This window comes from Capra hircus, chromosome 6 (genome assembly GCF_001704415.2).
Source record: "Capra hircus breed San Clemente chromosome 6, ASM170441v1, whole genome shotgun sequence".
Classification (NCBI taxonomy): domain Eukaryota; kingdom Metazoa; phylum Chordata; class Mammalia; order Artiodactyla; family Bovidae; genus Capra; species Capra hircus.
The window spans coordinates 81,274,628-81,346,716 of record NC_030813.1 but is presented as its reverse complement, the minus strand read 5'-3'; the positions used below and the strand labels follow the sequence as shown (position 1 = coordinate 81,346,716).

Here is a 72,089-nt window from a genome sequence, read left to right as displayed (position 1 = left end):
AGCCAGGCTTCAGCAGTATGTGAACTGTGAACTTAGATGTTCAAGTTGGTTTTAGAAAGGCAGAGGAACCAGAGATCAAATTGCCAACATCTGCTGGATCATGGAAAAAGCAAGAGATTTGAAGAAAAACATCTATTTCTGCTTTATTAGTTATGGCAAAGCTTTTGACTGTGTGGATCACAATAAACTGTGGAAAATTCTGAGAGAGATGGGCAAACCAGACCACCTGACCTGCCTCTTGAAAAACCTATATGCAGGTCAGGAAGCAACAGTTAGAACTGAACATGGAACAACAGATTGGTTCCAAATTGAAAAAAGAGTAAATCAAGACTGTATATTGTCAAGCTGCTTATTTAACTTCTATGCAGAGTACATCATGAGAAACACTGGCCTGGAAGAAGTACAAGCTGGAATCAAGATTGCCAGGAGAAATATCAATAACCTCAGATATGCAGATGACACCACCCTTATGGCAGAAAGTGAAGAGGAACTAAAAAGCCTCTTGATAAAAGTAAAAGAAGAGAGTGAACAAGTTGGCTTAAAGCTCAACATTCAGAAAACGAAGATCATGGCATCTGGTCCCATCACTTCATGGCAAATAGATGGGGAAACAGTGGAAACAGTGTCAGACTTTATTTTTTGAGCTCCAAAATCACTGCAGATTTTGAATGCAGCCATGAAATTAAAAGACACTTACTCCTTGGAAGGAAAGTTATGATCAACTTAGATAGCATATTAAAGGGCAGAAACAATACTTTGCCACCAAAGTCTGTCTAGTCAAGGCTATGGTTTCTCTAGTAGTCACTTATGGATGTGAGAGTTGGACTGTGAAGAAAGCTCAGCTCTGAAGAATTGATGCTTTTGAACTGTGGTGTTGGAGAAGACTTTTGAGAATCCCTTGGACAGCAAGGAAGTCCAACCAGTCCATTCTAATGGAGATCAGTCTTAGGTGTTTATTGAAAGGACTGATACTAAAGCTGAAACTCCAATTCTTTGGCCACTTCATGCGAAGAGTTGACTCATTGGAAAAGACCTGATACTGGGAGGGATTAGGGGCAGGAGGAGAAGGGGATGACAGAGGATGAGATGGCTGGATGGCATCACTGACTCGATGCACATGAGTTTGAGTAAACTCTGGGAGTTGGTGATGGACAGGGAGTCCTGGCAGGCTGTGATTCATGGGATCGCAGAATCAGACACGACTGAGCAACCGAACTGAACTTAACTGAACTGAACTGAAGGTCCACTTGACATCACATTCCAGGATGTCTGGCTCTAGGTGAGTGATACACCATCGTGGTTATCTAGATCATGAAGATCTTTTTTGTATAGTTCTTCTGTGTATTCTTGCCATCTGTTTCTACTATCTTCTGCTTTGTTAGGTCCATACTATTACCATTTCTGTCCTTTATTATGCCCATCTTTGTATGAAATGTTCCCCTGGTATCTCTGATTTTCTTGAAGAGATCTCTAGTCTTTTCTATTGTATTGTTTTTCTCTACTTCCTTGCTTTGATCACTGAGGAAGGCTTTCTTATCTCTCCTTGCTATTCTTTGGAACTCTGCATTCAAATGGGTATATCTTTCCTTTTCTCCCTTGCTTTTTGCTTCTCTTCTTTTCACAGCTATTTGTTAGGCCTCTTCAGACAACCATTTTTGCCTTTTTGTAACTTTTTCTTGGAGATGGTCTTGACGTTCCTGTACAATTTCATGAACCTCCATCCATAATTCTTCAGGCACCCTGTCTATCAGATCTAATCCCTTGAATCTATTTCTCACCTCCTCTGTATAATTGTAAAGGATTTGATTTAGGTCATACCTGAATGATGTAGTGGTTTTCCCTACTTTCTTCAATTTAAGTCTGAATTTGGCAATAAGAATTTCATGATCTGAGCCACAGTCAGCTCCTTGTCTTGTTTTTGCTGACTATATAGAGCTTCTTCATTTTTGGCCGCAAAGAATATACTCATTCTGATATCAGTATTGACCATCTTGTGATGTCCATGTGTAGAGTCTTCTCTTTTGTTGTTAGAAGAGGGTGTTTGCTATAACCAGTGTGTTCTCTTGGCAAAACTCTATTAGCCTTTGCCCTGCTTCATTCTATACTCCAAGGCCAAATTTGCCTGTTACTCCAGGTATTTCTTGACTTCTTACTTTTGCATTCCAGTCCCTTATAATGCAAAGGACATCTTTTTGGGGTGTTAGTTCTAGAAAGCCTTGTAGCTTTCCATAGGATTCTGCAATTTCAACTTCTTCAGCGTTACTGGTAAGGACATAGACTTGGATTACCATGATATTGAATGGTTTGCCTCGGAAACCAACAGAGATCATTCTGTTACTCATGTGATTGCTTCCAAGTACTGCACTTCAGACTCTTTTGTTGACTATGATGTCTAATCCATTTCTTCTAAGGGATTCTTGCTCACAGTAGTAGGTATAATGGTCATCTGAGTTAAATTCACCCATTCCAATCCATTTTAGCTTGCTGATTCTTAAAATGTCAACATTCACTCTTGCCAGATCCTGTTTGACCACTTCCAATTTGCCTTGATTCATGGACTTAAAATTCCAGGTTCCTGTGCAATATTGCTCTTTATATCATCAGACTTTACTTCCATCACCAGTCACATCCACAACTGGGTGTTGTTTTTGCTTTGACTCCCTCTCTTCATTCTTTCTGGAGTTATTTCTTCACTCATCTCCAGTAGCAGCTTAGTAGGTCACTACCCTTCTATCCAGAGAATGTTCTCTATGGTTGGTTATGTCACTTTGATAAAGAATCATTCCCCAATCACTCTAGATAAAAAAAGCAGTAATCCTTTCTAGTCCTCTGATTTGGGTTTTGTATGTCCTTGTAATTATTTGACCTTTTTTGTATTTATTAATACTTATTTGTTCATTAGCCCTTTCTTTAGAATGAATGCCCTGTTTGGGTAAGGGGGTACTGTATGGTTAGGCCCCTCAAGATGTCTATGTTCTTGCTCTCTGTCCATACCCTGCTGACCAGTGCCTGCTTTACCTACACCCTACTCACATGACTGATCTTCCTACATATTTGCCCCAGGCCCCAGACAATGACTGTTATAACTTTAGATCAGAAACTCTCCACAGTGCTTATCAAAGGGATGGGTGTGGGGATGCCCCCCTGCTGGTTTCCCTGATAACTGATGAGCAAATCTAATGTCAATTCCCACTCTAATTGCCAAGCTCCCCCTTCTGTCACCTTGTCTTGCCCACTGTCTGCTGCAGATAGTGGGATGTCGCTGTAGGGTCTTGCTTCAGACATGTAAGATCTCCCCTTGTCATCCTTTAAACTGTTAACATTTATCTCTATTGCTGACTCCAGGCTTTTCTTTGAACACGAGGCTGTGCAAGTACAAGTCTTGCAGGCCTTCAAGGTGTAGCCCAACAGGGTACCTTAACATGATAGTTTCCACAAAGACTTATCAAATGAAAAGAATAATCTAAATTAATAATTTTTTAATCTTCTTGTGTTTAAAATTTATCTTTATTCATTTAAGCTTGTTAATTAACCAGCAAATCCTCTTTGCCTTCTAATTCTTAAACTGATAAGAAATGGATTTTTCTTATTTGATAAAGACCTGTGAAATCAAAGTCTGAATTAAGAACATTTTATAAAAAATTTTTAACATTTTCTCAGCCTTTAAATTTTTAGATATATGATAATTTCAGACTCACCTACAGAGAAAATAAAGACTCACCTAGATTCTGAAGCTCATTCCAAACAAACAGAATGAAAGAAATGCCAAGGGCTATTAGAAAAGATCCCCTAGCCACTAATGACCTCAGGCTATAAGATGAAGGGCATGGTGTTCAACATTAGAGTGTCCACTAAAATTGATTATTTTTTGACATTTTCCATGCTTACAGCAGTAACTGAAAGAACTCCATAAATGGCTAATAAGTGGATTCAAAGAGCTTGGAAATATAATGAACATGTGGAAGAATGATCATGATAATTATATACATTTATTGTATTAACTTGAGTATATTACCATAGAGGCATTTGAAAACTTGAAATGAACTTCTAACCCCTACTTACCTATGACTTTGGGCAAATTACTAAAAATTTCTGAGCTTATATTTCCTAATTTGCACAATGGTGATAGTAACAAGCCTACTTCACTTGGTTGTTGTGAGGAATAAATGACTTAATACATATAAAACACTTTGAATAGCATTTATGTAGGGGAAGAAAAAGTTTCTTTCAACCTTCTTAAGGGTTCCTGGCTGGGTCTGAAAATTAAATTGACAAAAGCATTAATATGAGAAAAGCAGACAAATTTCATTGAGTTTTTACATGTACATGGAGGCCTTCACAAGAGAATGAAAACCTTAAGCAGTGACTAGTTGCTCAGTCACTCAGTCCTGTCCAACACTTTGTGACCCCATGGACTGCAGCACACCAGGCTTCCCTGTCCTTCACCATCTCTCAGAGCTTGCTCAAACTAATGTCCATTGAGTCGGTGATGTCATCCAACCATCTCATCTTCTGTCATCCCCTTCTCCTCTTGCCTTAAATCTTTCCCAGGATCACGGTCTTTTCAAATGAGTCAGTTCTTCACATCAGGTGGCCAAAGTATTGGAGCTTCAGCTTTATCATCAGTCCTGCCAATGAATATTCAGGACTGATTTCCTTTAGGATTGACTGGATTGATCTTACAATCCAAGGGGCTCTCAAGACTCTTCTTCAATACCACAGTTCAAAAGCATCAGTTCTTCAGTGTTCACCTTTCTTTATGGTTCAAAAAGTGACTAGAGGAGACAATAAATAAATAAATTTGTGAATAATTAACAAGACAAAGGGATTTGGGCTAGGGATGGAGAAATTAGGGTTAGGTAGTCCTTATCTTCCTTAAGTAGGAAGAAATAGGCTAGTTTAAAAAATTTGCTTGAAGATTCCTCTGGAGCCATCTCTGGATAATAGGGGATATCTCCGGTAAAAGGAAAATTTATTTCTTACCTTTAGACAGAAAAGGGGGACTTTTTCTGTGTTTACTCCTTGCCCATTATGCTTAAAAGAATTTTTACAACAAAAAGGCATATTTGGGGGCAACATATTCTGGTTTCCTTCATCTAGTATATAATAGTTTAGCAACATGAATAATGAGGTTGGTGTAAACATACTTTGGTTTCAAACCATTATATTACATCATTATAACTAGGCTCAAGCACATCTTTATTAGTCAAAATAGGAACCATTACAATCAATACATTTTTGCTGGAAAATATGTTTATTCCTGTAGCATAAAAAAATCTATGCTTTGGGATTCAACAAACACTTGGAAAACACTTTCTTCCTCCTGCTGGTTGTAGAAGAATTTTCCTTGTAAAAAGTTGTTGAGATGCTTAAAAGTAGTGGTAGTCAGTTGGTGACAAGTCAGATGAATATGGTGAATGAGGCAAAACTTCGTAGCCCAATTCGTTCAATTGAAGTATTGGTTGTGTGATGTGCAGTTGGGTGTTGTCATGGAGAAGAATTGGGCCCATTCTGTTGACCAATGCCATCTGCAGGCATTGCAGTTTTCTGTGCATATCATTGATTTGTTGAGTATACTTCTTAGATATATTGGGTTCGTTGGGGTTCAGAAAGCTGTAGTGGATCAGCAGACCACCAGACAGTGACCATGACCTTTTTCGGGTGCAAGTTTGGCTTTGGGAAGTGCTTTGGAGCTTCTTCTCAATCCAACCAGCGAGTCGGTCATTGCCAGTTGTCATACCCACTTTTCACTGCACATCACAATCTGATCAAGAAATAGTTTATTGTTGTTGCATAGAATAAGAGAAGATGGCATTTCAAAAAGATGATTTTTTGATTTTAGGTCAGCTCATGAGGCACCCATTTATCAAACTTTTTCACCTTTCCAATTTGCTTCAAATGCCAAATGGGAAGCAAGCCCCATTTTCTTCAAATGGGATCTTAAGATCCCATCTCAAGAGACGGGTCTAACATTCACACTGTCTGATGAATGAAAGTTCTAAGATGTGAAAGGGCCAGGCTCAGATGGAATCTGACAGTAAATGCTGTTCCTGTCAGTCAGAATGATCAGTGTTGAGTTCTTCAGCAACTTCTTGCGTAATTTAAAAGCATCAGTTTCAATGATGACTCAATTGGTCGTTTTCAACTTCTGATGGCTGGCCACTATGCTCCTCATCTTCAAGGCTCTTGTCTCCTTTTCAAAACTTGACCCACCACTGCACTATACTTTCAATAGCAGTTCCTAGGCCAAATGCATTATTGATCTTGCAAGTTGTCTCTGATGTTCTATGGCCCATTTTGAACTGAAATAATAAAATTGCTCAAATTTGCTTTTGTCTAACATCATTTACATAGTTTAAAATTAAAAAAAAAACAAGTAATAAACCTTAGCAAAAAAAATAAGATGAGAAATGTACATTAAAATGAGGTATAACATAACCACATTTATTTAAGAATGTATTCCAATATCAAAGGCAAATTTCAACAATGTAAAAACCGCAATTATTTTTGCACCAACCTAATATCTTTGTTCTTTTTCTTCAATTTATCTTCATCTTTAGCAGCTTGAAAGATTAAAAATTAATTTTAAGATTTATTTGTCTAAAGATTTCCCTTTTAAGTTTAAGGGAAATAAAATCTGCAAGATTTAAGTATATTTGAATCTAGTATTTTATTTCTGAAACGAATACACTGGAGTTCTCTAAATGTTTAGATTTTGTGAAAATCCTTTTTCCCTCCTCAGAAATAAAATAAATAAATAAATAATGCATAATTCAGAGAAATAACACCACCTTAAAAAACTGTGATTCTCAATGAAATAAAGATCAAGCTTCTAGGCAGGCTATTGCTTTAATGCCTGTGCTGGTACCCATTGTAGTTCACTTGCAAAACACTTGCAAAAGCCTAAGTACATCACTAGACAGAATGCTTCACTATTATTATTTGAGAGATCCCATCTCAAGAGATGGGTCTAACATTCACAGTCGGATGAATGAAAGGTCTAAGACGTGAAAGGGCCAGGCTTAGATGGAATCTGACAGTAAATGCTGTTCCTGTCAGTCAGACCCAACCAGCCAGTGAGGCTTTGGCGATCTTGATATAATTAAGCTGCATGCTTAGCATAAGAGATGGATTTAATCAGCCATATGATTCACATTATATGTCAAGTGATCAAAAGTTGACACAGGGCACACAAATGCCTCTTCTCATTCTGAAGATCATCATTTAGATAGCATAAAATAGCAAAAAAAGATAATCTGTGAAAAATGGCCTCCCTTTATCTTTTTTAGATTCTCCTGTTTTCAAATGCAATATCTCTACATGTTCTCACACAAGTGACTTCTAGCTGTGAAAATTTCCCATGGGGGTTAAATAACAAATTGACACTAGTTTGGGTAAAGGTTTCCTAATTAGCTGATCAAGGCTGTCAGGCCATGAGAGGAAGCAAACCACCATGATATTCTTAACACTTAACACATTCCTCCCTAGTCATCTTCCACTCCTCCCTGCTAATTCTATCTGATTAGTTCAGAGGCCTTGAAATCAGTTTAGCTTTTGAAAGAAGGCTTTTGTAAGTTGCAGTCTTTCTTTCCTAAATATGTTTGTTGTCAGCAAGCCAAAAATACGTTTAGAATCTTCTCTAAGCTTCATCTGTGGAGGATCGAGGTTTATAATAAGGTTATTTGCATATAAATTATGCTTAGAATGTACAGAGAAGTGGAGTCTGAGAAATGCTATTATTTGGAAAGAAAATAGAGGGCAATCTCTGATATAAAACCATTTTTTAAAGTTCTGTGTAACTGGATGGTTTGTATATCTTGTGGTACAACCAGCTGCAAGTTCAGGGGGAAATTTTTGGCAAACTGCAATGCTCCCAGCCAAGAGCTTTTATGACATTTAATTGGAGATCAACATTCTGTGGGATTGTACACAAAGGAATCTGTGTGATATTAGAAAGGAAAGTTCTCTGCCTATTCCAACACTAGAAATATTTAAAACACTGTGGTGTCTGAAGCCTTACATGCAATTAAAAATATCAAAACTAGCCGAGCATTAACACAGCTAATATTCTATTCTTTTACAACAAATATTCCTTCACAAATATTCTAATCATTACTGTACCAGCACTGCAAAACAGTGACATTCACAGGGACAGAAGATTTCTGACTATATACTTGGCTTTAAATGATCAGCAGTAATTTACTTCCAAGATCATGCTTGAAATGAACTCTACATAAAATATTTTTAAGTTATTTTGATGAAAAAATTTAACTGAAATGAGAAAATTTTCCACCAGGCACTGAGAGAGCAACATTCCTAGACATGCAATGTCTAATCTGTTGTGGAATACTATCCATGATGAATTTGAGCTCATCCTTCTGCCCTCCTGTCCTCAGGCTACAAACCTCAAGAAATTTATGAATTGACTACTGCAAGATGCAGCTGTAAAACAAGAAGACTAGTTGAGTAATTTGTTTCTAAGGAAAAAAGAATAAAGACACCTTTAGGGCATAAAGACACTTTGCTAATGAGATAACACCCTGGCTAAATTAAAAACCTCACCTAGCCTGAAGTCATTTAGATTTGTTCTTTGTTCATTTCTCTCTGTTCCTTCTCCCGTCTTCTCTCCAATATGTCAGTGACATACCTGTATTTACTTTCTTTTCATATAACAGTGAGACTTCACATGAGATGCAAAGCACTGCCCGTTTTTAAGCTACAAAGATTTACATTTTGTCTTAATATAAAAGAAAACCTTTGCCAACAGATCTCTTCTTAGAAAGTATTTCCTGATGGACCAGTTCTTTTAGGGAATATCTTTCATTATACCCCTGCAGCCTCATTGACTCCAAAACAGACAACATGTGGCTTTCTCTTGCCTCACTTTTGTTCGTGAGAAGTGGATATGGTATTCTGCCAGTGTAAGCCAAAGACTGAGTGCAATTTCAGGGCTATGGATCTAATCAGGTTAGATCAACAGGAGAGAATATGATTTAGATAATTTTAGGATTCACTTCTAGAAAAGGATTTGTTCTTTTAATTGCATTAGAGGTTGTGGAATTTATGGATTTCACGCCATTTCTTCTTTCACTTGAGGAGTTATTATTTTAATAACATGAGAATCTGAGAGGATAAAAATAGTTCACAAATTAGTGAGTTATAACAAATAGCACCTGCTGTTTTTAACTTTACAAAGCACTCAAGGTTACGTAGTATAATTTAAGTCTCTTAAAGGCACTTGTCTTCTGTTCAAGTTCCCTTTTCTTGATGGTACCTTACTTAAATGCAGTGCAGCAACTGTACATATTGTGTACAAACCTCTGAGCTAGGTAATCAAGATGGTAAAAGCTAAGAAAAACATATAATGTTAAGAAATTTCCTGCATGCATATCTATTTATGATGGCATTTAAGGTCTTGATTCATTTTGGAGTTACTTTTTCCCTACTACACTCTATGCTGAATTTATTTATTTATTTTGAAAGTTAAGTTCTTTTAGATAACCTACCTCAACTTCACCTTGATTCTTGATTTAAAAAGGTTTGCTATTCACTCTATAAATCATACTGATAGATCTTCTTGGTTATTGCAGTTCTTCTTCATAAAAATCAACACTTCTTCTATCTAATGAGTTTGATCCTTCCCAGAAATATACTTGTTTCCAAATACTTTTATGCAGTTACGGATGTTATTGTTTTTATGGTTTGATTAACTATTGAGTAAACCAATGAATGACACCACCCTAATGGCAGAAAGTGAAGAACTAAAGAGCCTCTTGATGAAGGTGAAAGAGGAAAGTGAAAAAGTTGGCCTAAAGCTCAACATTCAGAAAACAAAGATCAGGGCGTTCAGTCCCGTCACTTCATGGCAAATAGATGGGGAAACACTGGAAACAGTGTCAGACTTTATTTTTTGGGCTCCAAAATCATTGCAGATGGCAATTGCAGCCATGAAATTAAAAGATGCTTACTCTTTGGAAGGAAAGTTATGACCAAACTAGACAGCATATTAACAAGCAGACATCACTTTGTCAACAAAGGTCTGTCTAGTCAAGGCTATGGATTTTCCAGTGGTCATGTATGGATGTGAGAGTAGGACTATAAAGAAAGCTGAGCACCAAAGAATTGATGCTTTTGAACTGTGGTGTTGGAGAAGACTCTTGAGAGTCCCTTGGACTGCAAGGAGATCCAACCAGTCCATCCTAAAGGAGATCAGTCCTGGGTGTTCATTGAAAGGACTGATGTTGAAGCTGAAACTCCAATACTTTGGCCACCTGATGCAAAGAGCTGACTCATTTGAAAAGACCCTGATGCTGGGAAGGATTGAGGGCAGGAGAAGAAGGGACGACAGAGGATGAGATGGTTGGATGGCATCACCAACTCAGCGGACATGGGTTTGGGTGAACTCCGGGAGTTGGTGATGGACAGGAGGCCTGGCGTGCTGCGGTTCATGGGGTCGCAAAGAGTCGGACATGACTGAGCGACTGAACTGAACTGAAACCAATGAAACATGTAAAGGAAAAACCCTTTATTTCCATGAAAACTAAATTTAGAAAAAAATATAATGAAACCGAGTAAGTAAATTAAGTGAAATGGATAATACACATGTAAATCAGAGCCTATATTGCTTTACAAATGTCTATATTGCTTCCCTGGTGGCTCATTCAGTAAAGAATCCACCTGCAATGCAGGAGATCCAGGTTTGATTCCTTGGTCAGGAAGATCCCATGGAGAAGGAAATGGCAACCCACTCCACTGTTCTTGCCTGGGAAATCTCATGGACAGAGGAGCCTGGCAGGCTGCAACTCATGGTGTTGCAAGAGTCAGACACAAGATAGCAACTAAATCATCACCAGCATATTGCTTTACAAATGCCTATATTGCTTTACAAATTCCAACTCTGTTCTAAAGAAAAAATTGGAGAGTGCAGATCATGAATTTGGGGTATGATTTTATTAAAAACAAACCAAAAATTTGTAGCTCAGCTGTTAAAGAATCTGCCTGCAGTGCAGGAAACCCCAGTTTGATTCCTGAGTCAGGAAGATCCCCTGGAGAAGCGATAGGCTACTCATTCCAGTATTCTTGGGCTTCCCAGGTGGCTCAGCCAGTAAAGAATCTGCCCGCAATGTGAGAGACCTAGGTTCGATCCCTAGGTTGGGAAGATCACCTGAAGGAAGGCATGGCAACCCAGTACAGAATTCTTGCCTGGAGAATCCCCATGGAAAGAGGAGCCTGGCGGGCTCCATGGGGTTACAAAGAGTCAGACACTACTGAGTGATTAAGCATAATTCATGGTCCCTATACTCTAAGAAAGTCTAGAATGAATGTATTTGTATACACTTGAAGTTCTATGTATGCTTAATGTAATATTAGTGTCCAATTAACTTTAATGTATGCATGTCTATGATTTCTCAGTATAATTAATGGTAACCAACAAGATCCCAATAATTTAGGGTAAAGAATACTCCATGCTCTCATATCTTGATGTCTTTATATGGAATACATCAAGACTGTTGTCTGTTCTTTTGGTTTGAAAGAATCAAACTTTCTTTTTGTCCTGTCAGTTAAATTACTACTTGCCCATTCTTCTCCTTCCTCTTTTTTGTCTATGCTTCACTAATTTATACATGTTTTTTGGTACCCACCTAAGACATATGATGTTTATGTTAACTTGTTAAGAGTAAATGTGTGTGTTTGTACATCCCATGCACAGAAGATACCACTCAGGCATTTTTCTTATTTAAAATTTTAATTTAAATTACTAAGCCCCAAACTGTATTTTTCTTAAATGTTTATTTACACCTTATAAATATTACTCTTCTATTTATAAAACTAGCACAAGTTAACTATTAGTTTAATTGGCCTTTTGATTAACATCCATTCTAATATATAAACTTAGATACATTTGCTAAAATTTTAAACTGCATTTACATATTTAATACATTTGATTTTCTTATTAAGTGCACCAATAGATCCTCTCAAGTACTTAAGTAATACTTGTGAATCTGATAAATTAAACTTATAAATATCTTTACTACCAAGTTCATTTAAGTATTCCAGTAAAGTTTATAACCTGGGTAAAATTTCAGCTTATAATAACAATTACACATATTGTAGTATCATAAAGTACTTTGGGAAGAACTGTTACTCAGTTAAACCAAGTTTTCTCAAGAACATGTGAATAATTCTAAATATGCACAGAATATTATTTTAACTACTTGAAAGTAGTTTTTATGTGTTGAATTTATTTTATTATTTCTATGTCAAACTCTAAATCTTCCTGTGAGTAAAATACACTGACTCATCAAGGAACAATTGTGTCACTCTGTATCAGGCAGCATAACACTCCTTCCCCAGATGTCCACACCACAATCTCTGGAAGCTGTACATGTTTATCTTATGTGCAAAAGTGATTTTTTCAGATTAATTAAGATATGGACCTGGAGATGGAGAAGACTTCTGGGATTTTCTGCTCTAGCCTAGACTAATCACACAAATCCTAAAAGAAAGAACTTTTCCTGTTCTTTTCAGAGAGAAATGCAGCAACTGAAGAAGGGCAGAGATGCAATATGAGAAGGATTCAATTCACTCCTGTGGACTCTGAGGAAAATGCAGGGGAGAAAGGAACCAAAGACTGTGGGTGGCCTCTAGGAGATGGGAATGTACCTCAGCTGACAACCAGTCAGAAAACACAATAAACAGAATTCTGTCAACAAGCAAAAAGACTAAGAAAATGGATTCACTTTGAAAGCCTCCAGAAAGAAATGAAGCCCTTTTAATACTTTGACTTGAGCCTGGTGACACATGTACAGGAGTTCTAACCCACAGAATTATAAGATAATAAATCTGTACTGGTTAAGCCAGTAAGTTTGTGATAAGCAACATAAAACTAAGACAAGTAGCAAGCAAATTCTGAAGATAGTATCTCAGAGTATTTACATTTTTTGCCAGAAATTTACACCAGGTTGTGAAAACTAAAATAACATTTTTTTTCAATTTCTCCCATCAGTATTTGGTTATGACTATTATCAGTAAGATTCCAAGCAGTGTGATGAAGCCACCTTACCACACTGACTGCCTTATAATCAAGAGTTCTGGCTCTAATCTCGAGAATGAATCCATAAGCCAAGCCATCGTTGTCTATCTTAGAAAGCCACATGGATTTCTCCTTAGATTTATGAACTGAAATTTCTTCTTGGCAGAAGTTATTGTTCTAAGTGCAGAAGGACATATTAGTAAGTGTACATATAACTGCCTTGGTTAATGGAGAGGAAGTTAGAGCAAGTTTTATCATTCTTAACAACACAGGTCAGTGACTTGAGGATGTCCTGACTGCCTCCAAAGGCCAGAATTATGTCATTGATTACACTGAGTAAAGTTAGGTACAGATTTAATATGATCTTTTCTAATTAATAGCTTCCCTGGTGGTTCAGGTGATAAAAGCGTCTGCTTGCAATGCAGGAGACATGGGTTCGATTCCTGGGTTGGGAAGTTCCCCTGAAGAAGGAAATGGCAACCCACTCCAGTTCTCTTGCTTGAAAAATTCCATGGATGGAAGAGTCTCATAGGCTACAGTCCATAGGGTGGCAAAGAGTCGGACACGACTGAGCAATTTCACTTTCACTTTCTAATTAAAGGATTCCTTTCCTTGGGATAACTGTCTCTTTTAAGAAACAGAAAATTAATGGACCATTTATCCCTCCAGGAAGCTTTTTTGAATGAATTAGTTTTCTGTGGCTCCTGTAATAAATTACCACAAATTTGGTCACTGGAAATACCAGAAATTTATTCTTTTAGAATTATGTAGGCCAAAAGTCCAAAATAGTTTAGCCACCAGAAGTGAAGAGCTGCCTCTTTGGAAAAGACCCTGATGCTAGGAAAGATTGAGGGCAGGAGGAAAAGGGGACAACAGAGAATGAGATGGTTGTATGGCATCACCGACTCAATGGACATGAGTTTGAGCAAACTCGAGGAGATAGTGAAGGACAGGGAAGCCTGGTGTTCTGGAGTCCACAGGGTGGCAAAGAGTAGGACACAACTTAGAAAATGAACAGAGCAACAACAAGCTAGCACTCCCTCTCAGGCTTTAGGCAAGACCTGGTCCTTGCTTCCTTCAATTTTGGTGGCTCCAGGCTTTACTTTGCTAGTGGCTAAATCACTCTAATCTCTGACCCTGTGGTCACATTGCCTTCAACTTTTCAGTTTGTCAATTCTCCGTCTTTCTCTTATAAGAATATTATTCATTAGATTTGTCTCACCTGATAATCCAGTATAAACACATCAGCTAAATATTAACTAGATTGCATCTACAACGACGCTTTTTCCAAATAAAGTTATATTCAAAGGTTCTAAGGATTAGTATGTACATTTTGGGGGCCACTATGCTGCTAATGCAACAAGTAACCAAGCATAGTTTCACTTTTGAGATTTATCTACAGCCATTTGAAAGCTACAGGATTGACTGTGGTATTGCCTTAAACCATTGAAAGACTTCCTTTACCACCACCAACATACAATCACCATGCTTCTCAGAAGCAAGTTAATTCTTGGCTTTCCACAGTAAGTACTCTTTAGGAGTGATACTCTGATGGGAAATTGTGGTACCGCTGTGGGGAACTGTTGACAATCATTCGTGATTTTCAGATTCGACTTACATCACTCAGGGAGTGCAAGTTCATGACAACTTCAACGTGGCCTCTGGCTGGCTGGTGAGCCTTGGAGTCCTAATTCAGTTAGAATAATTACATTTAGTTCATGCTTATGTCAAAACTGCTAAAAGGCAGTCAATACAACCTGTCTTATTTGTCCAGTCATGGACTGGATGACATTTGCTCATCCATGGGATGACTGAGTGACAGCTACAGGAATGGAAGTGAGGCAGACATCCAAGGGTTTTGGTAGATATTTGCATGGATGATACAGAAAGTGAGACCATCCTCTGTTGTGTCTACTAGATGTCCAAGCAAGATTAGGTGGACTATCTGTCTAAATACTCAGAATGGGTGCCTAAGAATTACATGGCTCAGTTTCTACCAGGGTTCAGTAGCAAAATAATAACTACTTTTCAAAGGAGAAATTTCTGGTAGCTGTATCAGGGAGGCAACTATTAATATTAATAGTCCAAAATTCTATGAAACACTCCAAGGTGGAGGATGACTCAGTTTCCTAGTTTAATTTAGTGTGGTAATCAACACTAACTCTTTTTTTAATCACAATTCTTCTGTCCCCAAATATATGAGATATTCACTAACAATCTATTCTCCAGATCTCTGGACACCAACTGAGTGTCCTCCAATTTCATTCATTTCTGACACTAACTTTCTGGAATTAGCTTGGTATGTGCGTACCTGCTCAATCATGTCTGGCTCTTTTGCAAATGCCAATCAGGTTCCAAACTTCTAGGACTTCTGACTGACCAGCTACAAATTTAGGCTATTTTCATATTCACCCCCCAGCCCCAGGTTTGATAATTTGTTAAAATGACTTACAGAATTTAGGGAAAGCACTTTACTTAAATCTACTGGTGAATTGTAAAGAATATTATAAAGTATAGATGAACAGCCAGATGAAGAGACTATATAGGGTGAAGTTCAGAAGGTTCCTGAGAGTGGGAGCTTCTGTCCCATGGAGTTAGTATATGCCATGTTAGCATATGACACATGGATGCTTTCAACAACTCCAAAGCTCTTCCAACCTTACCAATTAGTGCTTTAATGGATATTTCACCACATAGGCATGATTGCTTATTAACTTAATCTCCAGACCCTTTTTCCTCCTCAGAGGTTGGAGAGAATGGAGCTAAAATTTTGAGGTGTCTAATCAAAGCTTAGTCTTTCCAGCAACAACCCCTTTCCTGAATTTATCTAAGGCCTCACCAAGAGTCACATCATTAGAACAAAAGAGGCTCCTATCACCCTGAAAATTCCTTGGGATTTTTTGTGTCAGAAACAAAAGATGCTGCTGTCATCCTGTTACTCAGGAAATTACACAGGGTTAGGAGGAAATGGCAACCCACACCAGTATTCTTGCCTGGAGAATCCCATGGACATGGGAGCCTGGTGGGCTGCAGTCTATAGGGTCGTAAAGAGTTGGACATGAATGAAGCTACTTAGCACAGCACAGTAGAAGCTCTCAGGATCCTGAAACAAAGATCAAATATATATTTCATAATATGCCACTATCAGTCACAGGATTTGTAGTTCAGAATATTCTTTAGGGTTGTGAGACCACAAAGATAGTAGCACTTCTCTACATGAAGTGTTCCCCAGTTGGGATAACGTGCAAAATAGGGAAATCCATGCATTGTTGTTGTTGTTCAGTTGCTCAGTCATGTCCGACTCTTTGCAACCCCATGGACTGCAGCATGACAGGCTTCCCTGTCCATCACTGACTCCCAGAGTTTGCTCAAACTCATGTCCACTGAGCTGGTGATGTAATTCAACCATCTCATCCTCTGTCATCTTCTCCTCCTGCCTTCTACCTTTCCCATCATCAAGGCCTTTTCCAATGAGTCAGCTGTTTGCATCAGGTAGTCACAGTATTGGAGATTCAGCTTTCAGCATCAGTCCTTCCAGTGAATATTCAGGACCAATTTCCTTTAGGATTGACTGGTTTGATTTTCTTTCAGTCAAAGGGACTCTCAAGAGTCTTCTCCAACACCACAGTTTGAAAGCATCAATTTTTTGGCGTTCAGTGTTCTTTATAGTCCAACTCTCACATCCATACATGACTATTGGAAAAACCATAGCTTTAACTCTACTGACCTTTGTTGACAAAGTAATGTTTCTGCTTTTTAATACACTGTCTAGGTTTGTCATAACTTTTCTTACAAGGAGCAAGGGTCTTTTAATTTCATGGCCGCAGTCACAATCTGCCATGATTTTGGAGCCCAAGAAAATAAAGTCTGTCACTGTTTGCATTGTTTCCCCATCTATTTGCCATGAAGTGATGGGGCCAGATGCCAAGACCTTAGTTTTTTAAATGTTTATTTTTAAGCCAGTTTTTCCAATCTCTTCTTTCACCTTCATCAAGAGGCTCTTTTGTTCCTCTTTGCTTTCCAGCATGAGGATGGTGTCATCTGCGTATTTGAGACTGTTGATATTTCTCCTGGCAATCTTGATTCTAGCTTGCGCTGGATTTGAAATGCCAAATCCTGCCTGCCATTTACATGATGTATTCTGCATATAAGTTAAATAAGCCGGGTGACAATATACAGCTTTGATGTACTTTCTTTCCCAGTTTGGAACCAGTCCATTGTTTCATGTCTGGCTCTAACTTTTGCTTCTGGACCTGCATACAGGTTTCTCAGGAGGCAGGTAAGGTGGTCTAGAATATCCATGCATATAACTCAGCGATTTCTACTATACATTAAGAAAGTAATTATAATACATTAATTTGCTCCAAAGGGCTCTACTCACAAGGTTAATTATCTTGCCTTCCCTGTTAGGACTCCTTTCTGCGGAAGGTAGAATCATGGCTTTCCCTAAAAGGTCCACATCCTAAACCCCAAAATCTGTGACTGTGTTATGCTACATGGCAGAGGGAATAAAGGTAGCCAGTGGAATTAGAGTTGCTATTGAATCAGCTAACCGTTAGATAGAGAGAAAATCATGGAATATATGGATGGGCCCAGTGTAATTGAAAGGATTGATAAATGTGGAAGAAGGGGGTATAAGAATAGTGCCAAAGTGATGTGGTATGAGAAATACTCCACTAATGGTTGCTGACTTGGGGATGGAAGAGGGCTACAAGCCAAGGAATGCAGGCAACTTCTAAAATCTGGAAAAGGCAAGAAAGTAAATTCTTACCTAAAGCTTCCAGAAATGAATTTAGTCTTACCAACACCTTGCTATTTGCCCATTTGAAGCCTATTTCAGACTCCTGACTTTCAGAACTGTAAGAAAATAAATTTGCTTTTAAGGCACTAAACTTGTCATTTGTTTCAGCAGCAATTGGAAATTAATGCATTGCCTAAGTCCCATTGGTTTAAGTCAAAAGTCTTTTATCCCAAATGACAAGGTAGCGTGTTAACATGGAGATCTCTATTCAAAAAGCCATTAAACATGTGAGCCCCTGTCTTCAAGTTAGAAAGTTTTCTACCAAAAATGTATTAATTCTTTTGTCAAATGTTATTTTCACCATTTATGAGCCAGGAACTGTGGTAAACAATAGGAATTTTAAAAATTAAAATTTAAAAAAATTTCTGGAGAATTTACTACAATCTTCTTTTATATCAATTTTGATGAATGTTGCATTTTTATATCAATCTGCTCTTTCTGATTTCTACTCTAGCCCATTTTCATATATAAAATATTTCTATAATTATTAATTCATGGACTGACTAAAAGTCCTTTTCTGAAGATTATCTCATGAATTTGTCTCTGAATCAAAAGTGTTATTATGAATTAGTTGAAGCAAAATTCCAAATTTAAATGTGGTATAAAGCAATAAAGTCTGTATCTAAGCCATTTTCCTTATGATTTTGATCATCCTAATGGATAGAAAAGGCATTACATAATTCTTATATAATCTATAAAAACTAGATCACTGGACCCATGTACTATGGTAATTGAAAAGATCAGATAAAAATCCAAGAACTGTCCTCCCCAACAAATTTTTTCACCACCACATGAACACATTCCTTATACTAATGCATCTTATGCAATAATGTTCTTGAAGTTCACCAGAAAATCCTGAGAAAATGCAGATCCTGATTCAGTAGACCTGGAATGAGAATCTCCAACATCTTGGTGATGTTGGTGCTGCCCATCCCTGGACCACACCTTGAGAAACAAGGTTTCATATCAAATTCCACTTCCTAAAAAAAATAAAAAATAAAAAAAATAAAAAAAAATCCACTTCCTGTACATGGCTTTACAACTAAAGTCACATTTTGTTAATATTTTTCAACATTTTGGAGTTCTTAGAGGAAGCAATATTACAATTTGTTTCACTTGTTCTTCAGTTCAGTTCAGTTCAGTTCAGTCACTCAGTCGTGTCCGACTCTTTGCAACCCCATGAATTGCAGCACGCCAGGCCTCCCGGTCCATCACCATCTCCCGGAGTTCCCTCAGACTCACGTCCATCGAGTCCGTGATGCCATCTAGCCATCTCATCCTTGGTCGTCCCCTTCTCCTCCTGCCGCTAATCCCTCCTAGCATCAGAGTCTTTTCAGATGAGTTCACTCTTCGCATGAGGTGACCAAAGTACTGGAGTTTCAGCTTTAGCATCATTCCTTCCAAAGAAATCCCAGGGTTGATCTCCTTCAGAATGGACTGGTTGGATCTCCTTGCAGTCCAAGGGCTTTTCAAGAGTCTTCTCCAACACCACAGTTAAAAATCATCAATTCTTCAGCGCCCAGCCTTCTTCACAGTCCAATTCTTACATCCATACATGACTACTGGGAAAACCATAGCCTTGACTAGATGGACCTTAGTCGGCAAGGTAATGTCTCTGCTTTAGAATATACTATCTAGGTTCGTCATAACTTTTCTTCCAAGGAGTAAGCGTCTTTTAATCTCATGGCTGCAGTCACTATCTGCAGTGATTCTGGAGCCCCAAATAACAAAGTCTGACACTGTTTCTACTGTTTCCCCATCTATTTCCCATGAAGTGATGGGACCAGATGCCATGATCTTCGTTTTCTGAATGTTGAGCTTTAAGCCAACTTTTTCGCTCTCCTCTTTCACTTTCATCAAGAGGCTTTTTAGTTCTTCTTCACTTTCTGCCATAAGGGTGGTGTCATCTGCATATTTGAGGTTATTGATATTTCTCCCAGCAATCTTGATTCCAGCTTGTGTTTCTTCCAGTCCAGCGTTTCTCATGATGTACTCTGCATAGAAATTAAATAAGCAGGGTGACAATATACAGCCTTGACTTAACTCCTTTTCCTATTTGGAACCAGTCTGTTGTTTCATGTCTAGTTCTAACTGTTGCTTCCTGACCTGCATACAGATTTCTCAAGAGGCAGGTCAGGTGGTCTGGTATTCCCATCTCTTTCAGAATTTTCCACAGTTTATTGTGATTCACACAGTCAAAGGCTTTGGCATAGTCAATAAAGCAGAAATAGACGTTTTTCTAGAACTCTCTTGCTTTTTCCATGATCCAGTGGATGTTGGCAACTTGATCTCTGGTTCCTCTGCCTTTTCTAAAACCAGCTTGAACATCAGGGAGTTCACGGTTCATGTATTGCTGAAGCCTGGCCTGGAGAATTTTGAGCATTACTTTACTAGCGTGTGAGATGCGTGCAACTTGTTCTTCAGTCGTGCATATTTTCCCACACCCTACAATGTAAAAAATGAAGCAACAGTTTCTAATGCAGTTATTTTATATGAGAACCTATTCAGTTGGCAGTGAATCTTACCTCTAAAATTTTAATAGTAAGGTATAAATACTTATAAGTAAAGTGTGAGACTAGAAAATAGTCCATTTTATTAGTTCTTTAAATCTAGTTCTTGTATTATTTACATTTTATAACACAGTCTAGGCATCAACTGTTCAAAAGACCATAGACCTCTTTTCAGCTTAGGTCACCACAGGTAAGTGTTTTTAGATCCTGTATTAATGGGGTTATAAGATATTTTAAACCTGATTGAAAATAAAATCAGTATCAGTTCAGTTGCTCAGTCATGTTGGACTCTTTGTGACCCTAATGAATCGCAGCATGCCAGGCCTCCCTGTACATCATCAACTCCCGGAGTCCACCCAAACCCATGTCCATTGAGTCAGTGATGCCATCCAACCATTTCATCCTCTGTCATCCCCTTCTCCTCCTGTGTTTGATCTTTCCCAGCATCAGGGTCTTTTCAAATGAGTTAGCTGTTCATATCAGGTCGCCAAAGTATGGGGGTTTCAGCCTCAACATCAGTCCTTCCAATGAACACCCAGGACTGATTTCCTTTAGGATGGACGGGTTGGATATCCTTGCAGTCCAAGGGACTCTTAAAAGTCTTCTCCAACACCACAGTTCAAAAGCATCAATTCTTTGGTGCTCAGCTTTGTTTATAGTTCAATTCTCCCATCCATACATGACCACTGGAAAAACGATAGCCTTGACTAGATGCACCCTTGTTGACAAAGTGATGTCTCTCCTTTCTAATATGCTGTCTAGGCTTGTCTTAACTTTCCTTCCAAGGAGTAAACATCTTTTAATTTCATTGCTGCAGTCACCATCTGCAGTGATTTTGGAGCCCAGAAAAATAAAGTCTGACACTGTTTCCACTGTTTCCCCATCTATTTGCCATGAGGTGATGAAAATAAAATAGGTTGAACCAATATAAAGTTTAAATTTCTAGGAAAAAGAAAAACATTTTGGCCTAGTATTGAATATTATGCTTGTATACTTTTGTGTTGGGGACTAAACTATGTCCCTCCAAAATTTACATGTTGAATCTTAACCTCCAATGTGACAATAAATAAAGACTTTATAGAGGTAATTATGGTTAAGAAGATTATTTCAAGGGTGGGAGGTTACTCTGATAGAACTGTTGTCCTTACAATAAGAAGCAGAGACACGAGCAGCCTCTTTCTAGGTGCACACAGAGGAAAGGCAGGGTGAGGAAGCAGAGAGACAGTGCCTCCCTGCCAGCTGAGGAGAGAGGCTTACAGGAAGCCAACCAGATCATGCTGGCTCCCTGAGCTCAGATTTCCATCCTCCAGAACTGTGAAAAATATGTTTCTGTTGTTTAAATTCTATAGCTTGTGACATTTCATATAGGCAGCCTGAGAAGACTAATATATACTTATTTTCATACTAAGAAGCAGGTTCGTGACTGAAGCCAGAATTCATAAGATCAAGTTTTGCTCTTATACTTAGTTGTTGGATTGTGAACAAGTGACTTAACTCCTCTGTGCTTCCATGTCCTCATCCATAATAAGAGTAACTATAGCATCTACATCATAGGGTTATTGTAAGGATTAAATAATATACAATAACTAAAGACCTTGGAAAAGTCCTAGAAAATAGAATAATTAGTCCTGATGACAATGGTGGTGGTAGTTATACAGACCAGCTGGAGAATCACAAGCTCTAAAAAATTCATTTAAGGCAGTTTAATAATGCTCTTAATAAAATACTATGGCCGTATCTCAGAATATAAACTAGTTAAAACAATACGTGTTTGTGTTTGGGGCATCTACAAAATCCTTAGTAGCACTCAAGGATCTCCAGAAAGAAACAAGTGTTGACAATCTGTAATGTATAGTTAATAGGTAGCATACATCTGCTATTTAAGCAGCTGCTCTATATTTTGAGATCTCAGGAGCTATGGAAGTACAGCATCAAATGAACATGACTTAGGTTAGTAGAATAATTTTACTTAATTATTGCTATTAAAAACTTGGCACACAAATTTTCTGATATCTTTTTCTCTGAGCATAAGTGTTTTGAGACCCATCTTCCTGTTTCTGGCTTGTGTTAAGGTACAGCGACCTGATGATTATGCCAGCATTGCTGTTGGCTCTCCAACTTCTGTGGCATTCCAAGCTTACAAACTGAGAAAGACAAATAACAAAAATTACATTTCACCAATCTGACCCATTTCTTTGAAATAGACCATGAGGGTCAACTGCAGGTTTATCAGAAGAAACAATTCCCTTAACTGTGTCTCTCAAGAGCCACAGGCTGACATTTCTTTGCTTTTGGAAAAGACTGAAGTCATCCAACACTATTGTTTAACTGAAGAGAAAAAAGAATCTTCCTGGATGTCCCTCAACTTCCGAATATCAGAATTTGTGTGACCTAAGTTGAATAAATAAAACAAATTAATATGTAAACAATGGATGAATACTGTGACAATTAAGATAAAACATTGGAATTCCTTTATTTTAAGCAATTTGGAACTACACATACACAAATCCAAAACAATGACACTGAACAACTGAAAGTGCTCTTTTTGTAAGACTCTAGGTAAATTAGAAGAAATCCTATTAGTGACCAAAAGAGGTTAGATCCTCTGACACTTTCTTACTTTTCTTCTTATGAAAGATATATTTACCAAAAAGAAATTGAAATCTTATTGATTTTTTTGAAATGCAATACATTTCAAGGTTGACATTTAAACAAAGACTCAAGTTTTAATAATGTTCTTAAACAAAAATGTCGTTCTTTTGCAGACAAAATGCTTCAGAACTGGAATTTAAAAAAGCGTTCTATAACTGAACATACTGAAAAATATTTCTACTAGTGGATTAGAAAGAAAGATACTGTAGGATTTCAAATTATCATTATTTTAATTACTTTATTTTTTAAAAATCTTGCTAGCAGCATATATCATAGGTCTTTGATTTCATTTGGAACACCAAGAAGAAGTTATCTCAAATATTGTAACATCAAAAAAGTCTTGCATGAAATATTTACATACTGAAGTACTAAATGCTGACCAAAGTAAATGACATTGTTTTCAGGTTTTGCCTTCTCAGTGACTTGTGACCAAGACTGACATCAGAGAAGGAATTCAAGTCTTAAATCAACCATGAACTTTGCAAAATACATCATTTTGTTTTTAAAAAAGAATTATGTTAATTTGGTTGCTTAGTCAATTTACCAGTGAAAAATATGAATGAGATGTTTTAGAAAACAAAGATACAGAGAGAATATTCTAGCTTGAATAGTGTCCTCACATATGCTCATATATGTGTGTATATAGACACATGTACACACAAAGGAAGAATATTTGTGAGCCATTTCAAACTGTACTGGATATATATCCTGCTTGACAGATATTGAGTGCCTGCTATGTGTCTAGTACTATCCAAGGTGCTGGAAATATGGCAGTTAGCAAAATACAGGACACTCTCTGCCCCATGGCATTTACATTCCAAAAGGGAGAAGCAGAGAGTGGATGAGTGATGTGTCCTCCAGTCAAAGGGCTGGGATTTAGAATCAGACTTCTTCAAAATTAAATGTTCTTAGGATGTCCCTTGGGATGCTGGGTGACCTTGGACAAGTTATTTAATCCCTTAAAGTAACAAATTTTATCTTTAGAATTAGGATAAGCTGATTATTTAAGAGAATTTTAGCCAATATTAGGGAAGTTGCATTTTAACTTGTCAAGGTTTTTACTTAAAAAAAACTTTTTCTTTTTTGTCAGTTGTAACTTTGTGATATTGAAAAGTTAAGAGGCAGATCAGTCAGAGACAACAGTTTTTACCAAGGTGTTTTCTTTTTCCCCTACCAAAGCTAACATGGCCTAATAAATACAATAACTGACACTTGCTTCCTTGTCTTCTAATGATGAAGCATTTTTCCTTGACAGTTTTGGTTATTGACCTTAGATTCCAAACCCTATGTCTGAAGAAGGGTAGACAAAGAGGTTGTGTTTCCATGGACACAATCTGGACACATTGCTTCTCCCCCTTGAGATAACCTCCCTCCCTCCTTTATGTCTAAGATGATTGACTGTGATGACATCTAATTACAACTTTTCCATTCTCATTTGCATCACTAAGGGACTGGCTTCTCTATTCACCATCAGAGATATCACAACGTGGCAGGCATGAAAGAATTTCTCATGACATAATGTGGGAAACAAAGACAAAGGGACACTGTGTGCTTTCATTCTATTTCCTTGTTATAACTGACTTAAATTGCCTCTTGGGAGTGGAATGGCTTAAGCCTGGTTCTATCAGGTTTTCTTTGAGACAGTTTACCAATTCCAAGTATTTCTAGATAACAAAGAATTGTCGCATGAATAAGGCCTGAAATCCTCCAAACTACTAGAGACAGGGTTGTTCAAATAAACCTGGCTATCTTTATCTCTAATCATATGCACACACAAATAGTTGACAGATACATAAACCCCAGATTTGAAACATATATTAATGAGAAAGTAGGTGTATTAGGGTTGTTTGGTGAAGTGAAACTAATAGGACATGTGTATATATAGAAAAAATAAACTTGCCAATATCCACTGGATCATAGAAATAGCAAGAGAATTCCAGAAAAACATCTACTACTTCTGCTTCATTGACTATGCTAAGGCCTTTCACTGTGTGGATCACAACAAACTATGGAAAATTCTTAAACAGATGGGAATACTAGACTACTTTACCAATCTCCTGAGAAACCTCTATGGAGGTCAAGAAACAACAGTTAGAACCAGACATGGAACAATGGACTGGTTCACAACTAGAAAGGAGTATGTCAAAAAAAAAAAAAAAGACAAGAGTATGTCAATGCTGTGTATTGTCATCCTGCTGATTTAACTTACAAGCAGAACACATCATGTGAAATGCTGGGCTAGATGAAGCTTAAGCTGGAAACAAGATTGAAGGGAGAAATAACAATAACCTCAGATGTGCAGATAACACCACCATTATGGCAGAAAGGGAAGAGGAACTAAAAAACCTTTTGATGAAAGCGATAGAGGAGAGTGAAAAAGCTGTCTTAAAACTCAACATTCAAAAACTTAAGATCATGGCATCTGGTCCCATCATTTCATAGCAAATAGATGGGGACACAACAGAAACAGTGACAGACTTTATTTTCTTGGGCTCTAAATTCACTGTGGACGGTGACTGCACCCATGAAATTAAAAGATGCTTGCTCCTTATAACAAAAACTATGACAAATCTAGACAGTGTATCAAAAAGCAGAGTTATTACTTTTCAACAAGTGTCCATATAGTCAAAGCTATGATTTTTCCAGTAGTCATGTACAGATGTGAGAGTTGAACCATAAGAAGACTGATTACCAAAGTATTGATGCTTTCAAACTGTGGTGTTGGAGAAGACTCTTGAGCGTCCCTTGGATAGCAAGGAGATCAAACCAGTCAATCCTAAAGGAAATCAACACTGACTATTCATTGGAAGGACTGATTCTGAAGTTGAAACTCCAATACTTTGACCACCTGATGCAAAGAGCCAACTCATTGGAAAAGACCCTGGTTCTGGGAAAGACTGAAGGCCAGAGGAGGAGACAACAGAGAATGAGATACTTGAATGGCATCAATGGACTTGAGTTTGCACAAGCTCTAGGAGATGGTGAAGGACAAGGAAGCCTGTCATGCTGCAGTCCATGGGGTCACAAAGAGTGGGACACAACTGAGTGACCAAACAACAATATGTAGAAATATATTTATTATAAAGAACTGACTCATGAAACTATGGAAATTGTCTATCCCAAACTTTGGGCTCTGAAGACTCAAAGCTCTAAAGCCTGAAGAGCTGATGTCCTAGCCCCAAGGCAAAGGCCAGAAGCTTGGAGACCTAGAAGAGCTGATTGAGCACATGAAGGCTGAAGGCAATCTGCTGGAGGGTTCCCTCTTGCTCAGAGAGCATGCTTTTCATATTCCCAGAGCAAAGAAGAGCCTGTGACTTAAGGAGCAATATCAAGGTTAGTATAATTTTCCCATCACCATGATCACCTTTGCACCAACAGAATTTATGAATACATGTTTAGATTGTTCCACTGTATTCTTTTTAAATTTTCAGTGAAAAAATTGCCCTCCCTTGAATATTACATATGAAATAACAAATACAAAAAGATATGGAGGAAGTTTGAATGCATATTGCTAGTGAAAGAAATCAACATATAAAGGCTATATACTGTATTATTCCAACTATAGACCATTCCAGAAAAGGCAAAACTATGAAAACAGTAAAAACATCAGTTGTTGTCAGGGTTGGGGTGAGGAGCTGGGAGGGACAAATAGATGAAATACATAGGAGCTGAGAGTAGTAAAAATGCTCTGTATGATACTGTAATGATGAATGTATTTGTACAGATCCATAGACTGTGTGATGCCAGAGTGAGTCTAAACGTAAACTATGACTCTAAGTGATAATGATGTATCATTGTAAGTTCATAGATTTTAACACATATACCCCTTTGTTAAGATATATTTTTAATGGGGGAGGTTATGTATATGTAGGAGGATGGCAGTCTATAAAAAATCTCTGTACCTTCCTCTTAATTTTGCTGTGGAAATAAAATGGCTCCAAACAGTAAAAATGAAAAGATACTTCTTTTTAAAGCCACAATCATTCTTGTAATCTTTCAGAATAATGGATCCATTCCAGTTTTACTTGTTATATATCTGGTATTATTTCTGAGCACTTTCAGTGTTGTCCTTTCCAAAATTTTCAAGTCAGAGCAAAATTGACAAGATATCAAGGACAATAATGGCTGAAATATGTCCATTTAAATTAGCACCAAGTAAGTCACTGGTGAGGGCTTCCCTAGTGGCTCAGTGGTAAAGAATTCACCTGCCAATTGAGGAGAGGCTGATTAACTAACCAAGATGGTAATTATAGGTGAAACCAATGAAAACAGATGCTAACAGAAAAAAAAATTAATACATATTTAGTTTAAAACCTTCCTCATCTTACTTAATTACGCACATATTTCAACTCACTGAAAACTTTTCTTAATTTCAATATTACTTTCTAAAAGTCATGTAATGTAGACATTATACATATTCTACATGTAAAAACATAGATAAATCAAAAACTGTTTCAAAAGGCTTTTTCACAATTAGTGGAAATTATTAGTATAAAGAATTTTTGAGAAACCCTAATTCCTTCAATTTTATAATTTCAACTAACTACAAAGAAATCCAAAAAGATAATTTCATATCCCTTTGATTGCAGTCTATGGAGAAAATAAGGTTTAGGGCTTAAAACCTTCTTTTATGGGCTACAGAAAGCATTCCTCTGGGCATATGTGACAAAATAAGTTGTCAGCCAATTTGCAAAGTCACTGTAAATTCACACTATCCATTTCCTGTGAATTATACTCTTACAAGTGGCATTCATACCATATGCATGTTGAATTTTCCACATACAAACCAAATTATTGATTCACAAGCCAACAAGTGATGATGGTTCCAAACCATAATTTTATACATAAACAGGTTTGCTACAATCCAGAAGTTAATCACACTCAAATGAATTCATTAGCTAACCAACATATTTGTAATAAAACTCCAATCTGTTAGGTACACAAAATTGTCTTGAATTGGATTTTGTTGTTGTTATAACCATATGGTAATTTGTTTTTTTCCCAAAAGCACATTTGGAAAACCACTTACTGTGAATTTTCATTTGATAATTTTGATTTAAAAAAAATTATTTCTAAATATTTGACTGCCCATTCCAAATATGTACAATTAACGAGTACTTAACAAAATGAATGAAGTTGTTGTCAAATGTTGTTAGTTGTAAATCCATAGTGAAAGATAGTGAAAGTGAAGCTGCTCAGTCATGTCCGACTCTTTGTGACCCCATGGACTGTAGCCTACCAGGCTCCTCCCTTCATGGGATTCTCCAGGCAAGAGTACTGGAGTGGGTTGCCATTTCCTTCTCCAGGGGATCTTCCCGACCCAGGGATCAAGCCTTGGTCTCCTGCATTCCAGCTTGACACTTTAACCTCTGAGCCACCAGGGAAGTCCAGTAAATTCCATTAGAAACATACAAAAAGAGTGTCAGCAAATAATATTTATTAGGAACCATTTAAGGAGCCATTTATAATTACAGCCTTTTACTAATTACTGAGAGGATGTTGTTGTTCAGTTGCTCAGTGTGTCCGACTCTTTGCTGGACTGCAGCACGACAGGCTTCCTTGTCCTTCACTGTCTCCCGGAATTTGCTCAAACTCATGTCCCTTGAACTGGTGATGCCATCCAACTTTCTCATTCTCTGTTGCCCCCTTCTCCTCTGCCTTCAATCTTTCCCAGCATCAGAGTCTTTTCCAGTGAGTCAGCTCATTGCATCAGGTGGCCAAAATATTGGAGCTTCAGGTTCAGCATCAATCTTTCCAATGAATATTCAGAGTTGATATCCATCCTTTAGAACTAACTGGTTTGATCTCTCTGAGGTCCAAGGGACTCTCAAGAGTCTTCCTTAGCCCCACAGTTCAAAAACATCAATTATTCAGTGCTCAGCCTTCTTTATGGTTCAACTCTCACACCCATACATGACTACTGAAAAATTCATAGCTTAAATTATAAGAACCTTTGTCAGCAAAGTGATGTCTTTATATTCTAATATGCTGTCTAGGTTTTTCATAACTTTTGTTCCAAGGAGAAAGCATCGTTTCATTTCATGGCTGCAGTCACTGTCCACAGTGATTTTACAAGCCCAAGAAAATCGCCTGTCAACAACAATGTTTACATTGTTTCCCCTTTTATTTGCCAAGAAGTGATGGGACTGCATGCCATGATCTTAGTTTTTTGAATGTTGAGATTTAAGCCAGCTTTTTCACTCTCTTCTTTCACCTTCATCAAGAAGCTCTTTAGTTCCTTTTCACTTTCTTCCATTAGGATGTTGTCATCTGCGTATCTGAGGTTATTGATATTTCTCCCTTCAGTCTTGTTTCCAGCTTGAGCTTCATCCAGCCTGGCATTTCACATGATGTATGCTGCATAGAATCTAAACAAGCAGGGTGACAATATACAGCCTTGATGTACTCCTTTTCCTATTTGGAACCAGTCTGTTGATTCATGTCCGGTTCTAACTGTTGCTTCTTGACCTGCATACAGATTTCTCAAGAGGCAGGTGAGGTGGTCTGATATTACCATCTCTTTAACTATTTTCCATAATTTGTTGTGATCCACACAGTCAAAGGCTTTAGTGTATTCAATGAAGCAGAAGTAGAGGCTTTTCTGGAATCCCCTTGCTTTTTTTATGATTCAGTGGTTGTTGGCAACTTGACCTCTTGTTCCTCTGCCTTTTCTAAATCCAACTTGTTCATCTGTAAATGTAAATGTAAAAAGTAATTACCTCCAAAAATTCCATTTAGGAGCTTCCACCAAGGTAGAGAGGAGAAACTGAATACAAAGTAGAAAAATGGTAAAGGTACATGTAATTAAGTAATCAAAGGAATAATAAAGAAAATAAATCCTATAGAATTGTTATGGTTACTGATGAATTTTGATAAAGGATGCTAGAGAGTGAGAATTTTGATTGTCTTTGAGAAAATATTGATATATTGCTTTATTACAGATAATGGGCTTCCCTGGTGGCTCAGATGGTAAAGAACCCTCCTGCAATGCAGGAGACTGGGGTTTGATCTCTGGGTGAGGAAGATACCCTAAAGAAGGAAATGCCAACCCACTCCAGTACTCTGGCCTGGAAGATTCATTGGTCAGAGGGGCCTGGTGGGCTATTGTCTATGGGGTCACATGAGTCAGACATGACTTAGTGACTAAACCATCATCACCAAAGAAAATAGAAGAAAGAGTCCCCAGACTGGAGAATATATTCTCTTTTTGTTAGGGGTAATGAATAATAGATGAGAAGAAAGATTAATAACACATGAGAAGAAATGTACTTGGGAAGTAAGTTTTAACTGGGGAAAAGTGGTTATTGTCTTCTTGCAGTCAGGTCTAATTTTTTTTCTCACCTCAAGGCACGTAGGATCTTAGCTCCCTGATCAGGGATGGAACCCAGGACCCCTGCAGTGGAAGAGAAGAGCTTTAACCCCAACCACCAGGCAAGTCCCAAGTCAGGACTGATTTTGGAAAACTTTATAAGAAGGCTGAAAGTGTCAGGTATTAAATAATAGATAAGACTGAAACATCAAAAGTTTAGAAATAGAAAACAAACTTTTTGTTTTTAATTTTAAGAATAAATCTTTTAGCAGTGTATATATGCATTGGGCAACCATGGGAGGACTCTAATTTAAGACAGACAGTAAAAATTTTAAAACAGAAGTAAATAGGTATTTTAAAAAGAAATATTTAAGGCATAATGTGCTGAGGATACGTATATGTGTGTGTGTGTTTGTGAGTGTGTGTGTTACTTACTCAGTCATGTCTGACTCTCTGCAACTCCATGGATTGTAGCCACTCAGGCTCCATGGAATTATCCAGGTGAGAATACTGGAGTGGGTTGCCATTTCTTTCCAAGGGACTTTCCTGACCCAGGGATTCAACCTGGGTCTCCTGCATTGCAGGCAGATTCTATACTGTGTGAGCCATTAGGTAAACACATATGAGGATACATATAGCTCTTTGTTAAATTAAAATAAATACAAACATATACATATAAAAATAGAAATACACAAGGATGGTGTACTGGATAACAGTGTATGAAGAAAAGGGTGGAAAATAGATAATTGAATTGATTCAAATTAAAAATAGTGGAAGAAGTGAAAGTAGCTCAGTCATGTCCGACTCTTTGGAACCCCATGGACTATGCAGTCCATGGAAATCTCCAGGCCAGAACACTGGAGTGGATAGCCTTTCCCTTCTCCAGGGGATCTTTCCAAACTCAGGGATCAACCTCTAGCATTGCAGGTGGATTCCTTACCAGCTGAGCTACAAGGGAGACCAAGAATACTGGAGAGGGTAGCCTATCCTTTCTCCAGTGGGTCTTCCCAACCCAGAAATCGAACCGGGGTCTCCTGCATTGCAGGTGGATTCTTTGCCAACTGAGCTATCAGGGAATCCCTGAAAATAATGGAGTTACCTTGTTTAGTAGAGGAAAGTCATTATGGATGGTATAAGATAGGAACGACTTAGAGAAGAGGGTATCGTGTTTGGTCACAGAGTTATTTCAGTTTCAGGAGCTGGTGTGAATTTATTTACCTGACACTTAAAGGACAGAAAAGCTGTCCTTTTAATGAGGCATAATGAGTATTCTCACTAGTGATAATCATAACAACCCAGTGCATGACCTCCCCCTTCTTTTGAAATCACTTCACTAGTTCTTTTGAAATAGAGTATGATATGCATGCATATATTTATATATTAAATTATCCCCAAAAAGATTTAACGTGATTTGCATCATTATATGTACAAATGTATAAATCCAAGTAGACCCCAAAATAAAGGGTAGTAAAACAAATTATACTGGCAATGGAGTTAATTTATAAACTTGTACTATTTAATAGTTTTAAAAAATTTTTAAAAATTGAAGTATAGTTGGTTTACAGTCTTTCAGGTGTATAGCAAAGTGATTCAGTTTGAATATATTGTATATTTTTTAATATTTCTCATTATAGATTATTATAAGGTATTGAATATAGTTTTCTGCATCATATGGTCATTCCTTGTTTATCTATTTTATACATAGTAGTGTGTTTCTACTGGGCTTCTGTGATGGCTCAGATAGTAAAGAATCTACCTCCAATGCTGAAGACCCAGGTGGGATCTCTGGGTCAACAAGCAACATTTCAGTCTTCATTTTTCTACTATTTTTGTTTTTTGGATTTGTCTATTTTTTAAAGAATCACTTAATGAATGGATATATAACTTGGCATATTTTTCTCCTTTACTTTTGGCCTGTTTTCTAATAGTTCTCCAAATAATTTTATTCATTAAGTTGCAGTTTTCTTTCAAAGAACATTTTCAAGAAATGAAATATCTTAACAAGTGACACCTTTATCTTTTTCTTTTTCTATTTCAAGAAAACAGAAGATAGGTTTCAAAAAATTTTAAAAAGAATTAATATTCACTTCCAAATCACTTTTTCAAAATAATGTCACTGATTTTGATATTTTTGTTCATTTTGATTTACTTTAAAATATAAATCTTGTTTTTAATTATTGTCTAAAAAGAATTTGAGTATAAAATTCTTAACAAGTAACAAAAAGTTAAATCCATCATACAGCCACATATCAAGATTCCATAGAAAATTATGAAGCAATTTGAACTTTAATATTTTAAGATAAATTTAAGGTTGATATGTAGTATTTTCTTTTTGTGATTTTCAACATTCATGCAAGATTTATGGCAGAGTAAAGGTTTATAATAGAAGTTCAATTATTTTTGACAAATAAGTACTTTGGTTTCAATATTTCTAGTGATTTGGATCCAACAGGAAAACAGAAACCACACCAGGTATTTCAACAAAATATATTTAATATAAAAAATGTGTTTTAAAGAAGTTGGAAGGCTCCCTAAGCAAAAAGAGAGCACAGAAATAAATCAGAGATAATAACTGCAAAAAAGCAGAACTAGGAGAACAAAAGGAAGAAATTAGATTGTTTGACCAAGAATCCTGAAAAAGGCAACAATGATTTAGAACTTAGATTCTGGAGAGAAAAAAAATGTAATTTGTGTGTGGCTGGTCCCACTAAGGCAGAATGATGAGACTCATTCTAAAAGTGTCAAAAGAAGCAGGAGGAGAATCACCTGCAGCTGTTGGAAGAAACAGCTCTGGCTGGACAATACCATGAGGGACAGCAAGAACTAATGCACCCTTCTCTTCTCATTCCAGTTTCCTTCTCAGTTCAGTTCAGTCACTCAGTTGTATCTGACTCTTTGTGACCCCATGGACTGCATCATGCCAGGGTTTCTTGTCCATCACCAACTCCTGGAGCTTGCTCAAACTCATGTCCATTGAGTCAGTGATACCATCTAATCATCTCATCCTCTGTCACCACCTTCTCCTTCCTTCAATCTTTTCCATCATCAGGGCCTTTTCCATTGAGTCAGTTCTTCATATCAGGTGGCCAAAGTATTGGAGCCGTAGCTTCGGCATCAGTCTTTCCAATGAATATTCAGGACTGATTTCCTTTAGGATCGACCGTTTGGATTTTCTTGCAGTCCAAGGGACTCTCAAGAATCTTCTCCAACACCACAGTTCAAAAGCATCAGTTCTTTGGTGCTTAGACTTCTTTATGGTCCAACTCTCACATCAATACATTGCTACTGGAAAAAACCATAGTTTTGACTAGACAGACCTTTGTCAACAAAGTAATGTCTCTGTTTTTTAATATGCTCTCAAGGTTGGTCATAGCTTTTCTTCCAAGGAGCAAGCCTCTTTTAATTTCATGGCTGCAGTCACCATCTTCAGTGATTTTGCAGCCCAAGAAATAAAGTCTGTCACAGTTTCCATTGTTTCCCCATCTATTTGCCATGAAGTAATGGGACCGGATACCATGATCTTAGTTTTTTGAATTTGAGTCTTAAGTGAACTTTTTCACTATCCTCTTTCACTTTCATCAAGAGGCTCTTTAATTCTTTTATTTGGAGTTGAGAGAAAATTGGCAAATTACCTGCACATTACTCATAGCTTGAATATATCATCGTATAAATATATTATGACAAATGCAAACTATATGCTACCATCTAATAAAGTGTACTTCTCCTTGGTACAAATTAAGTCTCTCTCACTCTCACTCCATAAAGGGTAGATGCAAATTCCAAAGGATTGTGTTTTTCATCTCTTGATCTCAGCCATACTATCCCACTTCTTATTTAGTATGATATTCTAAATATTCTAAACTTCTTGTTTAGTATGACATTTAGTTTTGTTAATATGATATTCATCTGAATATCATCTGAATATCATACAACCTAAGGTGGGAATGTAAAATTAACCAGCAATCCTCATATAAATTAGTAAGGGAAATGGAGCAAGGATAGAAAAATATTGGAGCCGAGAAACAAGAGATAAAATAATTGGCACAATATTATTTTTGGATAAATGTTGATTCAAAATAGATCCTTAAAAGGTCATGACCAAAACACTAAATGACTAAAGGTGAGTAAGAAAGTCATATATCAAAAGTAAGTACTTGTGTTCTATTATTGTTAATAACTTCTAATTTAGTTTTTAATTTGATGAGAAGTTTACACTGTTGTAAATTCAAGACATAGTTTACCATATGAATTCCAATATTGTTAATATTTTATGTTACTTGCAATTTGTATTTCCCATTGCAGAAGTTTGTAGGAGATACATCTGTAATCTTTAACCATGATGTGATGGTTTTTGAAGAATAATACTTTGAGGAAACAATACTTTGTTTTGCTTTGTGTTTTTTTCTTAGAATAAAGTTTTTGGAAGTTGCCTAAAAGGTATACTTTTTTTCACTCACTATTTAATTTATTATGAAGATATTTCCAAGTTAAGTAGAGCTTTGGTTGATTTTCACCACGACTTGCTCCTTTGATGACAGACCATGTTATAATGGACACCTTGCATTCTGCCAAGTTTATATAACCTATTGTTGGTAGAATTGAGATTCAGTTACTTCAAAGTGTGTGCCTGTTGACACTACACTCTTCAGCCTCTCATCTTGTTAATACTTTAGATCTCAGATGTGTTGTCTTTCCTCCAGATTCCTTCTCTACGTGCCGCCTCTGAATTGGGAATCATTACCATAAGCTTCTATCGTGTCTTGTAGATATATCTGACATGAAGTGCCTGTGTGAACTTGTATATTTTTGTCAGTGGAAACATTTCTATGGTAGGAACTATTTCAGAATCCAGCACACAGACGGTCAGTTAGTCAAGTTTCAATAAATATATGTTGCATGAATAAAAGGAGTTTCATTACTCATGGAAATCTGGTAAATGTATGTAAGGAGTTCCTGGAGCCAGAATCTGAATCTGAAACTTGACTCTGAAAGTGTCGAATACTATTAAAAAATTGAAGACATACCAAAGAACAATGGCTTCTACCCGGCTATCCAGTTGAATATACGTTGGAGAACTGATGCAAGAGTTGAATGGTGCAGAATTGGAGGCAGTAATCTCTCTCATCTCACTGGCAGCATCTTTAGATTTTTCCCTCTTACGCTATATTTCAACTTGTTTGCATTCTAGGTTTCATTGAAATAAGGTTGTATCATATAAATGAAACCAAAACACATACTGACTTCAACATACAAAAACTTTAGTCTGAGAACAACTCATAATACTCTCTGTCCTACATACATCTTGCTCTTTGGTATGACATTTAAAAGAAAGATAAGAAAATAGTCTTTTTTTTTTTTTAAGTTACTGCTCAGTTGACATTTCTAATAACACAGGATTATAAACAATATTAGATATAACTTGACTAATCATCTTATATTTGACCTCAGTTTGTGAGCATATTAGTAACCATATGTGATCAAATCCTATTACTTTATCAGAGTTTTAAAATACCACTCAATAATAACATCAGAAATTAAAGGTTCTATACCAGTGTTTACATATGCTATGAAAAAAATATGTAAGTGATTTGGCCTGTCATTTCAAAAGTCAACCTATTACAGGTTAAGTGGTTAAACTGCATGGAAATATGGACCATGAGCTATTTGTTTGAAGTATTTAAATATATTTGATTCTTGGTATCTGTGTACATTAATCAAAAGGCTAAAAAACTCCATCAAAATTTCCAATATCTCATTGGTAGTTTTCCCTCAGAAACATTTGTAACTTAGCAGGTATGCTTCCCACATGATTAGAAAAAGATCTGTCATCTGGGTGGAATTACGCAGAGTAGGAGTTACCACAAACACAGAGAAATCTGTATTATATTTCTGTTTTAAGTCTTTACCTTTTATCTGGCTTCCTGTCAACAATATAAGGGTAAGTGGATATAATAATTCATTTATTGTTGCTTTACTATACTTATCAGATTTAGGTAACAAACTGTGCACTTCTAGAATTATAAAGAAGTATGAATAATAATTGTTCAATAATTAGCAAGGTTTAAACTACAATACTGGAGAAGGAAACGGCAACCCGTTCCAGTACTCTTGCTTGGAAAATCCCATGGACAGAGGAACCTGGTAGGCTACAGTACATGGGGTCACAAAAGAGTCGGACATGACTGAGCGATTTCACTTTCTAAACTACAATATAGAATGGTAGCAGGCTTTACAAATATACAACATAAATACTCTGACATAATGCCTGCCACATCCTAGACACTATTTAGGTACTGTACACACTTTAAATAATTTGATTAGTATCCTATAAAATAAATCTTATTGTTTCCCTATTTTACATTTTGGAAAATTGAGACACAAAAAGGGTAAGTAACTTGCCTAAGGTCACGTAAAATGTGGCATATATGCACTCATAAACAGATAGATCAGTGCGAAATCCACACACTTAAAATCTATTCTATGCTATTTGCCTCAGTTCAGTCAGTCACTCAGTCATGTCCGACTCTTTGAGAACCCATGGATTACAGGACACCAGGCTTCCTTGTCCATCACCAATTCCCAGAGCTTGCTCAAACTCATGACAATCTAGTCAGTGATGCCATCCGACCATCTCCTACTCTGTCGACCCTTTCTCCTCCTGCCTTCAAACTTTCCCAGCATCAGGGTCTTTTCCAGTGAGTCAGTTCTTCACATCAGATGGCCAAAGTATTGGAGTTTCAGCTTCAACATCAGTCCTTCCAATGAATATTCAGGACTGATTTCCTTTAGGATTGACTGGGTGGATCTCCTTGCAGTCCAAGGGGCTCTCAAGAGTCTTCAACATCACTGTTCAAAGACATCATTTCTTTAGTGTTCAGCCTTCTTTATGTTCCAACTCTCACATCCATACATGACTGTGGGAAAAAAAACACAGATTTGACTGTACAGACTTCTGTTGACAAAGTAATGCCGCTGCTTAATATGCTATGAAGGTTGGTCATAGCTTTTCTTCCAAGGAGAAAGTGTCTTTTAATTTCATGGCTGTAGTTACCATCTGCAGTGAATTTGGAACCCCTCAAAATAAAGTCTGTCTCTGTTTCCATTGTTTCCCCATCTGTTTGCCATTAAGTGATAGGACTGGATATCATCATCTTAGTTTTTTGAATGTTGAGTTTTAAGCCAGCTTTTTCACTCTCCTCTTTCACTTTAATCAAGAAGCTGTTTAGTTACCCTTTGCTTTCTTCCATAAGAGTGGTGTCATCTGCATATATGAGGTTATTGATATTCCTCCCAGGAAGCTTGATTCCAGCCTGTGCTTCATCCAACCCAGCACTTCACATGATACACTCTGTATATAAATTAAATAAGCAGGGTGACAAAATTCAGCCTTGATGTACTCCTTTCCCAATTTGAAACCAGTCCTTTGGTCCATATCTGCTTTTAACTGTTGCTTTTTGACCTGCATATAAATTTCTCAGGAGACAAGTAACATTGTCTGGTATTCCTATCACAATTTGTTGTGATACACACAGTCAAAGGCTTTAGTGTATCAATGAAGCAGAAGTAGATGTTTTTTGGAATTCTATTACTTTTTCTATGATCCAATGGATATTGGCAATTTTATCTCTGGTTCCTCTGTTTTTTCTAATCCAGCTTGAATATCTGGAAGTTCTTGGTTCACATACTGCTGAAGCCTAGCTTGGATAATTTTGAACAATGCTTTAATAGCATATGAGATGAGTGCAATTGTCCAGTAGTTTGAACATTCTTTGGCATTGCTTTTCTTTAGGACTGAAATGAAGACTGACATTTTCCATTCCTGTGGCCACTGCTGAGTTTTCCAAATTTGCTGGTATATTGAGTGCAGCACTTTCACAGCATCATCTTTTCGGATTTGAAATAACTCAACTGGAATTCCATCACCTCCACTAGCTTTGTTCATAGTGATCTTCCTAAGGCCCACTTGACTTCACATTTCAGGATGTCTGGCTCTAGGTGAGTGATCACACTGTCATGGTTATCTGGGTCATGAAGATCTTTTTTGTATAGTTTTTCTGTGTATTCTTGCCACCTCTTCTTACTATTTTTTGCTTCAGTTAGGTCCGTACTTTTTCTATCCTTTGTTGTGCCCATCTTTGCATGAAATGTTCCCTTGATATCTCTAATTTTCTTCAAGAGATCTCTAGTCTTTTTCATTCTGTTGTTTTTCTCTATTTCTTTGCTTTGATCACTGAGGTAGGCTATCTTATCTATCTTTGCTATTCTTTGGAACTCTGCATTCACATGGGTGTGTCTTTCCTTTTCTCCTTTGCCTTTTGCTTCTCTTCTTTTCTCAGCTATTTGTAAGGCCTCCTCAGACAACTATTTTGTCTTTTTGCATTTTTTTCCCTTGGGGACTGTTTTGATCGTGGCCTCTTGTACAATGTTATGAATCTCTATCCATAGTTCTTTAGGCATTACATCAGATCTAATCCCTAGAATCTGTTTGTCAATTCCACTGTACAATCATAAGGTTTGATATAGGTCATACCTGAATGGTCTAGTGGTTTTCACTACTTCCTTCAATTTCAGTCTGAATTTGGCAAATAGGAGTTTATAATCTGAGCCACAGTCTGCTCCTGGTCTTGTTCTTGCTGACTGTATAAAGCTTCTCCTTCTTTGGCTGCAAAGAATATAGTCAAGAATTATAATAATTTTTAAATTATAGTATAATAATACACCAATAACATTAATAAATGATATATAAATAGACCTTCTAGAACTAACACTAAAAAAGTTGTCCTTTCCATCATAGGGGCTACTTGCTTGGCATTGTACAAAAACAAGATAATATGATTAGAAGAAGAATATTCAGAAATAAAAGGAAAGATGGGAATATGCACCTTAGCAATTGCCTAAGCTTTGAAACAAAAGGATAAGGATTGATGAATATGTGTATTCAGTTTCATATGACTGAAGCCAAATCCAGGGCATGATGTCTCTGTAGCAGGCTGCAGTTTCAGACTAATATGGAATGTGGATCAGGTTTACCAGGTGTATATTTACATGAGATACTGAGTCGCTTTCCATGAGGACAGAGGCAGACTGCTTCACTGGAGCTATTAATAGCACAGAGCTGGAGCCAGCATGCCTGAGTTTGAAGCTTGACCCTTTCTTTCATTCATTGTGTGACCTTGAACTAGTTAACCTTTCTCTGCCGCTGTTTCTTCATCTGTGAAATGAGGCTAATAAGAGTAATTCATTCTTAGATCTGGAGTAAGAATTAGATGGATTAATGTTAATAAAGTATTTAGAATAGCATTTGGTACAGATTGTGGTTTCCTTGGTGGCTCAGATAGTCAGGAATCTGCCTCCAATGCAGGAGACCCAGGTTTGACCCCTGGGTCAGGAAGATCTCCTAGAGAAGGAAATGGCTACCCACTCCAGTATTCTTGCCTGAAGAATTCCATGGACAGAGGAGCCTAGCTGGTTACCATCCATGGGATCACAAAGAGGGACATGACTGAGTGACTTTCAATTTTCTTTCGGCACAATGTAAGTGTTTTATAAATGTTTTAAGTAAAGATAAGTTTTGTGAAATCAAACTTGACTCCATAAGAGAGTGTTAAGTTTGGAGAGAAGAAATTATTTTAGTGTGTGGGATTTGATACCTAAATCCTTCACCAGCTCACCTCATGCACTCATCTGTAGTTACTGGAATGGGGTGGAATCTGTAATTTAAATCTATGACAGTGACTTTACCAAAAATTTGGTAGAATTATGGTGAGAGTAAAAATTAGCTTTACCAAGGAATAAAGGAAAAGATGGGCTTCCATGGTATCTCAGATGGCAAAGAATCCGAAGACCAGGGTTTGATCCTTAGGTTAGGAATATCCCCTGGAGAAGGGAAAGGCAACCCACTCTAGTATTCTTGCCAGAATTCCATGGACAGAGGAGCCTGGTGGGCTATAGTCTATAGGGTTGCAAAAAGTCAAACACGACTGAGTGACTAACGTACACACACACACACACACACACACACAAAGGAAAACACGAGTAATCCTTAGCTTCTGGATCCAATGTACCACATATGTGTCCAGTATATTGAGATGTGGAGTGCTGTGGAAGGGCTTATGTGGAGCTAGTTGAGGTGAGAGAGATGGCACTTTAAGATGAGTGGCAGCAGCAGCAGTGCCCAGAGAGGTACTAACTCTACTGTATATACTAGAAAGATAATGTGTAAACATGGATTAAAAACACTATTCCTCCCTTTATGTAGCTTTCAGCTGCTGGGGTATATGGATATATGGTTATTTAGTATTTCCACTTAAAATCATCATTGAGCTTCCCAGGTGGTGCTAGTGGAAGAACTTGCCTGAAATGTAGGAGACATAAAAGACACAGTTTGGATCACTGGGTTGGGAAGATCCCCTGGAGGAGGGCATGGCTACCCACTCCAGTATTCTTGCCTGGAGATTCCCATGGACAGAGAAACCTGGTGGGCTAGAGTCCATGGAGTCGCAAAGAGTCAGGTTGGACACGACTGAAGCAGCTTAGCACAAGATCATCATCACCGTAATCATTCTCATCAGATTTCTTTAATTGAGAATTATATCCCTTTTTAAGTTTAGTATTAAAAACAAATTTTCTAACTTATTTTAGTGTTGTCACTCAAATACTGGATGCTGACATATTAAGGGTCTCATTTTGTAGTTTAGTTTATATGATTTTGTAGGCTATTTCAATGTATTCCTTAACATTTAAGTAGGAAAACATCTGAAGAGAATAGTGTTGCAAAAAAAGGAAATGTGTTAAGAATATGAAGTCGTCTTTTTAAGCACAAAGGGAAGAAATAAGGAGGTGAAAAGGAGTAATATGAACAAATGTGAACCTCTTTCCAAAGACTTTAGAAGGTGAAAGCATATGGTTAACAAAAGCTTCACAAAATAATCATTAAGTGGAATTTTTGAAAAGCTACGGTTTGATCCTCAGATCTTCTACATAAAAGCCACTACAGTGTGATAGTTTTTATGCATCTTTACCTATAAATGTTCTTTATGTTAAAGCTTTATATTATATATCTTATATATTAAGTTTTATAGTTTGATGACACTCATTGTCTCAACTAAAACTGAAGCAGGAGGGAAGGGGTAAAGACACAATCTTTAAAGAAAGTGTCCTTGGTGGCTCAGAGTTTAGAATACACCTGCAGTGAAGGCCTGGGTTCGATCCCTGGGTTGATAAGATCCCTTGGAGAAGGGAATGTCAACCCACTCCAGTATTCTTGCCTGGAGAATTCCATGGAAAGAGGAGCCTGACAGGCTCTAGTCCATGGGGTCTCAAAGAGTCAGATATGACTGAACGATTAAGCAGGCACACAGATGTATATCCTTCAGTTCAGTTCAGTCGCTCAGTCGTGTCCGACTCTTTGCAACCCCATGAATTGCAGCATGCCAGGCCTCTCTGTCCATCACCAACTTCCAGAGTTCACCCAAACTCATGTGCATTGAGTTGGTGATGCCATCCAGCCATCTCATCCTCAGTTGTCCCCTTCTTCTTCTTCTTTTTTTTTTTTGTTTTTTGTTATCCCATTCTTCTCCTGAGCCCAATCCCTCCCCAAATCAGGGTCTTTTCCAATGAGTCACTCTTCACATGAGGTGGCCAAAATATTGGAGTTTCAGCTTCAGCATCAGTCCTTCCAATGAATATCCAGAACTGGTCTCCTTTAGGAAGGATTTGTTGGATCTCCTTGCAGTCCAAGGGACTCTCAAGAGTCTTCTCCAACACCACAGTGCAAAAACATCAATTCTTTGGTGCTCAACTTTCTTCAGAGTCCAATTCTCACAACCATACATGACCACTGGAAAAACCACAGCCTTGACTAGATGGACCTTTGTTGCCAAAGTGATGTCTCTGCTTTTTAATGTGCTATCTAGGTTGGTCACAACTTTCCTTCCAAGGAGTAAGTGTCTTTTGATTTCATGGCTACAATCACCATCTGAAGTGATTTTGGAGCCCAAAAACTAAAGTCAGCCACTGTTTCCACAGTTTCCCTATCTATCTATCATGAAGTGACGGGACTGGATGCCATGATCTTCATTTTCTGAATGTTGAGCTTTAGGCCAACTTTTTCACTCTCCTCTTTCACTTTCATCAAGAGGCTTTGTAGTTCCTCTTCACTTTCTGCCAGAAGGGTGGTGTCATCTGCATATCTGAGGTTACTGATATTTCTCCAGGCAATCTTGATTCCAGCTTGTGCTTCTTCCAGCCCAGCGTTTCTCATGATGTATACTGCATATAAGTTAAATAAGCAGGGTGACAATATACAGCCTTGATGTACTCCTTTTCCTATTTGGGACCAGTCTGTTGTTCCATGTCTAGTTCTAACTGTTGCTTCCTGACCTACATACAGGTTTCTGAAAAGGCAGGTCAGGTGGTCTGGTATTCCCATCTCTTTCAGAATTTTCCACAGTTTATTGTGATCCACACAGCCAAAGGCTTTGGCATAGTCAAGAAAGCAGAAATAGATGTTTTTCTGCAACTCTTGCTTTTTCCATGATCCAGCGGATGTTGGCAATTTGATCTCTGGTTCCTCTGCCTTTTTGAAAACCAGCTTGAACATCAGGAAGTTCACGGTTCACGTATTGCTGAAGTTTGGCTTGGAGAATTTTGAGCATTACTTTACTACCGTGTGAGATGAGTGCAGTTGTGAGGTAGTTTGAGCATTCTTTGGCATTGCCTTTCTTTGGAAATGGAATGAAAACTGACATTTTCCAGTCCTGTGGCCACTGCTGAGTTTTCCAAACTTGCTGGCATATTGAGTGCAGCACTTTCACAGCATCATCTTCCAAGATTTGAAAGAGCTCAACTGGAATTCCATCACCTCCACTAGGTTTGTTTGTAGTGAAGCTTTCTAAGGCCCACTTGACTTCACATTCCAGCATGTCTGACTCTAGATTAGTGATCACACCATGCTGATTATCTGGGTCATGAAGAACTTTTTTTGTACAGCTCTTCTTGTGTATTCTTGTGTATTCTCTTCTTAATATCTTCTGCTTCTGTTAGGTCCAAACCGTTTCTGTCCTATATTGAGCCCATCTTTGCATGAAATGTTCTCTTGGTATCTCTAATTTTCATGAAGAGATCTCTAGTCTTTCCCATTCTGTTGTTTTCCTCTATTTCTTTGCATTGATCTCTGAGGAAGGCTTTCTTATCTCTCCTTGCTGTTCTTTGGAACTCTGCATTCAGATGCTTATATCTTTCCTTTTCTCCTTTGCTCCTCCCTTCGCTTAGGATCTGACAAATACTGGCTACAACCAAGTCAGTCCAAGATGGCAGCAGATTTGACTTCTAGTAGATCTTGGGCCTCATTATATGCTCATTCCAATATATTAGCATAAGTTAAGTGACTCACCCTCCAGCACCATGACAGTTCTAAAGGTAACTGTAAAAGGTCAAATTGTGCAGGGATTCAATTCTTGGAATCCCTGCCCCTTCCTGGAAATAATCAAAATAATCCACCCACTCATTAGCCTATGAGATTACTCATCTCATAAAAACTAATCATGCCATATTTGGGGGCTTTCTCACCTTCTGAAATGGTCCACACTCTGTCTGTTGAGTGTGTTTCTCTCTAAATAAATCCATTTCTTACCAACCATTCTGTCTTTCACTGTATTCTTTCTGTGATGTTCGGAACCTCAAATTTACAGGGAACCAAATGACAGTGGATCTTTTCTAGGTTACAGAGAATTCTTTGTTTTATTATTTCTGGATATTGTAAATGACTGTTTGCCAAATATATTAATTAACCATGTTAAATATGTTCCACTTGATTTGTTTTTCCTGATGATCAAAGGATTTTAAAAGTAAGAAAATTTAACAACAAAAACAAAAAGAAACAAATCAGAAATGTTATTCATGAATCCACCTTTCACAGGCAAAAATATTATCTACTTTGACATTTCCCTCCAGCTTATTACTTTTAAGATGAGAAATAACAGTACAGGTCTCTCGTTTAAAAACAAATAAAATATGATAAAGACAATTGGAATTCAGGTGTTATAATTCGAGGCCAAAAGGCTGGCAGTGATAGCTGCATATTTGAATCCTGGGTCATAAATGTATGTAACAGAGATAATATATTAAGCAAACTGAAAACATTCAGCAACCAAAAGGCTGGCAGGTCAGGAAGGTTAGGGGCTGGCAGTTCGAGAGCTATTCCTCCCGCTACTTTATCATCTACACTTCAGTGATCTTTATGGAAATGACCAATAAGCCAGACTGGTACAAATAAGTCCACTGAGGTAGTTCTTAATACCCATTCTTATCAAATTGAATCACCATGGAACTAATCTTCTGCAAATTATTTCAGAGAGTTGACATTTTATGTGCACATTAAAGCTTCGTGGAAAGGGCCCATCAGTCTGGAGAGGGGCACAGCTGATTCCTGTCAGGTTTGAATTTGGTATTTATTAAGCTAAATCTGTGTATATGCTTTAGTGCTGAGTGAAACACGGCTGTCCTTAACTGACTCAAGGTAGAGAAGTAGGAGAAAGCAAAACAACTAGGAAAGATGAGAAAATACAATTGTATTTTAAAGTTAGAACACATAAGTGTGTTTAATAAGTTTGTCAGCATTTTGACTTCAGATAAATGTGGAAACAACACTGATTCAACAGGGTTTTTAAAAATGCAAATGTCAATTCTGACTGCTTTGCTTTGTAATTATTTACTTCAATTAATTACACTTTCTTAAAGCCAGTGGAAAAAAAATTACTGTGTGAACACAATAAGACATGACAGCAGTGAAGCAGAATCTCTCAAGGTATGTCTGAATATATAACAAACAGTAAATGTATCTAACTTTTTTTTTGAGTTTTAACTAATACATATGAGGTTATAATATGTGAAAAGTATTACCTTGGGCATTGTGGTGGTGGTGGTTTAGTCAATGAGTCATGTCTGAGTCTTGCAACCCAAAGTATGGTAGCTCACCAGGCTCCTCTGTCCATGGGATTTTCCAGACAAGAAAACTGGGGTAGGTAGCCATTTCCTTCTCCAGGGGATCTTGTTGACTCAGGGATCAAACCCATGCTCCTGTATTGCAGGTGGATTCTTTACCAACTGAGCCACTAAAGAAGCCTTGGGCACTGTAGGGAGACACAAAGCTATAACACATAGATATTATATTAAGCACTAGAACTTCAGAGGGGAGAACATAGCAGGGATAACACAGGGTACCAGTTAGAGGGTAGAATCCTGGCTAACAAGACCTGTCATAGAGACACCATGAAGGATGCTATTACACACAATCAGAGCAATCTATTTCTGATTTATTTATATAAGCTTTATAGATTATATCCTACATATTTTCCTTCTCTTTTCTTTTCTGAATCTCCAAAACAATCCTGATATATGTTAGTGATTACCATTAAATCTATCATTTAGGAAGATACTGAGGTTCACAAAAGATGCATGCTTTTAGCCACATGAAGTTTTGCTTTGACTCAGTGTGTTATAATTTCAGGGTCAAGGTTCTTACTGACATTCAACAGTTTCCCATGTAAAACTGTGTCCCTAGAATGCTTGAGTGAGTGAGTGAAGTCGTTCAGTCATGTCTGACTCTTTGCGACCCCTTGCTCCTCTGTCCATGGGATTCTCCGGGCAAGAATACTGGAGTGGATTGCCATTTCCTTCTCCAGGAAATGCTTAGTATTGTCAATTTTAAATAGTAAACATATTAAAGAACGCTTTTTTTGACTGATGAGATGGAACACTTTCCCACTTTACATTATACTTCATATAATACAGTGTGCATTGTGTGTTAAATTGCTTCAGTTATGTCCAACTCTTTGTGACCCCGATGGACTGTAGCCCGCCAGACTTTCTATGGGATTGCCCAGGCAAGAATACTGGAATGGGTTGCTATGCCCACCTTCCTGACTGAGGAATTGAACCCACATCTCTTATGTCTCCTGCTTTGGCATACAGGTTCTTTATCACTAGTGTCACCTGGGAAGTCCATTATATAGTAACTGCATTAATTCTCTGAACCTAATGTTTATATTAAACATACTCAGACTAACACTTTGGTGTATGTAGTTTTCATTTCCACTTCTTACTATTTCAGAACTGCTAAGCTAACTATGATCTCTCTATCATTAAATTCTAAGGATATTTTTCATGCCTTATTATTTGTGAATGTGTGCTTAGTTGTGTCTGACTCTTTGAGACTCCATGGACTGTAGCCCACCAGGCTCCCTTGCTCATGGGATTTTCTAGGAAATAATACTAGAGTGGGTTACTGTTTCTTCCTCCTGACCCAGGGATCAAACCCATGTCTCTTGCCTCTCTTACATTGGCAGGCATGATTTTTACCATATTTTTACCACTGCATCAACTGGGAAGCCTTATTATAATCCCAAACATCATCAACTATACTCATCAATTTTCTTTCTGCAATGCTCCCTTCTCCTGGTTTTCTCCTACTTCTTAAATTATGTCCATTCATCTCTTTTTCCAGTTTGTCTCTTCCTCTCAATGTCTGAGTTCCTCAAGTGAGTCCTATAACATTTCCCCCTATAATTCCTCTTCTGGGAATCTAATCATTACTGACAGTTTTAGTTATCAATTATACACAGATAACTTCCAAATTTAAATCTCCATCCAGACCTCACCCCTGGACACCATGTTTGTATATTTGCCTAACTCCCTGATAGTTCCTCTTGGATATTTGAAAGATATCTCAACTCAGTTCTTCCAAGATTAAACTCATCATCTTCCCCCCAATACTTCCCAGTCATTCTAGCCTAAAGTTTTCCATTTCAGAGATTAGCACAACCATCCAATTAACTATAAAAAGTACAAACCTAGAATTCATCCTTCACCCTTATTCCAAGCTCCCATTATTCAATCCATTGCCAAAACTTCTCTTTTTAACCACTGCTTGTTAATTAGTGGCTAAGCTGTGTTTGACTCTTTTGTGACCCCATGGATTATAGCCTGCCAGACTCTGTCCATGGGATTTCCCAGGCAAGAATACAGGAGCAGGTTATCATTTCCTTCTCCAGGGGATCTTCCCAATCCAGGGATCAAACCTGCATCTCCTGCATAGGCAAGAGGAATCTTTACCATTGAGCCACCAGGGAAGCCCTTTTACCCACTAAACATGCTTTAAATCTTCTTTCTCTCTCTCTACATCCATCATAGCTACACAGTTCACACTTGGACTGCTGCAGGAGTTTTCTTATTTGTTCGAAACTTTGACTTGCTCAACCTCCTCCCTCCAATATGGCCTCTAGAAGGTAAATAGACATGTATTTTTCAGAGGAAAATAGAATTGATATGAATATGTCACAACTTGTATTCCTACTTATAGCCTTTGATGCCTTTCTTCTGGTCTTTATGACAGAAAACTGAAATCAACACCACATGCAGTCCACCTCATGGTGAGCCCCTCACTTACCTTTCAATCCTACTATATCTCAGTCTCCAACTTTATTTCAGTCATAATGAACTTTACACTTTCTTGTATATACCATGATGCTTCCTACTACAGAGTGGGGACAACTCATTTTCTTCCCTCATGGATTCTTATTCCTTTTTTTTTTTTTTTAGTTTCCCCTAGTTATCCTTAAGATCTCAACTTATTTGTCAGTTCTTCAAGGAAGATATCACCAAATCCTTTAGCCTTATGGTTTAATAAAGTCATCCACTTTTCTATAGTGGTGCAATTTATGGTTGAATTTTTATGTTCATTTAATATTAATTTCTCTATTTTCCTACTAGTATATCCATAAAATAGCGACATTATTTGTTTAGTGTTTTGCTCACCATTATATCACTAGTGTCTAACATAGTTTCTATCCAATTATAGCTTATTTTTAAATGAATGAATGAAGAATACACACAGTCACATGTGAGAAATTTCAGGGTCCTAACTAATGCACTATATAGTCTACATTTTATACAAATTAATGTATATGTTTGTACTAACTTGATTTACTAATTTGGTAATTTGTGCCTAGAGTTAATTTTTTTTCATATCTTTTTATTCTATTTTATTTATTTTTTTAATTTTTATCTTTACTTTATTTTACTTTACATTGTGTATTGTGTTTACTTATACCAGGTAGGTCCTTGTTCTAGATTCTCATATTTTTGCCTTTGACTAGTAATATCAAGTTAATATCAAGTGATAGTGAAAAACATGAATACTTTTCTTGTGAAAAGAGTTCAACTGTATTTGGGTTTTCATTTCAGCCAAGTTATTAGAAAATGGAAATGGTTAAGGAAATAGCTTCATAATAAAAATTCTGACTTTTATGAATTCATATATGGTACATAACCACATCTAGATTACTATTACCATATTGATTTTTATAGCTGCATAGGGATAAAATTAAGATTCTCATGATATTAAACATAAATAATTATTTGGAACCTTTTATTAACTCAAATTTAAAAAAATGAAGTTGAAATAAAGGATAAATAACAGCATTTGAGCACATACTATACTCATAAACACAAAGAAATAGTCTAAAAAATATTTAAGAAAATAGAAACAATGTTGCATTTCATAAATTCTTAGTCTCCAATTATCTAAGCACTTGACTACTTCATCTCTAGGGACAAAATCCATGTGCTTTCTAAAATATTAATTGTTTTTTAGGAGTAATAGTTCTATTATCCATACTTAGCAAAACATTTTTTAATAGTCAAATACAGACATCCTTCAACAGACTGGTTCCAAATAGGAAAAGAAGTAGGTCAAGGCTGTATATTGTCATCCTGCTTATTTAACTCATATGCAGAGTACATCATGAGAAATGCTGGGCTGGAAGAAGCACAAGCTGGAATCAAGACTGGCGGGAGAAATATCAATAACCTCAGATATGCAGATGACACCACCCTTATGGCAGAAAGTGAAGGAGAACTAAAAAGTCTCTTGATGACAGTGAAAGAGGAGAGTGAAAAAGTTGGCTTAAAGCTCAAGATGCAGAAAACTAAGGTCATAGCATTTGGTACTATCACTTCATGGGAAATAGATGGGGAAATAGTGGAAACAGTGTCAGACTTTATTTTGGGGGGCTCCCAAATCACTGCAGATGGTGACTGCAGCCATGAAATGAAAAGACTCTTACTCCTTGGAAGGGAAGTTATGACCAACCTAGATAGCATATTGAAAAGCAGAGACATTACTTTGCCAACAATGGTCCGTCTAGTCAAGGCTACGGTTTTTCCAGTGGTCATGTATGGATGTGAGAGTTGGACTGTGAAGAAAGCTGAGTGCCGAAGAATTGATGTTTTTGCACTGTGGTGTTGGAGAAGACTCTTGAGAGCCCCTTGGACTGCAAGCAGATCCAACCAGTCCATTCTAAAGGAGACCAGTCCTGGGTGTTCATTGGAAGGACTGATGCTGAAGCTGAAACTCCAATACTTTGGCCACCTGATGTGAAGAGCTAACTCATTTGAAAAGACCCTGATGTTAGGAAAGAATCAGGGCAGGAGGAAAAGGAGATGACAGAGGATGAGATGGCTGGATGGCATCACTGACTTGATGGACATGAGTTTGAGTAAACTCTGAGAGTTGGTGATGGATAGGGAGGCCTGGCATGTTACGATTCATAGGGTCACAAAGAGTGGGACTCAGCTGAGCAACTGAACCGAACTGAAAACTGCAATCATTCTTTCAGAATTTTACTCACTGTTTTATGTTTGAAAATCATTTATTCTTGTTTTGGTTATAATATTGCTTCAAAACACACACAAAGTTCTTGACACATGACAATTTTGACAGAACATTGTATTGATTTTTTTATCAAAGAAGTATTCAAGACCCTGTAGAGAATTAAGCAGTGGTTGCACCTGACTAAATGAATGCTATGTATTAGTAAAATAGGCTTGAGATTTTGCATTGTTTAGATCCACGGATACTCTACATTTTAAGCCATTTTAGTTGGTCAAGTATTTTATTAATATCTTATGGCTCAAACTTCTTGTGGAATTCTCACATTGCTACCCTCAACATGGGTTTAATGATTCTGGAGAAGTAATTCTCAAATAGATGGCCTAGCATTTGTTTCACAAACAGCTGAAAAATGATGGCCTTCAGAAGGCCATCTGGAAAAAATACAAGTAAGAAAATTTGACTTTACAGAAAATACCTAAGTTTAGTATCTCATCTGGAGGATCTTTATACCAAGTTCATTAACAAAGGCAATGCTGCCAAGGTATTTTTGAGCTTTGGTAGTTTAAACAGTTCACAACTTCCATACCAATTTTTTATATGATTTTTTGTTTTTAAAAGCATCATTGAAAAAAGTATATTTAACTCTGGCTAATTTGTTAGAATAAGTAACCTAAGACAGCAGCAAAATTTGAAAGAAAAATCTATTTTTTTTTATTCATTAACTACTGTACACAAATAGAAACTTATAGTAAAATAATTGAATACAACAGGAGTAAATGAGCGCATCATGCTTGAGTTTTATCCTTGAATGCCCTTATTCTGATCCCATTTAATCTAAGTTCCATACAACTTAAAAGGAATTTGGTTGAAACATTCTTTTTCTGTTTCTTTTGATTTGACTAATGGGAAAGCATGAATATTTTTCTAATTATAAATTATTTCAACACATTTAAAAAATTAAATTTTAATGTGATTGTGGCTCCTATGAACTATAATATTGTGGCTCCTATGAATTATAATATTAATTCTTACTAAATATTAAGCATATAAACTTGTCTGTTGGCATTATTTTCATACAGTTTCAAGAGGAATATTAACATCCTTATTTTTGCTTCCAACTATAACTATGCTGGACCAGTTAACAGCCTTGCTTTCTGATTGCATCTGTACAGATAATGTAAAAACAAGTGTGAAGTATTTAAAATCAAATTTTGGGGGTCATTTTTTGTGTTTTTATCTTGTATTTGACATTTGTTAGAAATTCAAATGTGCTTGATTTTTGGTATTTATCACTTTCCAATGACAATGTTTTATGTGTGTGTATGTATGACCAACCTAGATAGCATATTAAAAAGCAGAGACATTACTTCGCCAACAAAGGTCCGTCTTCCATCATGTCCGATTCCTCGCAACCCCATGGACTGTAGTCCACTAGGCTTTTCTCTCCATGGAATTCTCCAGGCAACAATACTGGAGTGGATAACCATTCCCTCTCCAGGAGATCTTCCCAGACCAGGGATTGAAGCTAGGTCCCTCCTGCATTGCAGGCAGATTCTTTACCATCTGAGCCACCAGGAAAGCCCCATAAAATATCTATAATGAGGCAAAACATTGTTATTTAATGAATTGTTTCATTTAATAAAATAAATTAATTCACAAGGTGAGATTTTGAGAAAAATCCTTGAAGTTCTTAGAATGTTTTCCTTTTTCCTCCTACTTCTAAACAGTTAAGTATTGAAGTTGAGATTCCTCCACAGCTCATTATACCTAAGTAAATATTTTAACTGAACATCACAAAGAGGTTCCATTTCCTATTATATCTTGAAATAGATAAGAATGCAATGATAAGAGAATGTCAGGTTGATGTATACCAAGATATGTTGGAGATTGTGAGTGAAATGACACAAAGACAAGACACACAAGAGACAGACACAACTCCGGCTGGAGGAAAAGAACTGCGCAAGCAAACAAGCTTGCTGTTTGCTTTTATATAGCCCTGCTCCGCAGAATTTCAGACTGTATGACTAAGCCTTTTTAGTATAGCACATGTGCATAAATGTTATCGTACAGCAGAAGGGAGTGAAATTTTGGCTTACTGCAGAGTCTGTCTAGAGCCATTTTTTCCTTTTTATCACAGGAAGGGAATAGTCCCTCATTTGCAAGGGACCATCAAACTCAAGGCTGTGTCCAGTCTCCTTGGCAGAACATCTTTTTTGCAAGCACGTTCGGCCCAGGCAGAGAGTCCCGTTTGCAGGCACATCTCCACTTTCCCTATTGTGGCCGCATTAACCCTTCATCTCCCCTTTTTTTATTTGCTTTGATAAATTGTAGCATGGTCTGGATCTTCTCTGCTTTGCGCTTTAGTTGTTTTCCTTTTTGCCATCACTGGAAGACTAGAAAAGCAACACAACATAAAAGTAATATAAACACAGTGTTTTTAAAGGTAGTCTCAATTAGTGAGGATACATGCCCTAATGGATTTAAGTTATCTATTTCCTCTTGAAGACTTTTTAGCAAATCAGACCCCATAATGTCAGGTAAAGTCTTGTTAAAAGTAGACAAAATTTGTCGTTTTAGGTCCATAATCTCCGTAGTGAGATTTTGATGCCCAGTCAAGGATCGTTTTACTTTATCCCATCCTTTACTCATGTTAAATGGTACAGGTGCTATACAAAACTGAGAAGAATTTTAATCACATTTTAACACACTTCATGTAGATAAAACAGCTAATTGATCTCCAAGCCAGGAAATGGTGTGTTGAAGATTGAGCACGTCAGTAGCAAGTTGTGCATCTAAATCTCACTGTTGTTGCCATAACAAATGAGTCTTTATGCCAGTCCCGAACAAAATCAGCTGTTTGAATATCTTGGTGTAACGCGAGGCCTGTTACCGCCGCTGTTGCAGTTACTGACGCAACTGCTAGAATCGAAGCAATGACCACACCAAGCATACGTCAAGATCGATGTAGCAAAGTCTGTACAGCAGTTACTAGCTGAGAAACAGCAAAAGAATCTGACCACCACTGAGTCAGATTTATAGGCAACCATACTTCTGTCTGAGCTTTAACAATTACTAACGAAAAATTGGAGTTACGGGCTCGTCTTTTAAATTCTTTCCACCAAGACTGATTTACACATTGAGTTAGATTACAATAATCGCATGACACAGACCCCACAGTATCATTTTAGGTCCAATTTCCATATAACAATGGAAAAGGATATTTTACACATGCCATTGTGGAATAAGATTTATTAAAGTGTAAATTAATATGAAATGGACCCGAAGAGTCACCACTATCCAAAGTATAGTTTTCTGACCAGATAGTGAGATTACCAGAACCTGCCCATAGTTTTTAAATATTTTTTGAATGTGCGGATATCCTTGCAACTGTAATTGAGGAAGGACAAGTGCAAATTGCTGCCATTTAACTGTTTCATTACCATTGCTCATCAAAGTGCTATTTGCACGATGCCACCTAAGAGATTTATTTGACCGTTTTTCTTAGAATTGCCCATGATCTGGACTCCAATCTACAATGATAGACCCAGAATAATACATGACTTTAAAGGGTCGATGACCTCAGCAACTTTTCCATTCCAAAGATTCTAGAGAAGGAGCAAAAAAGTTAACAGGACATAGTGACATATGTATTCCATTATGAATGTCTATCGGTTCTGTTGAGCTGTTAAAGCCCCTGGTGGAAACAAGCACAGTAAAAGTAGCAAAATGATAATTATTGTACTTTACCCCCCATGTATTATAGGAATGATGAGAATGTTTCTTGGTGGACAGACAAAAGTGGTGTCCTCCTATACACAAAGGAATATCTTCCACTGCAATGTTCAAATTACTAATATTATACTGTTGTTTATGATGAGATAGTTGTTCTATTCCCCCACAAGCTGGCAGGGGAAAGAAGGCAGTCTCATTAGTGCATACCTGCACTTCTGGTTCCCCCCAGAAAACTGCTCTTACTAATGGGGGATTAGGTATATACGCCCAATATGTATGATTACTTGCCGATACACTGATTACCTGACATCATGGCAAGCAAAAGATTGGTAAGATTCAGAGGTTGCCCCACCTTCATTAACGTCTTCTCTGCTTCCTGGGTCAACCTCTTCATTTGACCCCACGTAGGAGGTGTTGCTTCTCTTGTATGGAAAGTAAAGCTTTTCTGCATAGTAAGCTCTTCGAATTTTTGAACAAAAGGATCAGCCATTGTTGATTTTGATCAATCTTGCTGGGGTCCAAAACCTGTAATTATTAACAGAAATGAATGCATACCCTCGTCCCAGATATATTAATGATGCTGGGATCCAACCTTTCTCTTTCTCTTTATACCAAATAGGCATATTCAAAATCTTTTTGTCTTCTTTCCCTTGAAAATGCAACTCTGCTGCTGATAGATTTCCCTTGCTCCAAATATTTGAAAAATTTAGGGTAAGTAAGGTTTTATTCAAAATGTCTTTAGGTTTCATAAATCTCTCCTGTTTTTCTTTTTTTATTTTTTTAAGATATTTATGCAAGGTATGGTTAGCTCTTTTAATGATAGTTTGCCCTTGACTATTATAAGGAATACCAAAAGTATGAGTTATATGATATTGGGATAAAAAGTGAGCTAATTTTGTGGATTGATAGGCAGGTGTATTATCAGTTTTTAATTTAATTGGTAATCTCATAACTGTAAAACAAGATAACAAATGAGTAATAACAGCATCAGCCTTTTTAGAATGTAATGCAGTGGCCCATTGAAAATGTGTGCACGTATCTATAGTATGATGTACATATTTTTGTTGTTTGAAAGAAGAAATGTAAATTATACCCATTTGCTATATTTGATTTGTTTGTTGTCTTTCTTTGTTGACACCTGGTGAGGTAAATGGTAAAGCAAAGGGTGTACATATGGAACAAGAATGAACAATATTTTGAGCTTGTTTTTGAGTAATAGCATGAGATTTTTGTAACCCTTTGGAGTTGGTATGCTGTAAGAGATGTTTTTGTTTTGTTGTTTTTATAGGATAAAGTAAGGCATCAATTGTAGCATGTTTGAATGATAAGGGTCTAGGAAGGGCAGAATGTGTAAGGATGTGAGTAAAGAAAATTAATTTTGAATGCTGCAAGAGCAATTGTTGTATTTGGTAGAACAATTTATTAATAGCTGTTTTAAGGGTCAGTGGAAGGGAGACATGGGGAAGCTGTAGGCAAGAGAGAACAGCATATCGAGAATCTGAAACAATGTTAATAGGAATTTGGGGAAAATCTTGTAAAACTAAATAGATAGCCCACAATTCAGTGGGCTATATAGAAGAAAATGAGTCAGGGAGAACCTTAGAACTTTTTGGGGTCTAATATCTAGCAGTATTTTTATTTGTATCTGTAAAAATAGTGGGTCTCTTAACTGGAACATCTGAAATTGGGGTTTGAGATATCATAGAGTTAGTCTGGAGAAAATCAATCAATTTAGATGATGGATAGTGATTAGAAAACGAACCAGGAAATGAGGCAAGAGAAATTTGCCAGTTTTTATTAGATTGTAAACATGGAGATATTTGAGCAGTTGTTAATTGAGTAACAATCTGGTGTGGTTTGTATATTGACAATTGTAAAATACGATGGCGACCTTTTTGTATAAGGAAGGCTAATTTATCTATATATGTAGTCAATTTTTTGGAAAAGCTGTTAGGTAAGAAAACCTATTTTATTAAATTTTTTTTGAGCAATTATACTAGATGGAGAATAAGGGGTATGAAATATAAATGAAATAGGTTGAAACACATGTAAGTAAGTCAAAAAACCATCATTTAGTCGTTGTTTAACAAATTGAAGTTTTTGTAAAGCCAATGGGGTTAAAGTTTGGGGGCTATCTAGAGTTATATTTTTTTAAAATAGAAAACAAATGTCGTAATTGATAAGTAGGAATCTCAAGTACTGGGCATAGCCAATTGATATCTCTCAATAACTTTTGAAAATCATTTAAGGTTTTGAGGTGGTCTCTTTTGATTTGTAACTTTTGGGGCCTTATTTTATGTTGTTTTAATATCGTCTCTAAATATGAAATAGGAAAGTCTTTTTGAATTTTTTAGGGGGCTATTTGTAAATTGTATAGTCTTAAAGCCTCTTGTGTTTTTAGAAAGAATTTATCACGTTTAGCAATATTAGGAGCTGCTAATAGGAGATCATCTATATAATGATATAGAATATAATTGGGGTATTTTTGACGGAGGGATTGTAAAGAGCGAGTTATGAATTTTTGACATAAAGTAGGACTATTTGTCATTTTTTGTGGTAAGACTGTTTATTGATAATGCTTAACAGGCTGAGCATGATTAAGAACAGGAACTGTAAAAGCAAATTTATCTCTATCTTGCAATTGTAGGGGAATGGCAAAAAAACAGTCTTTAAGATCTAGCACCATTAAGGACCAATTTTGAGGAATAAGAGCTGGAGAGGGGAGTCTCAATTGTAATGTTTTCATAGGTTTAATACACTTATTAACTTTTTGTAAATCGGTTAACATTTTTTATTTTTCAGATTTTTTTTTCCATAACAAAAACAGGAGAATTTAAGGAGGAGGTAGAGGGCTTTATATGACCAAGTTGGAGTTGTTTTTGTACTAATTGTTTTAACGCCTCGAGCTTTGTTTGTGGTAATGGCCACTCCTCAACCCATTTTGGAGTATTAGTTAACCATTTTAATGGGAGTGTTTGAGGAATTTGAGCAGTGGCTACTAGTGTTTTGGTGGAATGGTTACAAAAGCCCCCAAAGGAGAGAGAAGATTTTTTTTTAAATATTAATAGGTATGTTTATAATATAAAAGGTAACAGACACTGATCTTTTATTATGGAATTGGCATTGCAAGGGATGGGTATTTTTTCAGACATCTGCAATGGAGCCCAGTCTTGTCAGCATTAGAGGGCTTTTTTTTTTTTTTTAATCTTGGGGCCATTGTTGAGAAGAAATGACTGAAACATCTGCCCCTGTGTCTAATAGTCTCTCAAAGGTTTTTTTTTTTTTTTTTTTTTTTGTATAATTAAGGAGAGAACAGGGAGAGAATCTTTGATAAGCATTTTTTAAAATATATGTCGCCCAGTACTTTTAAATCTTTTTTGTTTGTTTATTAGGAAGAGCCAAAAAGGGATGACAAGGTAGGAGAAGTATTTGAGCAATACGTTTTCCAGCTAACAATGAAAGCATGGTAGAAGTAGAAACCATAATCAAAATTTTTTTAACATAGTCGGAGTCTATTATCCCAGGAATTATGGTCTCAAAGCTGCACTGCTATGGCCTAATATTAAGCCAAAGCTGCCTTTAGGCAGTGGCTCGAATATATTTGTTTTTAATTTGTAAATGCTTTTTCTTGGTGACAAAAGAACATTTTTAGCTAGTGGCAAATCAGCAGCAGCACTCTCTGAAGTAGCAGACCGTAAGTCTGAAATCATCATTTGAGGTCTTTTTAATGAGGCATTGACTGGTAACTGTTGTTGGGAGGGAACAGGGTTGGGGTAGGTGGGACAGCAGGAGGACAGGGAGGAAAAGTCCCCGGTATTGCTTTTGGGCCCCAAGGACTTAGGCCTGCAGTATAGTTTTTCGGAATCAGGTTGCCCATTTTGTCTGTTTTAGATTTGCACTCATTAGTCTAATGAAGCCCCTTCTTGCATTGACAGCAAGGTCTAGGAGGAGTCTTATTCCTCCCAGCAGAAGATCTGTCTTTAAGAATTGCACCTTGATCAGCTTTTAATTTTTAACTTTTTTTTCTTTTTTTTTAATATGACCAGGTTTTTCACAATGGAAGCAGCTACCTCCCTTTTGTGGTTTTATAGCTTTGGCCAAGGCTGTAGCAAAGACATTAGCCTGATGCTCAGTTCCTCCTACTCCCGAGCAGGCTCTGATATATTTAGCTATAGATGTACCCTGTCTCTTTAATGGTCTCAGTATATGCTTGCATTTAGGATTTGCATTTTTAAATGCTAAAGTTTGTAACAATATTTTTGAAATTTTATCTTTTTTTATAGCCTGTTCCACAGCTACCCTCAATCTTGCTAGAAAATTAGTATATGGCTCATTGGGACCTTGCATTGTTTTAACAAAGGAGGGCTGGGTGTGGCCAGTAGGCACCACACAGTGCTCATAAAAAGACCTGGCGGACTTGTAAGTCTTGATCAGAGTATTGAGCCTGCTTTTTTAAAGCCCGATAATGGCCCTCTCCCATTAACTTGTCTTTGAGAGGACCAGGAGGATTTTGTCTTTTATTAATCTGAGCCAGCTTTTTAGCTTTTTTTTTTCACCAGCTACGAAGTTGTAACCATTGAGAACCCTCCAAGACAGTTTGGGCAATAGATTTTCAATTTAATGGAATGATTAGTTTGCCTTTTCCCAATGATTTTAGCATAGCCAAAACAAAGGGAGATTAAGGACCATTTTGCACTACTGCAGCTTTAAGATCTTTAAAAAAATTTATATTTTAAAGGAGTGTATTGAATATTTATCACGTTGTCATCTTGCTGTCTCTGGATGGGAAATAGTTGTGGAGGATCAATAAAACCACTAGGGGGAGTAGGTAAGTCATTATCATGAAGCATAGACAAAGGAAAGGAGAACTTACAATGTTCCCTGCCCACATCGGGCAATCAACTGCAGTGGGGAAAAGAGAAGTATAAGGAGGAGCAGAAGGTGCAAATTTTTTTTTTTTCCCCTATGGGATTTTCACCATTTCTGGAATAGATGGGTCATTTTTTAAATCTCTTTGCCCTCCTCTGACAAAACTGAAGAAGCCTCCAAATCTGATTTTGAACTAACAGATGTTTTACCATTTCCAGAAGGAGGCTGACCTGTATCCTTACCTTTAGGCAATGCAAAAACCCTACAAACGTTTGGCACATCTTCATAAATTGCCTCTCCCTTCATTGAAGCATTAGATTTAGTTTTATTATCAGTAGATAGCAAAGTCAAAGCCTGTGTTATAGCATTACATAAAGTCCATAACTTCAAAGGGATCACATTACCCTTCCGATGTTGCTTTTTCAATTTTTTTTTGAATTATTTTCCATTCCTTTAAATTTAACTGTAACTTAGTTTGATATTGAAACCAATGACAATATTGCTCCACCAAGTGAAAGAGCTCACTCTATCAACGAGTCGAGACCTTAACGCCTATGGAGTGGAGAAGTCCTTTGACTAACTCCAGGTATTGTGTCCGTAATGATGATGAGGAATTCCCCATGATTTTCCGAAAGTTCCCCTGCTAGGGTGAGGAATTCCCCATGATTTTCCTGAAAGTTCCCCTGCTATGGATTTAAAATCCCCCCAGGGTTACTCACCCTTTCGGTTTCCCTCGAGCCCCACGTTGGGCACCAGATGTTGGAAATTGCGAGTGAAATGACACAAAGACAAGACACACACAAGAGACAGACACAACTCTGGCCAGAGGAAAAGAACTGCACAAGCAAGCTAGCTTGCGGTTTACTTTTATATAGCCCCCTCGGCAGGATTCCAGACTGTATGACTAAGCCTTTTCAGTATAGCGCATGCGCATAAATGTTATCGTACAGCAGAAGGGAGTGAAATTCTGGCTTACTGCAGAGTCTGTCCAGAGCCCTTTCTTCCTTCCTATCACAGGAAGGGAATGTTCCCTCGTTTGCAAGGGACCATTAAACTCAAGGCTGTGTCCAGTCTCCTTGGCAGAACATCTTGTTTGCAAGCATGTTTGGCCCAGGCAGAGAGTCCCGTTTGCAGGCACATCTCTGCTTTCCCTATTGTGGCCACATTAACCCTTCAAAGATATGAGATGGAAAATCTCATTTCATTTTTTTCTTGATTTCTACATCTAAGAGAACTTTTACACACATACACACACAGATACACAATATCCATTTCAAATTAAATTTGAGAAATCCTATTAATAGATTCACAATGCAAATAATCATTTAAAAAGATTCTTAGAAGGTTATTCTCTATGGGTGATTTCTTGTCTGAACGTTGTGTAGGGGAAGGCAGAGAATGTGTTTTAATCTGGACTATCTTTTCAAGTATATTTGTACAGTGCACAGCCTTGGAAGATAGGAGCAAAGGAGAAGAATGCTTACAGCCCAGTAAAATAAATTTGAATTTCCTAAACTCAGGGTTCCTCTATTGTAATGCAACCCACTGCATGTGCTGGCTTTGTCTGGGCCCATTCTCATTGCCTTTATAGGACATAAAAAGGCAAAGGGAACTGAAGTAAATATGTTGAGGTTCATACTGCCTGCTGTGCTGTAAATAACAAAGTCATTTGTCTCTGACTCAGGAATCCATGAAACCCTAGCAGGCTAACTTCTTACCTTGCAAGTAAGGTAGAAGCCCAGACCTTCACAGTTCTTGAAAATGTTCTGACAAGTTCACCAGTCAGTAATGACTAAATTATGTAAATAAGTATTTCCAGATGTCTTCTTAGATCAAACATATTGAACTGTTAACATTTAACCTGTAATATCCCACAAACTTGTTTTATAGTGAACATTGAAATAGCCTCATCTAACACAGTTAAACTGGAGAAGGCAATGGCAACCCACTCCAGCACTCTTGCCTGGAAAATGCCATGGATGGAGGAGCCTTGTAGGCTGCAGTCCATGGGGTCACTAAGAGTCAGACACGACTGAGCAACTTCACTTTCACTTTTCACTTTCATGCATTGGAGAAGGAAATGGCAACCCACTCCAGTGTTCTTGCCTGCAGAATTGCAGGGATAGGGGAGCCTGATGGGCTGCCGTCTATGGGGTTGCACAGAGTAGGACACAACTGAAGCGACTTAGCAGCAGCAGCAGCAACACAGTTAAACAGTATACTACTTGTTTGAGTGTCCTAAAGTGAAATTTGGTTTGTAAAATACTCAGATGAAATGTATTATGATTTCTGTTGTTTTTAATAAATTCAGGTTTTCCATTATCATATGGTATGAGGTATTTTTCAATATGTGTCTCATCCACAGTTGACAGTTTCAGCTGATCTCTCTATATATACATATGTATAGAGAGAGAGGAAGGAGGTAAAATAACAGTAACAGAAATGTGAAACTAACTTGAATAAATGAGGGCAATACTTAAAATAAAATGTTTTAACTTGATATTTAGAGTACTGAATTCTGGTTTGAGATTTTCACCATTAAGCATTGCGTTTCACTGAAAAATACAATGAATTTTGTTTATGAGATATTACTTACCCAATATTATGATTTTTATTAGAAATCCTATTATCCATAAGTGCCAACAATATTCTGAATTTATAAGCAGATAGACAATGAAAAGAAATAACCAAAACTCAGCAATAAAATGTTTTGCCACCAACCTCTGTTCATTACATTTTCTTAATTACTACTGGGACACTGTTCCTAACACATAAGGTAAATACCAATTTTATCAGGTGAAATAAAACAAAATTAAGGAAGCTGGCAGGAGCTGTTTTAAAATTAGGGGCTTCACTGAGAAATGTGACAGTTTCCCTGGTGGTGAAGCTATGAGAACTATGTGAAAAGATGTAATCATGAATTTCCTGTCATTCACTACTCCCGTGCTTTATTAGCAAAACTTTCATGCATCTGTTACTTTTAACATCCCAAGATATTGTAGTCCTGTTTTATAACATTCTAAAACCACAAAATAAAAAGAAATGCAATGACAATATTTTGTAAAAATTTATTTCAAAGGTTTTTTTTTATTTAAAAAAGTATAAATTCTCAGATCATTTATGAATATGGACATTGGCCTTGTTCCTCAAATTGAATCTTCATTTCACAAGTTGTGGGTTCCAGAGATCCTCCCCAGACCACCTAATTCCCAATACCTGTGGCAACTGGAGTCTCCAAATTTGGCATACAAGTCAACTAACAGTATTCCACTGGCTTCCCTGGTGGCTCAGAGGTGAAGAATCTGCCTGCAATGCAGGAAACCCAGGTTCAATCCTTGGGTCAGGAAGATCCTCCTGGAGGAGGGTAAGGCAACCCATTCCAGTATTCTTGCCTGGAAAATTCCATGGACAGAGGTCTGGCATGCTACAGTCCATAGGGTCGCAAAGAATCAGACTGAGTGTGCAAAAGCACTCAATTTGTGTTCTTCATTTCATGGGCTTTTGTTAGCAGACTTTTCTTGAAACATTTTCCTGAATATATTTGCATGGTTAAAAAGTTTCAAAATAAAGAAATCAGCAAAGACTCAAAAACTGTGCATCAGCCTACCACTCAGAGGAGATGACTATTAACATTTGGTATGAATATATACACAAGCAAATAACTAGAAATTAATGAAGTTTTGTTTTAACACTCATATTTTAACATCATGTATTGTAAGCATTTCATCAATTCAGTAGATACTCGGCAAATTTTTCTATATTTAATTATATGAGCCCTTTGTGGGTTGAACATCTCTTTACCTGCTAGCTTTTTACAGAGGCATCTGTAAGCTTTTTGCAGAGGGTTTGTGTTCTACACTTCAGCCTTTTTTGGAGGACTTAGCTCCCTGAAACTTCTTCAGTTAGTAAGTGAACAGACATGAAGAATAACTAGGGGCTGCTCATTTTAGAAATCTTCAGGCTTTTCATTTTTTAAATGTTTATTTAACAAACTTCTTTGTTTACTTACAGAGAGATGAAGGACTCTTTAATTTTCATTTTTTTCCTGGTTTTCATTTGATGAAATTTCTACATTTCCATCATTTTTTCAAAAATTATCCTAATTAAATTTTCAGATGCATTTTGTGGCTTTCAGTTGTTAATACCATCCTTTAAAAATTCTCTTCGTTTGGCCTGTGTGATACCACAATCACCTGGTTTTTCTCTTGTGTCAGAAAGAACTTTCCAACTTATAGGTCTGTTTTAGATTTTCTGTCTGCATTTAAAATGTCAATATTCCTCTAAGGGGCTCAATTCTTGGCTCTTCTTTTTCGTATATTACATTGTCTCCTTGAGTGATCATACCTAGTCCCATAACATGAATTTGATTATTATTTGAAAATGTACAGCTCCTGGTAAAAACTCTCTTGATTTCCAAGAATCTGACTTAACAAACTCACCTTGAGGTCTCACAGGAAACTTGAATAAACCTAATTTCATAATTTCTCTCTAACCTGAGAAAAACACAACAGAAAATCCTCCTCCTTTTCCAGGGACATCTGTTTCAGTCCTATATCAAAATCACCTAACAGTTTATCCCAGAATGTCATTAATGTCTTCAATGATATTTCCCTTTTCCTTAAGTCCCATCATTCAACAGCCCTTCAAATACCAAATATTAATTTTATCTTTAAACATTTAATATGCCCTCATTATTCCATGTTTATCTTTAATACTTTGTAATCTTCACCATCTTTATTATTGCCTGAGCTACTGTATAACTTCTCCTGGGATGTTTTTCTTAGTACTTTTCTTCACACTCCTCACACTGCTGAGAGAATATTCTGAGCATATAGACACAGTAGTTTTATCACAATGTTCAAAACTCTGTTCTGTAGTTTCTTGTGTGTTCATATCAGTCAGTTTAGTTCACTTGATCAGTCGTGTCCAACTCTTTGTGACCCCATGAATTGCAGCAAGCCAGGCCTCCCTGTCAATCATCAACTCCCGGAGTTCACTCAAACTCCTGCCCATCGAGTCGGTGATGCCATCCAGCTATCTCATCCTCTGTCATCCCCTTCTCCTCCTGCCCCCAATCACTCCCAGCATCAGAGTCTTTTCCAATGAGTCAACTTTTCGCATGAGGTGACCAAAGTATTGGAGTTTCAGCTTTAGCATCAGCCCTTCCAAAGAACACCCAGAACTGACTTTAAAATGGGCTGGTTGGATCTCCTTGCAGTTCAAAGGACCCTCAAGAGTCTTCTCCAACACCACAGTTCAAAAGCATCAATTCTTCGGCACTCAGCTTTCTTCACAGTCTCACTCTCACGTCCATACATGACCACTGGAAAACCATAGCCTTGACTAGATGGACCTTTGTTGGCAAAGTAACGTCTCTACTTTTGAATATGCTATCTAGGTTTGTCATAACTTTCCTTCCAAGGAGTAAGCGTCTTTTAAATTCATGGTTGCAATCACAATCTGAAGTGACTTTGAAGCCCCCCAAAATAAAGTCTGACACTGTTTCCACTGTTTCCCCAACTATTTCCCATGAAGTGATGGGACCAGATGCCATGACCTTAGTTTTCTGAATGTTGAGCTTCAAGCCAACTTTTTCGCTCTCCTCTTTCATTTTCATCAAGAGGCTTTTTAGTTCCTCTTCACTTTCTGCCATATGGGTGGTGTCATGTGCATATCTGAGGTTACTGATATTTCTCCCAGCCATCTTGATTCCAGCTTGTGCTTCTTCCAGTCCAGTGTTTCTCATGATGTACTCTGCATAAAAGTTAAATAAGCAGGGTGACAATATACAGCCTTGACGTACTCCTTTTCCTATTTGGAGCAGTCTATTATCACATGCCCAGTTCTAACTTTTGCTTCCTGAACTGCATATAGGTTTCTCAAGAGATGGTCTGGTATTCGCATCTCTGTCAGAATTTTCCACAGTTTATTGTGATCCACACAGTCAAAGGATTGACATAGTCAATAAAGCAGAAATAGATGTTTTTCTGGAACTCTCTTGCTTTTTCCATGATCCAGCAAGATGCTGGCAATTTGATCTCTGGTTCTTCTGCCTTTTCTAAAACCAGCTTGACAATCTGGAAGTTCATGGTATATGTATTGCTGAAGCTTGGCTTGGAGAATTTTGAGCATTATTTTACTATCATGTGAGATGAGTGCCATTGTGCACTAGTTTGAATATTCTGTGACATTGCTTTTCTTTGGAATTGGAATGAAAACTGACCTTTTGCAGTCCTGCGGACACTGCTGAGTTTTCCAAATTTGCTGGCATATTGAGTGCAGCACTTTCACAGCCCCAACTTTCAGGATTTGAAATAGCTCAACTGGAATTCCATCCCCTCCCCTAGCTTTGTTTGTAGTGATGCTTTCTAAGGCCCACTTGACATCACACTCCAGGATGTCTGGCTCTAGGTGAGTGATGACACTATTGTGATTATCTGGGTCGTGAAGCTCTTTTTTTGTACAGTTCTTCTGTGTATTCTTGTCACATCTTCCTAATATCTTCTGCTTCTGTTTGGTCCGTACCATTTCTGTCCTTTATCAAGCCCATCTCTATAGGAAATGTTCCCTTGGTATCTCTAATTTTCTTGAAGAGATCTCTAGTCTTTCCTGTTCTGTTGTTTTTCTCTATTTCTTTGCACTGATTGCTGAAGAAGGCTTTCTTATCTCTTCTTGCTATTCTTTGGAACTCTGCATTCAGATGCTTATATCTTTCCTCTTCTCCTTTGCTGTTCACTTCTCTTCATTCACAGCTATTTGTAAGGCCTCCCCAGACAGCCATTTTTCTGTTTTGCATTTCTTTTCCATGGGGATGATCTTGATCCCTGTCTCCTGTACAATGTCACAAACCTCATTCCATAGTTCATCAGGCACTCTATCAGATCTAGTCCCTTGAATCTATTTCTCACTTCCACTGTATAATCTTAAGGGATTTGATTTAGGTCATACCTGAATGGTCTAGTGGTTTTCCCCACTTTCCTTAATTTAAGTCTGAATTTGGTAATAAGGAGTTCATGATCTCAGCCACAGTCAGCTCCTGTTCTTGTTTTTGCTGACTGTATAGAGCTTCTCCATCTTTCAATCTAATTTTAGTGTCCACCATCTGGTGATGTCCATGTGTAGAGTCTTCTCTTGTGTTGTTGGAAGAGGGTGTTTGCTATGACCAGTGCTTTCTCTTGGCAAAACTCTATTAGCCTTTGCCCAGCTTCATTCCATACTCCAAGGTCAAATTTGCCTGTTACGCCAAGTGTTTCTTGACTTCTTACTTTTGCATTCCAGTCCCCTATAATGAAAACGCCATCTTTTTTGGGTGTTAGTTTTAAAAGGTCTTGTAGGTCTCCATAGAACCATTCAACTTCAGCTTCTTCAGCATTACTGTTTGGCACATAGGCTTGGATTACTGTGATATTGAATGGTTTGCCTTGGAAACGAACAGAGATCATTCTGTCATTTTTGAAATTGCATACAAGTACTGCATTTCAGACTCTTTTGTTGACCGCGATAGTTACTCCGTTTCTTCTAAGGGATTCCTGCCCACAGTAGTAGATATAATGGTCATCTGAGTTCAGTTTACCCATTCCAGTCCATTTTACTTCACTGATTCCTAGAATGACGATGTTCACTCTTGCCATCTCCTTTTGACCACTTCCAATTTGCCTTGATTCATGGACCTAACATTCCAGGTTCCCTGGTGGCTCAGATGCTAAAGTGTCTTTCTACAATGTGGGAGACCTGGGTTCAATCCCTGGATTGGGAAGATCCCCTGGAGAAGGAAATGGCAATCCATTGCAGTACTGTTGCCCTGAAAATCCCATTGACGGAGGAGCCTGATAGGCTACCATCCACAGGGTCACAAACAGTCAGACACAACTGAGTGACTTCACTTTCACTTTCACTTTCATAGACCTGACTTTCCAGGTTTCTATGCAATATTGCTCTTTAAAGCATCAGACCTTGCTTCTATCACCAGTCACACCCACAACTGGGTTGTTTTTGCTTTGTCTCCATCTCTTCATTCTTTCTGGAGTTATTTCTCCACTGAACTCCAGTAGCATATTGGGCACCTATCAACCTGGGGAGTTCCCCTTTCAGTATCCTATCATTTTGCCTTTTCATACTGTTCATAGGGTTATCAAGGCAAGAAAACTGAAGTGGTTTGCCATTCCCTTCTCCTGTGGATTACATTCTTTCAGACCTCTCCACCATGACCCTCCTCTCTTGGGTGGCCCCACTGGCCATGGCTTAGTTTCATTGAGTTAGACAAGGTTGTGGTCCATGTGATCAGATTGGCTAGTTTTCTGTGATTATGGTTTCAGTGTATCTGCCTTCTGATGCCCTCTCGCAATACCTACCATCTTTCTTGGGTTTCTCTTACCTTGGATGTGGGGTATCTCTCCATGGCTGCTCCAGCAAAGCACACCGCTGTTCCTTACCTTGGACGAGGTCATCACTCCTGATCTTGAATGTGGAGTAGCTCCTCTCAGCCCTCCTGCACCGGCACAGCTGCCGCTCCTTGGATGTGGGGCAGCTCCTTTCAGCCGCTGCCCCTGACCTCGGGCATGGGGTAGCTCCTCTCGGCCGCCTCCCCTGAACTCAGGTGTGGGGTAGCTCCTCTCTGCCACTCCTGTGCTGACGCAGCCTGGCACTCTCATATCAGTGTTCAAATCTGTTTTTCCAAATGTCCCTTTGGAGATGTTTATCATGATTCATTACTTGCCAATAGGCAGATTATATTAATTTCCCTTGAGCTCTTATAGAATATTCATTCAATATTTCAACTTGAAGATGGAGAACAGGGTACAGTATATGTTAAGATCCCTAGATTTTAGTAATTATACATCTTGTGCAGTTTTTCTGGAGTGAAAACAGTTATCTACATTTTTTCCTTTCTAATCCCCTTAGCTTCAGGAACCTTGAGTACTATGGACAACATAGAAAAAGAAAATGCAATTTGAAATTCTGAATTTGCAAAGTACTGTAAGAAGAGTTTGTTGTAATGAATTTAAAAATCAACTTTTTATTTTTCTTGGCTGTTTCAAAATATTTTGTACCAGTGAATTTTTGCAAAAGTGAATTGTACTACATTTTAAGTTTTGAATAAAGAATACATGAGCTTCTTGAAAAAAGAAAGAAAGAAAAAACCCAACAAATCAAAACTCTTACTGATAGAGTTCATGAGTGAAAAAAATAAATAAAACTACCAGCATATTCTAATGCTCCTACAAACATTCTGTTTATTTACTCCCTTGACAGTACTTTGCTTCTGAGGTTTGACTCTCAAACCACTGTCCTCTTAGCTTGTGCCTCAAGAGAAGTTAGTTGTCTCTGTGTGTTTTTGTTTATGATGATTTTATTTTTTGTCTCTTCAGCCGAAAGCATTCATATAGAAAAGATATGCTGAGCAATTCCTAGTTTTTTAGCTGTTACAAAAAATTAATAATATAGAAATAATAGAAAATTATCCAAATGGCATCAAAAGGTTGTGAATAGAAATAATTATAAAGTTCAATATAGTGCAAAAAAATTCTCACTCATCTTGAGATAAACATTTAAAAATATACAGCATTTTAAAATTTCATTTACTTAGTTTTGGACCATGCTGAGTGGCTTATGGGATCTTAGCTCCTCAACCAGGGATTCCTGGGTTCCTCAGTGGAAGCTCAGAGTCCCAACCACTGGCCTTTCAGGAAATTCCCTATATAGCCTTTTTTCACCTAATATCTTGAATAATGTTTCAAAACTCTGATCCAGTGCCTTTTGGCAAAGGTATATGAATAATCCCTTTTGGACATTCTTGTGAATTTGTAAGTCCTTGTCAACTGTCTAGTCCTTGTCAACTCTCTAGGAGGGAAATATGTTATAATTTTTAAAAATTTAAATATACTTTTTACATTATCCCAAAAATTTCATGTGTATTATTTATACTGACTTAAGATATATTAAAATAATCATGCAAACATACATGTTCCTGATTAATGAAATATTTTGTTATTAAATATGAAATAATCATATTTGGAAACTTTGAGCAAAATGCAACTATTTGCTTTATACAAAGTATCAACACTTAAGATCTAGCACCCTGATAATGTAAATTACATCTAAACTGTCAATTAGAAATTTTAATATCGAACTGTGTTCAGCTGTTTTTACTGAAGGCCAATGAAGATAAGTTATATACATCCTTTCCCAGAGTTGGGCCTTTCCCATCACAGCAGCTGTCAGAGATCGGCCTACCTATCAGAAACACTGGTCATTATGTGGCTTTTTTCTGTTATCCCTTTAACCAAGGTGTCACAGTTCCTTCAGCACTTCCATTACAAATACTATTAAGAATCAATAAATAGTATCTAAAATCCATAAAATTCATGAAAATGGCATTATCTGATAAAAGAATCAACCATAATATCCATGTAACATCTAGCAGTAATGGTGATACAAGTGTCAAAATCCCTAAGGTGAACTTAATAGAAACTAATTTCAGAAGTGGTTTTTGAGAATGTCAGGACACATGGACTTTGGGAATTTGATGAATCTCCTGTGTTTCTTTACTTCTGCCCTGTCAATGAGAGTATGCTCTGGATTTATATTCTGCAGAGAGAAGCAGTAATCACAAATCACAAGTTTTGCTCATATCCTGAGAATCAAGATAATGCTTGGCTACACATATACTTTTATGTATCACAAGGACCCTGATAGCTTTCATTTCAACTTTAGTTTAGATGGAATTTTTTATCCACTTTGCAATTTTTGAAGTTGTAAAATTGTTAGCTTATTGTCATTTACTCTAAGAACAGAGTTGATACTTAAGATTCTTATCAATATATACTTCCTGAAGAGACATTTTCTTGCAAGAAAGTAATAATATGTGTATGTATGGTTTCCTTTGTGATCTATAAAGCTAGATTAGGAATATAGAGGGCAAAAATATTCTTATACAACCTTGTATGCACTAAACTGATCTGTGTACATTGCCACACATAGGGCAAACTTTCAGTATTATTTTTAATAAATTTTTATAAGAAATGGATAAATCTGAATTGTTTTTCATATTGATTAAAAAAAATATTTCTTTATTTTTGGCTGTGCTGGGTCTTTGTTGCTGCCTGAATTTTCCTCTAGTTGCAGCAGGGGCTACTCTTCATTGTAATGTGCAGGTTTCTCATTGTGGTGGCTTCTCTTGTTGCAGAGCACTGGCTCTAGGGCCTGTGAGCTTAGTTGCTCTGTGGCTTGTGGGATCTTCCCAGATCAGCATTTGAATCAGTGTCTACTATATTGGTAGGCGGATTTTTTACCACTGAGCCAGAAGGAAACTCCCATGCAGAGTTTTTTAATGGGGTCATCGTCAAGGGTGTGAGGTTCTCTCTCTCTTATTATGCAGTCAACCTTCAGTTTCTGAGGTGATTGGTTCCTAACCCCACCACAGATACTAAAATCTGTGGATGTTGAAGTCCCAAGGTCAGCAGTCCATACCCTGGGGCTTCACATCTGAAAGTTCAACCAACCAGGGACATAAACACAGTATAGGATGTGAAGTTTATACAATCAGAGGGTAGACTGTATATTTATTGAAAAAACCTGCATGTAATTAGGCCTGCATAGCTCAAACCATATTCTTGATATTTTATTTATTTATTTATTTATTTACTCAATAAGTATTTATCACAAAACTAAGTTGGGCTTCCTAGGTGACGTTAGTAGCAAAGAACTCACCTGCCAATGCAGGAAACATAAGAGATGCTGGTTCGATCCCTGGGTCAGGAGGATCCCCTAGAGGAGAGATTGGCAACCCTCTCCTGTATTCTTGCCTGGAAAATCCCATAGACAGTGAAGCCTGGTGGGCTACAGTCTACAGAGTTGTAAAGAGTCAGACATGACTGAAGTGACTTAGCACACATGCATACACTGAACTAAGTTATGAGAGTGATATGGATACAAAAAGCAGTAAATCTCTGACTTAAGATACTTATTGTTTCTAAACTCATTTATTTGACATGCTCTTTGTCTATTTATGCTGCTTTACCACCCTTGAGAACCAATTGTTTTAAATTCTCGTATTTTACTATTTCAAGCTATGACTTCAAGCAAGAACAATACTTGTTTCAAATGTGTTTGGATACTAACCAATATCTGAAAATGAGATTCTACCCACTTTCCAAGAACATTATATTTTTAAAAATATATTTTAATCATATGTAATCCATTCATATACACACACATTTGTAATACTTTTTACTATAAAACTTTTGAAACATTCTATATATCTATGAAACTATTTGGAAAACATCTTAGCCAACTTGGAAGGAAATGAATCTACACAATCACCAAGAAAGTGAGGCAGGCTGTAAAATGGAACATATGTTCTGTTTTAGAAAGACTTGTGGTCTCAGAAGGACTTTGTTGAAGTATCTCAGAAGAACTGAGTTGAAATAAAATTGTACTTCCTGGAAAACACATGTATTAATGAATCAACCATGTTTCAAGGAGTAGTGTCAGTTAAAGGTGGAAGTGACTGTGAGCCTTTTACTCTAAATATAAAACATTTTCAGTTTAAAAATGCTAGAGAAAATACTGATTTATGTAAATCTTTAAGTAGTTGAAGGGAAAAAATCCAAGGCACATCCAAATATTAATATTTTTCATTATTGTATTGGTTCATCAGAATATATTCATTTGAAATATCACAAAATAGAGAAAATATAAATATTCATGAATTTGGTAAAATGTCATGTATCATGGGAGAAAATGGTTACTTCTGGATGCAGGATGATTTAAGAAGTTAAATGATAAATTTTAAGTGGCTTGGCTAACTCAATGAAACAAATTAGTTACATTTCTACTTACAATATTGATAAGAAAAATATCCTAATCTAGAAGTTAGTCAAATATGTAAAACTGTCTGCAGCTATTTCTATGAATTGAGCCTCACCCATTATGCAACATTCTTTTGGATTAGAAAGATGGGAAAATGGGAAGTGCACTTAAAATCATGTTTTGGAACCACAGAATAAAACTGTGGCTCTTGCAATCACCAATATAACTTTCACCAAAGTAATTGATGTCATAGTCTAAATTTAAGGCAAAAATTAGATATTTGTTATTAATGCATAAAACAAGTGAGTGATACAGTATAAACTACAGCAAACTAAAACGTCTAGAGGGGAAAGAGATAACTCTTATCATTCAAAGACAAGAAAAGGGTAGTCTTCAGTGTATAGTGTATGCTGAATCAGAAATCAGGAAAGAGGTTATTTTCTTTTTGTCTCTTGATCCATTTCAGATCACTCCCTGATATTCATGCAAGCCTTTATATATACACAAAAACCCTCAATTTCTTGATTCAGTCAACTGGATGACAAACAGCTGAATGGAAAACCTCTCTGGACTCTAGGAATCACTAATAGCAACTAGTTGACATACAAGAGAAAGCCAGCAGAAAGATAATTCACATTTGAAAGAAAATTCCCCAAGCACTTTTACATGAAACAATTCCAGAAGCAATTCTGTGAGATTAA

At 37.2% G+C, this 72,089-nt stretch overlaps 1 long non-coding RNA gene across 1 annotated transcript; it reads right to left on the bottom strand.

Annotated features, from left to right (window-relative positions):
• LOC108636229 lies at positions 29,564-59,340 on the bottom strand. Its single transcript, XR_001918200.1, has 3 exons — positions 59,298-59,340; positions 54,062-54,234; positions 29,564-29,686 (listed from the first exon to the last, which is right to left on the bottom strand). It is a non-coding gene; the product is annotated as an uncharacterized LOC108636229 (long non-coding RNA).